The sequence below is a fragment of the Coregonus lavaretus genome (assembly GCF_964263955.1).
Source record: "Coregonus lavaretus genome assembly, chromosome: 32".
Taxonomy (NCBI): domain Eukaryota; kingdom Metazoa; phylum Chordata; class Actinopteri; order Salmoniformes; family Salmonidae; genus Coregonus; species Coregonus lavaretus.
The window spans coordinates 24,094,721-24,155,668 of NC_140019.1; the positions used below are offsets into that span (position 1 = coordinate 24,094,721).

Below are 60,948 nucleotides of genomic sequence, written 5' to 3' on the forward strand. Positions count from 1 at the left end.
CAGTGTTGGTGTGAGATGTCTGTACATGTCCTGTTAGAATGTGTTTGTGTGAAAAATCTGTACATGTGTCCTTTTAGACTGTGTTTGTGTGAGATGTCTATACATGTCCTGTTGGACTGTGTTGGTGTGAGATGTCTGTACATGTCCTGTTAGGCTGTGTTGGTGTGAAATGTCTGTACATGTGTCTTGTTAGACTGTGTTGGTGTGAGATGTCTGTACATGTGTCGTGTTGGACGGTGTTGGTGTGAGATATCTGTACATGTGTCCTGATAGACTGTGTTGGTGTGACATATCTGTACATGTCCTGTTAGACTGTGTTGGTTAGAGACATCTATACATGTGTCCTGTTAGACTGTGTTGGTGTGAGATGTCTGTACATGTGTCCTGTTAGACAGTGTTGGTGTGAGATGTCTGTACATGTCCTGTTAGAATGTGTTGGTGTGAAATGTCTGTACATGTGTCCTGTTAGACTGTGTTGGTGTGAGATGTCTGTACATGTGTCGTGTTAGACGGTGTTGGTGTGAGATATCTGTACATGTGTCCTGATAGATTGTGTTGGTGTGACATGTCTGTACATGTCCTGTTAGACTGTGTTGGTTAGAGACATCTATACATGTGTCCTGTTAGACTGTGTTGATGTGAGATGTCTGTACATGTGTCCTGATAGATTGTGTTGGTGTGAGATGTCTATACATGTCCTGTTAGACTGTGTTGGTGTGAGATGTCTTTACATGTGTCCTGTTAGACAGTGTTGGTGTGAGATGTCTGTACGTGTTCTGTTAGACTGTGTTTGTGTGAAATGTCTGTACATGTGTCCTGTTAGACTGTGTTGGTGTGAGATGTCTGTACATGTCCTGTTGGACTGTGTTGGTGTGAGATGTCTGTACATGTCCTGTTAGGCTGTGTTGGTGTGAGATGTCTGTACATGCGTCCTGTTAGACAGTGTTGGTGTGAGATGTCTGTACATGTCCTGTTAGAATGTGTTTGTGTGAAATGTCTGTACATGTGTCGTGTTGGACGGTGTTGGTGTGAGATATCTGTACATGTGTCCTGATAGACTGTGTTGGTGTGACATATCTGTACATGTCCTGTTAGACTGTGTTTGTTAGAGACATCTATACATGTGTCCTGTTAGACTGTGTTGGTGTGAGATGTCTGTACATGTGTCCTGTTAGACAGTGTTGGTGTGAGATGTCTGTACATGTCCTGTTAGAATGTGTTTGTGTGAAATGTCTGTACATGTGTCCTTTTAGACTGTGTTGGTGTGAGATGTCTGTACATGTCCTGTTGGACTGTGTTGGTGTGAGATGTCTGTACATGTCCTGTTAGGCTGTGTTGGTGTGAAATGTCTGTACATGTGTCCTGTTAGACTGTGTTGGTGTGAGATGTCTGTACATGTGTCGTGTTAGACGGTGTTGGTGTGAGATATCTGTACATGTGTCCTGATAGATTGTGTTGGTGTGAGATTTCTGTACATGTCCTGTTAGACTGTGTTGGTTAGAGACATCTATACATGTGTCCTGTTAGACTGTGTTGGTGTGAGATGTCTGTACATGTGTCCTGATAGATTGTGTTGGTGTGAGATGTCTATACATGTCCTGTTAGACTGTGTTGGTGTGAGATGTCTGTACATGTGTCCTGTTAGACAGTGTTGGTGTGAGATGTCTGTACGTGTCCTGTTAGACTGTGTTTGTGTGAAATATCTGTACATGTGTCCTGTTAGACTGTGTTGGTGTGAGATGTCTGTACATGTCCTGTTGGACTGTGTTGGTGTGAGATGTCTGTACATGTGCTGTTAGGCTGTGTTGGTGTGAGATGTCTGTACATGTGTCCTGTTAGACAGTGTTGGTGTGAGATGTCTGTACATGTCCTGTTAGAATGTGTTTGTGTGAAATGTCTGTACATGTGTCCTTTTAGACTGTGTTTGTGTGAGATGTCTGTACATGTCCTGTTGGACTGTGTTGGTGTGAGATGTCTGTACATGTCCTGTTAGGCTGTGTTGGTGTGAAATGTCTGTACATGTGTCCTGTTAGACTGTGTTGGTGTGAGATGTCTGTACATGTGTCGTGTTAGATTGTGTTGGTGTGAGATGTCTGTACATGTCCTGTTAGACTGTGTTGGTTAGAGACATCTATACATGTGTCCTGTTAGACTGTGTTGGTGTGAGATGTCTGTACATGTGTCCTGATAGATTGTGTTGGTGTGAGATGTCTATACATGTCCTGTTAGACTGTGTTGGTGTGAGATGTCTGTACATGTGTCCTGTTAGACAGTGTTGGTGTGAGATATCTGTACGTGTCCTGTTAGACTGTGTTTGTGTGAAATGTCTGTACATGTGTCCTGTTAGACTGTGTTGGTGTGAGATGTCTGTACATGTCCTGTTGGACTGTGTTGGTGTGAGATGTCTGTACATGTCCTGTTAGGCTGTGTTGGTGTGAGATGTCTGTACATGCGTCCTGTTAGACAGTGTTGGTGTGAGATGTCTGTACATGTCCTGTTAGAATGTGTTTGTGTGAAATGTCTGTACATGTGTCCTTTTAGACTGTGTTGGTGTGAGATGTCTGTACATGTCCTGTTCTACTGTGTTGGTGTGAGATGTCTGTACATGTCCTGTTAGACTGTTTTGGTGTGAGATGTCTGTACATGTGTCCTGTTAGACTGTGTTGGTGTGAGATATCTGTACATGTGTTCTGTTAGACTGTGTTGGTGTGAGATGTCTGTACATGTGTCCTGTTAGACTGTGTTGGTGTGAGATGTCTGTACATGTGTCCTGTTAGATTGTGTTGGTGTGAGATGTCTGTACATGTCGTGTTAGACTGTGTTGGTTAGAGACATCTATACATGTGTCCTGTTAGACTGTGTTGGTGTGAGATGTCTGTACATGTGTCCCGTTAGACTGTGTTGGTGTGAGATATCTGTACATGTGTTCTGTTCGACTGTGTTGGTGTGAGATGTCTGTACATGTGTCCTGTTAGACTGTGTTGGTGTGAGATGTCTGTACATGTGTCCTGTTAGACTGTGTTGGTGTGAGATATCTGTACATGTGTTCTGTTAGACTGTGTTGGTGTGAGATGTCTGTACATGTGTCCTGTTAGACTGTGTTGGTGTGAGATGTCTGTACATGTGTCCTGTTAGATTGTGTTGGTGTGAGATGTCTGTACATGTCCTGTTAGAATGTGTTTGTGTGAAATGTCTGTACATGTGTCGTGTTGGACGGTGTTGGTGTGAGATATCTGTACATGTGTCCTGATAGACTGTGTTGGTGTGACATATCTGTACATGTCCTGTTAGACTGTGTTGGTTAGAGACATCTATACATGTGTCCTGTTAGACTGTGTTGGTGTGAGATGTCTGTACATGTGTCCTGTTAGACAGTGTTGGTGTGAGATGTCTGTACATGTCCTGTTAGAATGTGTTTGTGTGAAATGTCTGTACATGTGTCCTTTTAGACTGTGTTGGTGTGAGATGTCTGTACATGTCCTGTTGGACTGTGTTGGTGTGAGATGTCTGTACATGTCCTGTTAGGCTGTGTTGGTGTGAAATGTCTGTACATGTGTCCTGTTAGACTGTGTTGGTGTGAGATGTCTGTACATGTGTCCTGTTAGGCTGTGTTGGTGTGAGATGTCTGTACATGTGTCGTGTTAGACGGTGTTGGTGTGAGATATCTGTACATGTGTCATCTATACATGTGAGACATCTATACATGTGTCCTGTTAGACAGTGTTGGTGTGAGATGTCTGTACATGTCCTGTTAGAATGTGTTTGTGTGAAATGTCTGTACATGTGTCCTTTTAGACTGTGTTGGTGTGAGATGTCTGTACATGTCCTGTTAGACTGTGTTGGTGTGAGATGTCTGTACATGTGTCCTGTTAGACAGTGTTGGTGTGAGATGTCTGTACGTGTCCTGTTAGACTGTGTTTGTGTGAAATGTCTGTACATGTGTCCTGTTAGACTGTGTTGGTGTGAGATGTCTGTACATGTCCTGTTGGACTGTGTTGGTGTGAGATGTCTGTACATGTGCTGTTAGGCTGTGTTGGTGTGAGATGTCTGTACATGTGTCCTGTTAGACAGTGTTGGTGTGAGATGTCTGTACATGTCCTGTTAGAATGTGTTTGTGTGAAATGTCTGTACATGTGTCCTTTTAGACTGTGTTTGTGTGAGATGTCTGTACATGTCCTGTTGGACTGTGTTGGTGTGAGATGTCTGTACATGTCCTGTTAGGCTGTGTTGGTGTGAAATGTCTGTACATGTGTCCTGTTAGACTGTGTTGGTGTGAGATGTCTGTACATGTGTCGTGTTGGACGGTGTTGGTGTGAGATATCTGTACATGTGTCCTGATAGACTGTGTTGGTGTGACATATCTGTACATGTCCTGTTAGACTGTGTTGGTTAGAGACATCTATACATGTGTCCTGTTAGACTGTGTTGGTGTGAGATGTCTGTACATGTGTCCTGTTAGACAGTGTTGGTGTGAGATGTCTGTACATGTCCTGTTAGAATGTATTGGTGTGAAATGTCTGTACATGTGTCCTGTTAGACTGTGTTGGTGTGAGATGTCTGTACATGTGTCGTGTTAGACGGTGTTGGTGTGAGATATCTGTACATGTGTCCTGATAGATTGTGTTGGTGTGACATGTCTGTACATGTCCTGTTAGACTGTGTTGGTTAGAGACATCTATACATGTGTCCTGTTAGACTGTGTTGGTGTGAGATGTCTGTACATGTGTCCTGATAGATTGTGTTGGTGTGAGATATCTATACATGTCCTGTTAGACTGTGTTGGTGTGAGATGTCTTTACATGTGTCCTGTTAGACAGTGTTGGTGTGAGATGTCTGTACGTGTCCTGTTAGACTGTGTTTGTGTGAAATGTCTGTACATGTGTCCTGTTAGACTGTGTTGGTGTGAGATGTCTGTACATGTCCTGTTGGACTGTGTTGGTGTGAGATGTCTGTACATGTCCTGTTAGGCTGTGTTGGTGTGAGATGTCTGTACATGCGTCCTGTTAGACAGTGTTGGTGTGAGATGTCTGTACATGTCCTGTTAGAATGTGTTTGTGTGAAATGTCTGTACATGTGTCGTGTTGGACGGTGTTGGTGTGAGATATCTGTACATGTGTCCTGATAGACTGTGTTGGTGTGACATATCTGTACATGTCCTGTTAGACTGTGTTGGTTAGAGACATCTATACATGTGTCCTGTTAGACTGTGTTGGTGTGAGATGTCTGTACATGTGTCCTGATAGATTGTGTTGGTGTGAGATGTCTATACATGTCCTGTTAGACTGTGTTGGTGTGAGATGTCTTTACATGTGTCCTGTTAGACAGTGTTGGTGTGAGATGTCTGTACGTGTCCTGTTAGACTGTGTTTGTGTGAAATGTCTGTACATGTGTCCTGTTAGACTGTGTTGGTGTGAGATGTCTGTACATGTCCTGTTGGACTATGTTGGTGTGAGATGTCTGTACATGTCCTGTTAGGCTGTGTTGGTGTGAGATGTCTGTACATGCGTCCTGTTAGACAGTGTTGGTGTGAGATGTCTGTACATGTCCTGTTAGAATGTGTTTGTGTGAAATGTCTGTACATGTGTCGTGTTGGATGGTGTTGGTGTGAGATATCTGTACATGTGTCCTGATAGACTGTGTTGGTGTGACATATCTGTACATGTCCTGTTAGACTGTGTTGGTGTGAGATGTCTGTACATGTGTCCTGTTAGACAGTGTTGGTGTGAGATGTCTGTACATGTCCTGTTAGAATGTGTTTGTGTGAAATGTCTGTACATGTGTCCTTTTAGACTGTGTTGGTGTGAGATATCTGTACATGTCCTGTTGGACTGTGTTGGTGTGAGATGTCTGTACATGTCCTGTTAGGCTGTGTTGGTGTGAAATGTCTGTACATGTGTCCTGTTAGACTGTGTTGGTGTGAGATGTCTGTACATGTGTCGTGTTAGACGGTGTTGGTGTGAGATATCTGTACATGTGTCCTGATAGATTGTGTTGGTGTGAGATTTCTGTACATGTCCTGTTAGACTGTGTTGGTTAGAGACATCTATACATGTGTCCTGTTAGACTGTGTTGGTGTGAGATGTCTGTACATGTGTCCTGATAGATTGTGTTGGTGTGAGATGTCTATACATGTCCTGTTAGACTGTGTTTGTGTGAAATGTCTGTACATGTGTCCTGTTAGACAGTGTTGGTGTGAGATGTCTGTACATGTCCTGTTAGAATGTGTTTGTGTGAAATGTCTGTACATGTGTCCTTTTAGACTGTGTTGGTGTGAGATGTCTGTACATGTCCTGTTGGACTGTGTTGGTGTGAGATGTCTGTACATGTCCTGTTAGGCTGTGTTGGTGTGAAATGTCTGTACATGTGTCCTGTTAGACTGTGTTGGTGTGAGATGTCTGTACATGTGTCGTGTTGGACGGTGTTGGTGTGAGATATCTGTACATGTGTCCTGATAGACTGTGTTGGTGTGACATATCTGTACATGTCCTGTTAGACTGTGTTGGTTAGAGACATCTATACATGTGTCCTGTTAGACTGTGTTGGTGTGAGATGTCTGTACATGTGTCCTGTTAGACAGTGTTGGTGTGAGATGTCTGTACATGTCCTGTTAGAATGTGTTTGTGTGAAATGTCTGTACATGTGTCCTTTTAGACTGTGTTGGTGTGAGATGTCTGTACATGTCCTGTTGGACTGTGTTGGTGTGAGATGTCTGTACATGTCCTGTTAGGCTGTGTTGGTGTGAAATGTCTGTACATGTGTCCTGTTAGACTGTGTTGGTGTGAGATGTCTGTACATGTGTCGTGTTAGACGGTGTTGGTGTGAGATATCTGTACATGTGTCCTGATAGATTGTGTTGGTGTGAGATGTCTGTACGTGTCCTGTTAGACTGTGTTTGTGTGAAATATCTGTACATGTGTCCTGTTAGACTGTGTTGGTGTGAGATGTCTGTACATGTCCTGTTGGACTGTGTTGGTGTGAGATGTCTGTACATGTGCTGTTAGGCTGTGTTGGTGTGAGATGTCTGTACATGTGTCCTGTTAGACAGTGTTGGTGTGAGATGTCTGTACATGTCCTGTTAGAATGTGTTTGTGTGAAATGTCTGTACATGTGTCCTTTTAGACTGTGTTTGTGTGAGATGTCTGTACATGTCCTGTTGGACTGTGTTGGTGTGAGATGTCTGTACATGTCCTGTTAGGCTGTGTTGGTGTGAAATGTCTGTACATGTGTCCTGTTGGACTGTGTTGGTGTGAGATGTCTGTACATGTGTCGTGTTGGACGGTGTTGGTGTGAGATATCTGTACATGTGTCCTGATAGACTGTGTTGGTGTGACATATCTGTACATGTCCTGTTAGACTGTGTTGGTTAGAGACATCTATACATGTGTCCTGTTAGACTGTGTTGGTGTGAGATGTCTGTACATGTGTCCTGTTAGACAGTGTTGGTGTGAGATGTCTGTACATGTCCTGTTAGAATGTGTTGGTGTGAAATGTCTGTACATGTGTCCTGTTAGACTGTGTTGGTGTGAGATGTCTGTACATGTGTCGTGTTAGACGGTGTTGGTGTGAGATATCTGTACATGTGTCCTGATAGATTGTGTTGGTGTGACATGTCTGTACATGTCCTGTTAGACTGTGTTGGTTAGAGACATCTATACATGTGTCCTGTTAGACTGTGTTTGTGTGAAATGTCTGTACATGTGTCCTGTTAGACTGTGTTGGTGTGAGATGTCTGTACATGCGTCCTGTTAGACAGTGTTGGTGTGAGATGTCTGTACATGTCCTGTTAGAATGTGTTTGTGTGAAATGTCTGTACATGTGTCGTGTTGGACAGTGTTGGTGTGAGATATCTGTACATGTGTCCTGATAGACTGTGTTGGTGTGACATATCTGTACATGTCCTGTTAGACTGTGTTGGTTAGAGACATCTATACATGTGTCCTATTAGACTGTGTTGGTGTGAGATGTCTGTACATGTGTCCTGTTAGACAGTGTTGGTGTGAGATGTCTGTACATGTCCTGTTAGAATGTGTTGGTGTGAAATGTCTGTACATGTGTCCTTTTAGACTGTGTTGGTGTGAGATGTCTGTACATGTCCTGTTGGACTGTGTTGGTGTGAGATGTCTGTACATGTCCTGTTAGGCTGTGTTGGTGTGAAATGTCTGTACATGTGTCCTGTTAGACTGTGTTGGTGTGAGATGTCTGTACATGTGTCGTGTTAGACGGTGTTGGTGTGAGATATCTGTACATGTGTCCTGATAGATTGTGTTGGTGTGAGATTTCTGTACATGTCCTGTTAGACTGTGTTGGTTAGAGACATCTATACATGTGTCCTGTTAGACTGTGTTGGTGTGAGATGTCTGTACATGTGTCCTGATAGATTGTGTTGGTGTGAGATGTCTATACATGTCCTGTTAGACTGTGTTGGTGTGAGATGTCTGTACATGTGTCCTGTTGGACAGTGTTGGTGTGAGATGTCTGTACGTGTCCTGTTAGACTGTGTTTGTGTGAAATATCTGTACATGTGTCCTGTTAGACTGTGTTGGTGTGAGATGTCTGTACATGTCCTGTTGGACTGTGTTGGTGTGAGATGTCTGTACATGTGCTGTTAGGCTGTGTTGGTGTGAGATGTCTATACATGTCCTGTTAGACTGTGTTGGTGTGAGATGTCTGCACATGTGTCCTGTTGGACAGTGTTGGTGTGAGATGTCTGTACGTGTCCTGTTAGACTGTGTTTGTGTGAAATATCTGTACATGTGTCCTGTTAGACTGTGTTGGTGTGAGATGTCTGTACATGTCCTGTTGGACTGTGTTGGTGTGAGATGTCTGTACATGTGCTGTTAGGCTGTGTTGGTGTGAGATGTCTGTACATGTGTCCTGTTGGACAGTGTTGGTGTGAGATGTCTGTACGTGTCCTGTTAGACTGTGTTTGTGTGAAATATCTGTACATGTGTCCTGTTAGACTGTGTTGGTGTGAGATGTCTGTACATGTCCTGTTGGACTGTGTTGGTGTGAGATGTCTGTACATGTCCTGTTGGACTGTGTTGGTGTGAGATGTCTGTACATGTCCTGTTAGGCTGTGTTGGTGTGAAATGTCTGTACATGTGTCCTGTTAGACTGTGTTGGTGTGAGATGTCTGTACATGTGTCGTGTTAGATTGTGTTGGTGTGAGATGTCTGTACATGTCCTGTTAGACTGTGTTGGTTAGAGACATCTATACATGTGTCCTGTTAGACTGTGTTGGTGTGAGATGTCTGTACATGTCCTGTTAGGCTGTGTTGGTGTGAAATGTCTGTACATGTGTCCTGTTGGACTGTGTTGGTGTGAGATGTCTGTACATGTGTCGTGTTGGACGGTGTTGGTGTGAGATATCTGTACATGTGTCCTGATAGACTGTGTTGGTGTGACATATCTGTACATGTCCTGTTAGACTGTGTTGGTTAGAGACATCTATACATGTGTCCTGTTAGACTGTGTTGGTGTGAGATGTCTGTACATGTGTCCTGTTAGACAGTGTTGGTGTGAGATGTCTGTACATGTCCTGTTAGAATGTGTTGGTGTGAAATGTCTGTACATGTGTCCTGTTAGACTGTGTTGGTGTGAGATGTCTGTACATGTGTCGTGTTAGACGGTGTTGGTGTGAGATATCTGTACATGTGTCCTGATAGATTGTGTTGGTGTGACATGTCTGTACATGTCCTGTTAGACTGTGTTGGTTAGAGACATCTATACATGTGTCCTGTTAGACTGTGTTTGTGTGAAATGTCTGTACATGTGTCCTGTTAGACTGTGTTGGTGTGAGATGTCTGTACATGCGTCCTGTTAGACAGTGTTGGTGTGAGATGTCTGTACATGTCCTGTTAGAATGTGTTTGTGTGAAATGTCTGTACATGTGTCGTGTTGGACAGTGTTGGTGTGAGATATCTGTACATGTGTCCTGATAGACTGTGTTGGTGTGACATATCTGTACATGTCCTGTTAGACTGTGTTGGTTAGAGACATCTATACATGTGTCCTATTAGACTGTGTTGGTGTGAGATGTCTGTACATGTGTCCTGTTAGACAGTGTTGGTGTGAGATGTCTGTACATGTCCTGTTAGAATGTGTTGGTTTGAAATGTCTGTACATGTGTCCTTTTAGACTGTGTTGGTGTGAGATGTCTGTACATGTCCTGTTGGACTGTGTTGGTGTGAGATGTCTGTACATGTCCTGTTAGGCTGTGTTGGTGTGAAATGTCTGTACATGTGTCCTGTTAGACTGTGTTGGTGTGAGATGTCTGTACATGTGTCGTGTTAGACGGTGTTGGTGTGAGATATCTGTACATGTGTCCTGATAGATTGTGTTGGTGTGAAATTTCTGTACATGTCCTGTTAGACTGTGTTGGTTAGAGACATCTATACATGTGTCCTGTTAGACTGTGTTGGTGTGAGATGTCTGTACATGTGTCCTGATAGATTGTGTTGGTGTGAGATGTCTATACATGTCCTGTTAGACTGTGTTGGTGTGAGATGTCTGTACATGTGTCCTGTTGGACAGTGTTGGTGTGAGATGTCTGTACGTGTCCTGTTAGACTGTGTTTGTGTGAAATATCTGTACATGTGTCCTGTTAGACTGTGTTGGTGTGAGATGTCTGTACATGTCCTGTTGGACTGTGTTGGTGTGAGATGTCTGTACATGTGCTGTTAGGCTGTGTTGGTGTGAGATGTCTATACATGTCCTGTTAGACTGTGTTGGTGTGAGATGTCTGCACATGTGTCCTGTTGGACAGTGTTGGTGTGAGATGTCTGTACGTGTCCTGTTAGACTGTGTTTGTGTGAAATATCTGTACATGTGTCCTGTTAGACTGTGTTGGTGTGAGATGTCTGTACATGTCCTGTTGGACTGTGTTGGTGTGAGATGTCTGTACATGTGCTGTTAGGCTGTGTTGGTGTGAGATGTCTGTACATGTGTCCTGTTGGACAGTGTTGGTGTGAGATGTCTGTACGTGTCCTGTTAGACTGTGTTTGTGTGAAATATCTGTACATGTGTCCTGTTAGACTGTGTTGGTGTGAGATGTCTGTACATGTCCTGTTGGACTGTGTTGGTGTGAGATGTCTGTACATGTCCTGTTGGACTGTGTTGGTGTGAGATGTCTGTACATGTCCTGTTAGGCTGTGTTGGTGTGAAATGTCTGTACATGTGTCCTGTTAGACTGTGTTGGTGTGAGATGTCTGTACATGTGTCGTGTTAGATTGTGTTGGTGTGAGATGTCTGTACATGTCCTGTTAGACTGTGTTGGTTAGAGACATCTATACATGTGTCCTGTTAGACTGTGTTGGTGTGAGATGTCTGTACATGTGTCCTGATAGATTGTGTTGGTGTGAGATGTCTATACATGTCCTGTTAGACTGTGTTGGTGTGAGATGTCTGTACATGTGTCCTGTTAGACAGTGTTGGTGTGAGATATCTGTACGTGTCCTGTTAGACTGTGTTTGTGTGAAATGTCTGTACATGTGTCCTGTTAGACTGTGTTGGTGTGAGATGTCTGTACATGTCCTGTTGGACTGTGTTGGTGTGAGATGTCTGTACATGTCCTGTTAGGCTGTGTTGGTGTGAGATGTCTGTACATGCGTCCTGTTAGACAGTGTTGGTGTGAGATGTCTGTACATGTCCTGTTAGAATGTGTTTGTGTGAAATGTCTGTACATGTGTCCTTTTAGACTGTGTTGGTGTGAGATGTCTGTACATGTCCTGTTGGACTGTGTTGGTGTGAGATGTCTGTACATGTCCTGTTAGACTGTTTTGGTGTGAGATGTCTGTACATGTGTCCTGTTAGACGGTGTTGGTGTGAGATATCTGTACATGTGTCCTGATAGACTGTGTTGGTGTGAGATGTCTGTACATGTGTCGTGTTAGACGGTGTTGGTGTGAGATATCTGTACATGTGTCCTGATAGATTGTGTTGGTGTGACATGTCTGTACATGTCCTGTTAGACTGTGTTGGTTAGAGACATCTATACATGTGTCCTGTTAGACTGTGTTGGTGTGAGATGTCTGTACATGTGTCCTGATAGATTGTGTTGGTGTGAGATGTCTATACATGTCCTGTTAGACTGTGTTGGTGTGAGATGTCTTTACATGTGTCCTGTTAGACTGTGTTGGTGTGAGATGTCTGTACATGTGTCCTGTTAGACTGTGTTGGTGTGAGATATCTGTACATGTGTTCTGTTAGACTGTGTTGGTGTGAGATGTCTGTACATGTGTCCTGTTAGACTGTGTTGGTGTGAGATGTCTGTACATGTGTCCTGTTAGATTGTGTTGGTGTGAGATGTCTGTACATGTCCTGTTAGACTGTGTTGGTTAGAGACATCTATACATGTGTTCTGTTAGACTGTGTTGGTGTGAGATGTCTGTACATGTGTCCTGATAGATTGTGTTGGTGGGAGATGTCTATACATGTCCTGTTAGACTGTGTTGGTGTGAGATGTCTGTACATGTGTCCTGTTAGACAGTGTTGGTGTGAGATGTCTGTACGTGTCCTGTTAGACTGTGTTTGTGTGAAATGTCTGTACATGTGTCCTGTTAGACTGTGTTGGTGTGAGATGTCTGTACATGTCCTGTTGGACTGTGTTGGTGTGAGATGTCTGTACATGTCCTGTTAGGCTGTGTTGGTGTGAGATGTCTGTACATGCGTCCTGTTAGACAGTGTTGGTGTGAGATGTCTGTACATGTCCTGTTAGAATGTGTTTGTGTGAAATGTCTGTACATGTGTCGTGTTGGACGGTGTTGGTGTGAGATATCTGTACATGTGTCCTGATAGACTGTGTTGGTGTGAGATGTCTGTACATGTCCTGTTGGACTGTGTTGGTGTGAGATGTCTGTACATGTCCTGTTAGGCTGTGTTGGTGTGAAATGTCTGTACATGTGTCCTGTTAGACTGTGTTGGTGTGAGATGTCTGTACATGTGTCGTGTTAGACGGTGTTGGTGTGAGATGTCTGTACATGTGTCCTGATAGATTGTGTTGGTGTGAGATGTCTATACATGTCCTGTTAGACTGTGTTGGTGTGAGATGTCTGTACATGTGTCCTGTTAGACAGTGTTGGTGTGAGATGTCTGTACGTGTCCTGTTAGACTGTGTTTGTGTGAAATGTCTGTACATGTGTCCTGTTAGACTGTGTTGGTGTGAGATGTCTGTACATGTCCTGTTGGACTGTGTTGGTGTGAGATGTCTGTACATGTGCTGTTAGGCTGTGTTGGTGTGAGATGTCTGTACATGTGTCCTGTTAGACAGTATTGGTGTGAGATGTCTGTACATGTCCTGTTAGAATGTGTTTGTGTGAAATGTCTGTACATGTGTCCCTTTAGACTGTGTTTGTGTGAGATGTCTGTACATGTCCTGTTGGACTGTGTTGGTGTGAGATGTCTGTACATGTCCTGTTAGGCTGTGTTGGTGTGAAATGTCTGTACATGTGTCCTGTTAGACTGTGTTGGTGTGAGATGTCTGTACATGTGTCGTGTTGGACGGTGTTGGTGTGAGATATCTGTACATGTGTCCTGATAGACTGTGTTGGTGTGACATATCTGTACATGTCCTGTTAGACTGTGTTGGTTAGAGACATATATACATGTGTCCTGTTAGACTGTGTTGGTGTGAGATGTCTGTACATGTGTCCTGTTAGACAGTGTTGGTGTGAGATGTCTGTACATGTCCTGTTAGAATGTGTTGGTGTGAAATGTCTGTACATGTGTCCTGTTAGACTGTGTTGGTGTGAGATGTCTGTACATGTGTCGTGTTAGACGGTGTTGGTGTGAGATATCTGTACATGTGTCCTGATAGACTGTGTTGGTGTGAGATGTCTGTACATGTGTCGTGTTAGACGGTGTTGGTGTGAGATATCTGTACATGTGTCCTGATAGATTGTGTTGGTGTGACATGTCTGTACATGTCCTGTTAGACTGTGTTGGTTAGAGACATCTATACATGTGTCCTGTTAGACTGTGTTGGTGTGAGATGTCTGTACATGTGTCCTGATAGATTGTGTTGGTGTGAGATGTCTATACATGTCCTGTTAGACTGTGTTGGTGTGAGATGTCTTTACATGTGTCCTGTTAGACAGTGTTGGTGTGAGATGTCTGTACGTGTCCTGTTAGACTGTGTTTGTGTGAAATGTCTGTACATGTGTCCTGTTAGACTGTGTTGGTGTGAGATGTCTGTACATGTCCTGTTGGACTGTGTTGGTGTGAGATGTCTGTACATGTCCTGTTAGGCTGTGTTGGTGTGAGATGTCTGTACATGCGTCCTGTTAGACAGTGTTGGTGTGAGATGTCTGTACATGTCCTGTTAGAATGTGTTTGTGTGAAATGTCTGTACATGTGTCGTGTTGGACGGTGTTGGTGTGAGATATCTGTACATGTGTCCTGATAGACTGTGTTGGTGTGACATATCTGTACATGTCCTGTTAGACTGTGTTGGTTAGAGACATCTATACATGTGTCCTGTTAGACTGTGTTGGTGTGAGATGTCTGTACATGTCCTGTTAGAATGTGTTTGTGTGAAATGTCTGTACATGTGTCCTTTTAGACTGTGTTGGTGTGAGATGTCTGTACATGTCCTGTTGGACTGTGTTGGTGTGAGATGTCTGTACATGTCCTGTTAGGCTGTGTTGGTGTGAAATGTCTGTACATGTGTCCTGTTAGACTGTGTTGGTGTGAGATGTCTGTACATGTGTCGTGTTAGACGGTGTTGGTGTGAGATATCTGTAAATGTGTCCTGATAGATTGTGTTGGTGTGAGATTTCTGTACATGTCCTGTTAGACTGTGTTGGTTAGAGACATCTATACATGTGTCCTGTTAGACTGTGTTGGTGTGAGATGTCTGTACATGTGTCCTGATAGATTGTGTTGGTGTGACATGTCTGTACATGTCCTGTTAGACTGTGTTGGTTAGAGACATCTATACATGTGTCCTGTTAGACTGTGTTGGTGTGAGATGTCTGTACATGTGTCCTGATAGATTGTGTTGGTGTGAGATGTCTATACATGTCCTGTTAGACTGTGTTGGTGTGAGATGTCTTTACATGTGTCCTGTTAGACAGTGTTGGTGTGAGATGTCTGTACGTGTCCTGTTAGACTGTGTTTGTGTGAAATGTCTGTACATGTGTCCTGTTAGACTGTGTTGGTGTGAGATGTCTGTACATGTCCTGTTGGACTGTGTTGGTGTGAGATGTCTGTACATGTCCTGTTAGGCTGTGTTGGTGTGAGATGTCTGTACATGCGTCCTGTTAGACAGTGTTGGTGTGAGATGTCTGTACATGTCCTGTTAGAATGTGTTTGTGTGAAATGTCTGTACATGTGTCGTGTTGGACGGTGTTGGTGTGAGATATCTGTACATGTGTCCTGATAGACTGTGTTGGTGTGACATATCTGTACATGTCCTGTTAGACTGTGTTGGTTAGAGACATCTATACATGTGTCCTGTTAGACTGTGTTGGTGTGAGATGTCTGTACATGTCCTGTTAGAATGTGTTTGTGTGAAATGTCTGTACATGTGTCCTTTTAGACTGTGTTGGTGTGAGATGTCTGTACATGTCCTGTTGGACTGTGTTGGTGTGAGATGTCTGTACATGTCCTGTTAGGCTGTGTTGGTGTGAAATGTCTGTACATGTGTCCTGTTAGACTGTGTTGGTGTGAGATGTCTGTACATGTGTCGTGTTAGACGGTGTTGGTGTGAGATATCTGTAAATGTGTCCTGATAGATTGTGTTGGTGTGAGATTTCTGTACATGTCCTGTTAGACTGTGTTGGTTAGAGACATCTATACATGTGTCCTGTTAGACTGTGTTGGTGTGAGATGTCTGTACATGTGTCCTGATAGATTGTGTTGGTGTGAGATGTCTATACATGTCCTGTTAGACTGTGTTGGTGTGAGATGTCTGTACATGTGTCCTGTTAGACAGTGTTGGTGTGAGATGTCTGTACGTGTCCTGTTAGACTGTGTTTGTGTGAAATATCTGTACATGTTTCCTGTTAGACTGTGTTGGTGTGAGATGTCTGTACATGTCCTGTTGGACTGTGTTGGTGTGAGATGTCTGTACATGTGCTGTTAGGCTGTGTTGGTGTGAGATGTCTGTACATGTGTCCTGTTAGACAGTGTTGGTGTGAGATGTCTGTACATGTCCTGTTAGAATGTGTTTGTGTGAAATGTCTGTAAATGTGTCCTTTTAGACTGTGTTGGTGTGAGATGTCTGTACATGTCCTGTTAGACTGTGTTTGTGTGAGATGTCTGTACATGTCCTGTTGGACTGTGTTGGTGTGAGATGTCTGTACATGTCCTGTTAGGCTGTGTTGGTGTGAAATGTCTGTACATGTGTCCTGTTAGACTGTGTTGGTGTGAGATGTCTGTACATGTGTCGTGTTAGATTGTGTTGGTGTGAGATGTCTGTACATGTCCTGTTAGACTGTGTTGGTTAGAGACATCTATACATGTGTCCTGTTAGACTGTGTTGGTGTGAGATGTCTGTACATGTGTCCTGATAGATTGTGTTGGTGTGAGATGTCTATACATGTCCTGTTAGACTGTGTTGGTGTGAGATGTCTGTACATGTGTCCTGTTAGACAGTGTTGGTGTGAGATATCTGTACGTGTCCTGTTAGACTGTGTTTGTGTGAAATGTCTGTACATGTGTCCTGTTAGACTGTGTTGGTGTGAGATGTCTGTACATGTCCTGTTGGACTGTGTTGGTGTGAGATGTCTGTACATGTCCTGTTAGGCTGTGTTGGTGTGAGATGTCTGTACATGCGTCCTGTTAGACAGTGTTGGTGTGAGATGTCTGTACATGTCCTGTTAGAATGTGTTTGTGTGAAATGTCTGTACATGTGTCCTTTTAGACTGTGTTGGTGTGAGATGTCTGTACATGTCCTGTTGGACTGTGTTGGTGTGAGATGTCTGTACATGTCCTGTTAGACTGTTTTGGTGTGAGATGTCTGTACATGTGTCCTGTTAGACTGTGTTGGTGTGAGATATCTGTACATGTGTTCTGTTAGACTGTGTTGGTGTGAGATGTCTGTACATGTGTCCTGTTAGACTGTGTTGGTGTGAGATGTCTGTACATGTGTCCTGTTAGATTGTGTTGGTGTGAGATGTCTGTACATGTCCTGTTAGACTGTGTTGGTTAGAGACATCTATACATGTGTCCTGTTAGACTGTGTTGGTGTGAGATCTGTACATGTGTCCCGTTAGACTGTGTTGGTGTGAGATATCTGTACATGTGTTCTGTTAGACTGTGTTGGTGTGAGATGTCTGTACATGTGTCCTGTTAGACTGTGTTGGTGTGAGATGTCTGTACATGTGTCCTGTTAGACTGTGTTGGTGTGAGATATCTGTACATGTGTTCTGTTAGACTGTGTTGGTGTGAGATGTCTGTACATGTGTCCTGTTAGACTGTGTTGGTGTGAGATGTCTGTACATGTGTCCTGTTAGATTGTGTTGGTGTGAGATGTCTGTACATGTCCTGTTAGACTGTGTTGGTTAGAGACATCTATACATGTGTTCTGTTAGACTGTGTTGGTGTGAGATGTCTGTACATGTGTCCTGATAGATTGTGTTGGTGGGAGATGTCTATACATGTCCTGTTAGACTGTGTTGGTGTGAGATGTCTGTACATGTGTCCTGTTAGACAGTTTTGGTGTGAGATGTCTGTGCGTGTCCTGTTAGACTGTGTTTGTGTGAAATGTCTGTACATGTGTCCTGTTAGACTGTGTTGGTGTGAGATGTCTGTACATGTCCTGTTGGACTGTGTTGGTGTGAGATGTCTGTACATGTCCTGTTAGGCTGTGTTGGTGTGAGATGTCTGTACATGCGTCCTGTTAGACAGTGTTGGTGTGAGATGTCTGTACATGTCCTGTTAGAATGTGTTTGTGTGAAATGTCTGTACATGTGTCGTGTTGGACGGTGTTGGTGTGAGATATCTGTACATGTGTCCTGATAGACTGTGTTGGTGTGACATATCTGTACATGTCCTGTTAGACTGTGTTGGTGTGAGATGTCTGTACATGTCCTGTTGGACTGTGTTGGTGTGAGATGTCTGTACATGTCCTGTTAGGCTGTGTTGGTGTGAAATGTCTGTACATGTGTCCTGTTAGACTGTGTTGGTGTGAGATGTCTGTACATGTGTCGTGTTAGACGGTGTTGGTGTGAGATATCTGTACATGTGTCCTGATAGATTGTGTTGGTGTGAGATTTCTGTACATGTCCTGTTAGACTGTGTTGGTTAGAGACATCTATACATGTGTCCTGTTAGACTGTGTTGGTGTGAGATGTCTGTACATGTGTCCTGATAGATTGTGTTGGTGTGAGATGTCTATACATGTCCTGTTAGACTGTGTTGGTGTGAGATGTCTGTACATGTGTCCTGTTAGACAGTGTTGGTGTGAGATGTCTGTACGTGTCCTGTTAGACTGTGTTTGTGTGAAATGTCTGTACATGTGTCCTGTTAGACTGTGTTGGTGTGAGATGTCTGTACATGTCCTGTTGGACTGTGTTGGTGTGAGATGTCTGTACATGTCCTGTTAGGCTGTGTTGGTGTGAGATGTCTGTACATGTGTCCTGTTAGACAGTGTTGGTGTGAGATGTCTGTACATGTCCTGTTAGAATGTGTTTGTGTGAAATGTCTGTACATGTGTCCTTTTAGACTGTGTTGGTGTGAGATGTCTGTACATGTCCTGTTGGACTGTGTTGGTGTGAGATGTCAGTACATGTCCTGTTAGGCTGTGTTGGTGTGAAATGTCTGTACATGTGTCCTGTTAGACTGTGTTGGTGTGAGATGTCTGTACATGTGTCGTGTTAGACGGTGTTGGTGTGAGATATCTGTACATGTGTCCTGATAGACTGTGTTGGTGTGACATATCTGTACATGTCCTGTTAGACTGTGTTGGTGTGAGATATCTGTACATGTCCTGTAAGAATGTGTTGGTGTGAGATGTCTGTACATGTCCTGTTAGACTCTGTCAGTGTGAGATGTCTGTACGTGTCCTGTTAGACTGTGTTGGTGTGAGATGTCTGTATGTGTCCTGTTAGACTGTGTTGGTGTGAGATGTCTGTACATGTCCTGTTAGACTGTTTTGGTGTGAGATATCTGAACATGTGTTCTGTTAGACTGTGTTGGTGTGAGATGTCTGTACAAGTGTCCTGTTAGACTGTGTTGGTGTGAGATGTCTGTATATATGTCCTGTTAGACTGTGTGCCACATGTGACCTTGTTGGTTTCTGAAGACTATGAGCAAAAGCATATAGGAGAAATGATGACCGAAGCAGAGAAAGCTGTTTTTGTACCGATTAAAGAGAATTTGGCGATTTGGAAGATTGAAGAGTGAAGATCAGCGATTTCTCAAAATCATGATTTCGGCTCAAGGACAAGGACAGCCACAAGCTGTACGGATGACACATGAATCTATTTGCAGTGCGAAGATGGATTCAGACCCTATGAAAGTGGAGATTTTGCAACAAGTTCCAGAATGTTTGTGGTCTCAACACAGTACCGATATTGGACTTGTGAAATCAGCCCAACCGGTGAAAGTTGAACTTCGACCAGGAGCCAGACCTCCTTGGAAGAATCAGTATCCATTGAAAATTGAAGCAATCCAAGGGATTGACTAGTTTGACGGGACCTTTGAGAGCTATGGTTAAAGATACTGGGAATGGTCAACTCCATAGCAATCTTTCCTGGACACAGGAAGGCCTTGTAGCATTTGAAACGATCAAACAGAGGTTACAAGAGGTACCAGCACTCACACTACCAGACTACTCTAAGAATTTCTTGCTATATGTGTCTACTTCTACTGGAGGTAAATATGCATGTGCAGTTCTTTGTCAGCCGACAGGTACAGGGACAAATCCTCAACCTATTTCCTACTACTCTACTGCCTATTCAGAAGTAGAACTAGGGCTACCACTGTGCTACAGAGCAATGGTGGGAGTGTATTTAATGTATGACAAAGCATCATCTGTTACGATGGGTTACCCAGTAACAATTCTTACCCATCATAGTCTCAGAAATCTTCTGAACTATGGAAAATATACATTGACTATGCCTTGGCTCAGAGACTATCATAGGCTCTTAGAGCAGGAAGATGTCACCCTAGTGAGGTGTGATACGGTGAATCCAGCCAAGAATTTGCCAACTTCAGAGGACGGTGAGCCACATGATTGTGTTCAAGAAGCAGAGAAATACTTGAGGCTTAGATCAGATTTGCAAGCCCTTCCATTACGTGAGGCAGACCTGGAGTATTGGACTGATGGGTCTTGTTATCGTGTGGGAGATAAATTGTGTGCTGGCTATGCAGTAGTTAAAGCCCAAGGAACTGGATTTGTTGTTGAAAAGGCTGAAGTAATACCACAGCCTGCGTCCGCACAACTTGCTGAAATTGTGGGGCTAACAGAAGCGTGTTTGTTAGCAGAAGGAAAGCGAGTGACGATATATACTGATTCTGCATATGCACATAGTGTATGTAATTTGTTTGGAGCAGTGTGGAAAGGTCGAGAGTTTAAGAAAACAGATGGTTCTCCGATACAACATCAAGCGCAAATAATGAAACTGTTGCATAATATGATGAAGCCTAAAGAGATAGCGATAGCTAAGTGTGCAGCTCATAAAACAGATGTGTCAAAAGTCACACAAGGGAACAAAGCTGCTGATGAAGCTGCAAAAGCCGTCACAGGAGCGGACAAATTGGGCAAGGTTTTTCTGGTCACTCATGGAGTGGACTTGGAAGACAAAATTACGCTTAAGAATGTGATTTTGATGCAGGAAGCTGCTTCTACGATTGACAAACAGTTATGGCTAGACTGAGGTGCTGTCAAAGATGCTACGGGTCTTTGGAGAAACCATGAGGGGTTGATAGTAGCGCCTCTAGACCTATTAGGTCTGATGATTCAGGAAGCACATGGGTTAGCTCATGTTGCAAGGGGGGAGGTTAGGAGAAAGATCACAAAGGAGTATGGTTTTTGGGCACCATATTTGCTTGAACAGGTTGACTATGTCATAGGCAGGTGCACAATCTGTCTGAAAAATAATGTTCGCAGGGGTGTGACTGTTCTTCCTGGTCACATTCCAACACCGAGAGGTCCTATGCGTGAGTTGGTTATCGACTTTGTTGATATGATAAAACCAGTTGAAGGGAAAAGATGGATTGTGGATAGATTTTCACGATGGCCGGAGGCCTGTCCAACCAAGCGAAAAGACGCTCAGTCGGTTGCCAAGCTCTTGTGTAAAGAAGTCATAAGCAGGTGGGGACTTCCCGATCGAATATCCTCAGATAATGGGAAAGAATTTGTGGATAAATCAGTGAAATTGATTTTGCAAAAATTGGGAATTAAGCAACGTCTAGGAGCAGTTTATCACCCACAAAGTCAAGGGATTTGTGAAAAAATGAATGGTGTTTTGAAAAATCGCATTGTCAAGATTTGCCAGCATACAGGTCTAAACTGGATAGCGGCGCTCCCTTTAGCATTAATGGTGTGTCGCTCAAGTGAGTTGCGTGATCTACGTATGACACCCCATGAACTGGTCACAGGAAGAAGGATGCCTACGCCTTGTTTTTGCGAACAAGCAGAAAGGGTCCAAGTTTGGCTCTTTTGGAAGATGAAATGAGAGCGCATGTTGCATATATGGCCAATTTTCATAAAAAGTTATCTACATATGTTTCTGACAGGCAAAGAAAAGAAGAGGTGCAGGAGAAGCTCGATGAGCAAAAAAGGAGTACAGTGCAACCTGGGGACAAGGTGTTCGTGAAGGTATTTAGAAGGAAGTGGTATAACGAACGCCGTGAGGGACCATTTGAAGTTATTCGTAGTACTGGAACGGCTGTCCAGGTTAAAGGGTCTCCAACGTGGTATCATTTGTCACATTGTGTTAAAGCGCCTAGAGAAGAGGTGCCACACGCAGAGAGCCAAGATGTTGAAGACTCAAGAGAGCAGGATGAAGATAGGGAAGAACAGACAGAAGGAGAGATGCATGACAATATCCAGAGTCAAATCCCAGAAGGAGAGATTGTCCATGCTGTGGACAACGTTGATGATCATGTGTACACTAGTGGTGATAGATGGAAATACAAGTAAAGAGCTCCAAGCTGTAGGGAAAATAGAAGAATCAACAACAATGACATCAACACTTCAGCCTAACACAACAACAGTGAGAAGCAATTCTACTCTTTTAATGTTGACAGTTACTAAAGCTATAAATGTATCACATTTGACTACAATGGCGCCTCGGACGATCGCTCCAACACCAATTTTAGAAAAGACTGTGATTAGGGTTAGGATGGGTGGAACAGCTCATCTTCCTTGTAAATGTGAGAGACGGAGTGGGGGTGGTGACATTCCGCCCACGTGGAGAGATAATTACGGAGAAGAAGTGTTGTTATCAGGACCAGAAGTAGAAGCTGTGCCCCCTAGTCGAAGGAAATATATTTTGTACAACGATATGAAGTGGAAGAGGGTTATGAGTGATTGCTCACTTCTTTTGCGTAATACTACATGGGAAGATCAGGGAGAATATACGTGTACATATTTAGAGCCAGCGTTCAAATTTGTTCCGGTTAACAATTACTGGATAGAAGGCTATGTAACTCGTAAGGTGAAGCTTACAGTGGGGAAAAAAGTATTTAGTCAGCCACCAATTGTGCAAGTTCTCCCACTTAAAAAGATGAGAGAGGCCTGTAATTTTAATCATAGGTACACGTCAACTATGACAGACAAATTGAGGAAAAAAAATCCAGAATATCACATTGTAGGATTTTTAATGAATTTATTTGCAAATTATGGTGGAAAATAAGTATTTGGTCACCTACAAACAAGCAAGATTTCTGGCTCTCACAGACCTGTAACTTCTTCTTTAAGAGGCTCCTCTGTCCTCCACGCGTTACCTGTATTAATGGCACTTGTTTGAACTTGTTATCAGTATAAAAGACACCTGTCCACAACCTCAAACAGTCACACTCCAAACTCCACTATGGCCAAGACCAAAGAGCTGTCAAAGGACACCAGAAACAAAATTGTAGACCTGCACCAGGCTGGGAAGACTAAATCTGCAATAGGTAAGCAGCTTGGTTTGAAGAAATCAACTGTGGGAGCAATTATTAGGAAATGGAAGACATACAAGACCACTTATAATCTCCCTCGATGTGGGGCTCCACGCAAGATCTCACCCCGTGGGGTCAAAATGATCACAAGAACGGTGAGCAAAAATCGCAGAACCACACGGGGGGACCTAGTGAATGACCTGCAGAGAGCTGGGACCAAAGTAACAAAGCCTACCATCAGTAACACACTACGCCGCCAGGGACTCAAATCCTGCAGTGCCAGACGTGTCCCCCTGCTTAAGCCAGTACATGTCCAGGCCCGTCTGAAGTTTGCTAGAGTGCATTTGGATGATCCAGAAGAGGATTGGGAGAATGTCATATGGTCAGATGAAACCAAAATATAACTTTTTGGTAAAAACTCAACTCGTCGTGTTTGGAGGACAAAGAATGCTGAGTTGCATCCAAAGAACACCATACCTACTGTGAAGCATGGGGGTGGAAACATCATGCTTTGGGGCTGTTTTTCTGCAAAGGGACCAGGACGACTGATCCGTGTAAAGGAAAGAATGAATGGGGCCATGTATCGTGAGATTTTTAGTGAAAACCTCCTTCCATCAGCAAGGGCATTGAAGATGAAACGTGGCTGGGTCTTTCAGCATGACAATGATCCCAAACACACCACCCGGGCAACGAAGGAGTGGCTTCGTAAGAAGCATTTCAAGGTCCTGGAGTGGCCTAGCCAGTCTCCAGATCTCAACCCCATAGAAAATCTTTGGAGGGAGTTGAAAGTCTGTGTTGCCCAGCGACAGCCCCAAAACATCACTGCTCTAGAGGAGATCTGCATGGAGGGATGGGCCAAAATTTTACATTTACATTTACGTCATTTAGCAGACGCTCTTATCCAGAGCGACTTACATGAGCAATTAGGGTTAAGTGCCTTGCTTAAGGGCACATCGACAGATTTTTCACCTAGTCGGCTCGGGGATTAGAACCAGCGACCTTTCGGTTACTGGCACAACGCTCTTACCCACTAAGCCACCTGCCGCCCAGCAACAGTGTGTGAAAACCTTGTGAAGACTTACAGAAAACGTTTGACCTGTGTCATTGCCAACAAAGGGTATATAACAAAGTATTGAGAAACTTTTGTTATTGACCAAATACTTATTTTCCACCATAACTTGCAAATAAATTCATTAAAAATCCAACAATGTGATTTTCTGGAATGTTTTTTCTCATTTTGTCTGTCATTGTTGACGTGTACCTATGATGAAAATTACAGGCCTCTCTCATCTTTTTAAGTGGGAGAACTTCCACAATTGGTGGCTGACTAAATACTTTTTTCCCCCACTGTATGATGAAAGATTTAAAGTCTGTTGAAGTTTCCACAGTCACCAAAGGAGTTCAGGAGTCACTCCAAGAGTAAATAATACACAGAGGACATCTGTCACTTTGCCCTTGGAAACAATTAAGAGTGTTAATACATCAACTAAAGCCACTATTTTAACAGTAACTCTGAAAGAGATGAATGTTACGACGGCGATAACACATTTCATAAATGTGACACAGACACCAACAACAACTTTTCTGAAATTAAAGGATGTAGTAAATGTAACTATGATACAGATGGAGATTGGTGTAAATGGTAGTAAGGACAGTGTTGAAATAGGAGAGCAGATGGTAGCAGAGAATGATGAAGATTCATCTGAAATAGTGCAGAATACTATCCCGGATGTACAGGATGAGTTCTTTAATTTTGATGGAACACCAGAAGATATATCTGATCAATACCGCTCGTTAGGGAAGAGAGAAACTACATGGAAGGCATATGGATTTGATTCTTCTGTTTTGCAAATTACAGATGGATGGGCAGGTAGGAATCTATGGTTCCAGCAGTTAACTCATTCTGTAAGATCAGTTAGGAAACTGGATGGTCCATGTCTGTTGAGAATTCCAGCACCAGGCACATGGGGTTCAATTTTAGAGACGGTAGCTCAACCTCTATCCACTGCGTGTCAATCTTATGCTTTATCATGGCTGTTGTATCAGCAACAATCATTAACAGATATAATGATGTCTTTGTCGAAGCACTTGTTTAGGCCTAGGTTTAATTGTTCTTGGTTAAATGAATTACCCTATGTGAATTTGTTAGATCGGAAGGAAAATAAATTAACAGCGATTCCTGAAGCACTGGAGGTGAAACCCGTGAGGGCTAAAAGCTGTTTTTGTTCAAATAAAACATATGATGGACTGGGTATGTTTATTGGAATATCAGATTGTGATGATTATATGATGACTTTAGGTAAGCATGAACGTAAGGTTAGTGATGAGATACATAAAGTAACTTTTTCTGTTCCATTTCGTAAAAAGAGCAGGACTTTGATGGTAAAAGATCAGCTTTTGCCTGGCAATGTGACTATAGGGAATTTTCGAGATATTTGGTGGGTTTATGGTGATAAGGACTATATATTCTTACCCTATGGATGGACAGGATGTTGTTACATGTCGACGTTGAAGATTCCATATGAGGTTTTTACCATTCAAAAAGGGGAAGCACTGGACACAGCTCAATCTGATTCTAGTTCTGGAAATAGGGTGAAAAGGAAAATGACGCAATTTCATAATCTGGAATCCTACCATTGGAGGATAAGTCTAGGAGAGAAGTGGGGACTTGGACTTTTTCCATGGTATGGTGTAACATTTTTGGCAGATCACATTGATAATATTACCTATACTTTGCAGGGTTTTGCAAACGAAACGATACGAGGGTTTAACCTGCTGTCAAATACTCAAAGAAGTCACAGACTGACGCTGTTGAAACATGACATGGCTCTTGACTATATTTTAGCAAAACAGGGTGGCTTATGTGTGGCTATGAACTTGACGGGGGACGATTGTTATACTTTGATCCCCGATAGTTCCGATAATATCACTAGTGTTATAGATGCATTGAAGAGTATAAGGGATGCGTTTGGTCGATCTGAAGGAGCTGGATGGTCAGCGAAGGCTTGGTTGCAAGATCAGTTAGGCCCAGTGGGAGCAGTGATAGTTCAGATTTTAGTAGCAGCTCTTGTAGCGCTGTGTGTGATGTTTTGCTTTTGTACTTTGTTATTGACTTTTGCGAAGGCTCTGATATTGAGATGGGTTGGAGTTGTGATGCCTGGAGACAACACTCAGATGCCGTTGTTAACCGTGACTGATCTAGATGGAGATGAACAAGTGGTACTGGATGGAATATTGATGGATAGATATCCATTTTGAATATCTGATTGTGCGATAATTTTCACATTTCTTTGCATATCGTTGTGATATTTAGTGTTTTCTTATGAATCAAAGGGGGGAAATGGAATGTGATTCATTTTTATATATCATTTTTATATATCATTTTTATATATTATTTTTGATATTGATGTTTTAATTTTCATGTGTTGCTTTGCAAAGCTACTGGTTGGTGTTTTATTTTCTTCCAGAAGCATATGGGGAATGTGTAGAGTGGGATTCAAATACTCAAACATGGACAATATGAATGGACTGGAGGAAGTTGAACAAGGACGGTGTGGAAATGTTCAGATTCCATCATCGACGTTGCATTGAAAGTCGACACTGCTGAGGAGCTGCAGTGTAGTGGACTACATTCCAGTGTCTGCACTGATATATATATACATATTTGCATGTGTAATACATAATTTGTGTCATATTCCTTCTGTATTCATTTTTTGAAGAATTATGTTTTCTGTTGTTGGGTACATGTGGGGACCTCAGATGTTTTTCTTTTTTCTTTGACGCTTAGGGATATTGGGTCTAGGCAGGGACAGAGAGAATCCACGGGAGGGTCTGATGGGTCGACCAGCCTGAATGTGGACATTGGGGATTGGTCTATTCAAATCACGCCATCTTATGTTACATATATATATACCATGTTTTAACAAAAGGACAGGGAGAGTAATCATATTTAGGATTGGTTTTGTTGCTCTCCAGATTCTGCAGAGTCTGTAAATTGATGCTGAAATCTTTGATATAATAAACCTTTATAATCAAAGTACAGTGTCAGCGGATTTCTTATCAACACATCATCACAGCATCGTTGTTCGGACACCACACAACAAAGATTTAACAGGAGAAAAGGCCAAATTGAAGTATATTGCCCATGTAAACACATACAGTACATTGAACATCTAGATGCTGTCACGCTTCAAATCACAAGTGCCAGACGAATCCAGACAGACACATGCCTACTTGAGACTTTTAGGCGAGGCAGCCTTCCCTCCCTCCTTCATCAGTATTCTAGTCCCCTGCCGGGCCATAAGATGAAGGTTTACCTGCACCATGACAAGGTGAGGGAGGAGGGGGTTTCCATTCCTCACCTCCAAACGCATTCCTCTTCTCACTCATACAGCAATAATGAAGGCTGAGTGAGCCAAGTTTTACCTGGTGTCGCTAAGCAACCATATTCTCGGTCGCTCTCTCTGTCCCCTCCCTTACGAAAAAATATTGCAGTCAGAGTGCAGTATAACTGTAATGTGCTGCAATTACTGCGTCCAAAATAACACAGTCGACTGCAGTTACTGCACTTTAACTGCAGTTTCAAAACTGCAATCTTTTTTTGTAAGGGTCTCGTTCTATTTCAAGTTTTTCTCAAAACGAGGAAAAAATGCAATGTGAATGTGAACAAGGAGAATGTGGACATCAATGGAAATGTACAGTAGGCTATATAAGCAAAGTCATGGATGTTGGGACTTGGCACTACAATAAATGTTATATTTGTGGGATTATATATTCCAAAGATTGATGTTGCACCCTTTAAAAGCAATCAGGCAAATATCTTACTTGTGAAAAATAATGCAAATGCCTGTACACTCACTCTTGAGCCCGCACACACACACACACACACACACACACACACACACACACACACACATATAGTTGTATTTTTAAAATATTTGATTGGAACATCTTGATTAATCTCAGTAGGTGTTCATTGCAGTAATTAGGTCAAAAGCCAACAAACTTTACAACAAACCAAGCACACGGCTAACAGGTAGCTGTCTCTTACTAAGAGCCTTTGTTTGAACTTTGCTTCCCAATATGAGATATGTTGTCTCTTTCTTAATTCATCTTTCCTCGATTCATTGCATCCTCTGTCCTCCCCTTCCCAAAACGCATTGGAGAAGAAGGTCTGAGGGGAGGAATCACAGAAAGAAAATGTGTGTCTGTAACCAAATTTCCATCCACAGTTTGTATGTGAGTAAAGTAATACCATATAAAACAAAATATAATCATGACAGCTGTGATGGAACCTGGAAGTTTTGATTAGATGGTATAAATGCAGAGAGATTAAATAAGTTCTGATGAATTTCACAGGGTGGTTAAAGTGCACGGTGATCACGATGCTCCTTTCCAAAAAACAGTGAGGTTCTTATTCTGGTAACATGGATCTGCGAGCTGTTGGCTAGAGGGCAGGTGCCAAGACCAGAGTAGGCACATTTGCTATTTAACGCAACAGTGTTTGTGACAAAACTATCGGTAGTGTTGAAAATGCGATGAAAACTCATTGAACTTTAGATGTTTATTCTGTACAGGAAAACTTATGCGAAAGTTGTCATCACGCACTGATTTTTATCCGCAACAGGTCACACCACTGGTGGGAAAATGTGCATATTTTCTCTATGCAGATCTTTGAATATTTGCATGAAAATCTGTCGCCAATTGTAACATTTTCGTGTGAAATGGAACTGGGCCCATTGCTGCTTCTAACTGATTGGGTGATGGTGTCACGATCGTCGTATTGAATAGACCAAGGCGCAGCGTGATGAACGAACATGGTTAACTTTATTATCTTTAGTGATAATAGACAACAATAAACAAAACAAGAAACGACTCGTGAAGTCCACGGTAACAATGACCAACACGGAACAAGAACCCACAAACACAAAGGGAAAACAGACAATTTAAATATGGCTCCCAATCAGAGACAACCAACGACAGCTGACACTCGTTGCCTCTGATTGGGAGTCACTCTAGCCAACATAGAAATAAACACAACAGAATGAACACACCCTGGCTCAACATATAGAGTCCCAGAGCCAGGGTGTGACAGTTCCCCCCCCTAAAGGCGCGGACTGCGACCGCGCCTCAACTTGAACAAAACAGGGGAGGGCTGGGTGGGCATACCTCCTCGGCGGCGGTTCTGGCTCCGGCCTTGCCCACCACCCTCCAATAAACCCCCCATAGCGCCCCTGGTCCAGTCTGGCCCCGCTGGCTGGAGCTGAACTGGACTTAGCAGGAGCGGTTAGCTTCAGCTCCGTAGTGGAGCAGATGACCGGGACCTTACCAGGCACCGGTGACCCAGGCACGGGTTGTGCTGGACTGACGACGCGCACCCCTTGCTTGGTGCGTGGAGGAGGAACGGGCCTTACCAGGCTGACGACGCGCACCCCTGGCTTGGTGCGTGGAGGAGGAACGGGCCTTACCAGGCTGACGACTCGCACCCCTGGCTTGGTGCGTGGAGGAGGAACGGGCCTTACCAGGCTGACGACGCACACCGTAGGCTTGGTGCGTGGAGCAGGGACAGGCCGGGCTGGGCTGGCGACGCACACCGTAGGCTTGGTGCGTGGAGCAGGGACAGGCCGGACCGGGCTGGCGACGCACACCGTAGGCTTGGTGCGTGGAGCAGGGACAGGCCGGACTGGGCTGGCGACGCACACCGTAGGCTTGGTGCGTAGAGCAGGGACAGGCCGGACTGGGCTGGCGACGCACACCGTAGGCTTGGTGCGTGGAGTGATAATAGACAACAATAAACAAAACAAGAAACGACTCGTGAAGTCCACGGTAACAATGACCAACACGGAACAAGAACCCACAAACACAAAGGGAAAACAGACAATTTAAATATGGCTCCCAATCAGAGACAACCAACGACAGCTGACACTCGTTGCCTCTGATTGGGAGTCACTCTAGCCAACATAGAAATAAACACAACAGAATGAACACACCCTGGCTCAACATATAGAGTCCCAGAGCCAGGGTGTGACAGATGGTGGACGGGGTCATAGTTGACGGTGTGTTTGGTTGGAGTCCAGAGTCACTGCTTACTTTATCTTATCATATCACACAACCCTGCGTGGGTGCGTACATGTGAGACCGACCTCTGTTCCTGACAGGGGCTCAGCATCTGATTAGTTCTGGATAGCTGTAGGGGAAGGGAGTGTATCTAACAGTATTTTCCCACACACCTCCAATGCCTTTCTACCCCATTTGTTTTCATGTGCTTGGCATTTCCCTCAATAACTTATGAAGATCACAGAGTCACAGTACTGAGCTTGCTTCCTGAGCTTGCTGATAAATTATGAGTTGTAAACTCAGGAATCCAAAAGCAGCAACACTGTCTAATAAAACAAATCCTATACTTTAATAAAAGTATACTTTTTATTTTCCCCTTCCCCTCAATTATCCGCATTGTTTTCATTGTCAATTTGATGCTGGTGTTCTCACCACCGCAATGGCTCAATTGATGGCTACAGAAATACTGAAAAGGGTTTAAGTATATCGCAGGCCTTCAGCGCTACGGATTTAATAGAGCTCTTAGGGGGCATCACGGAAGTAGATCTTTACAGCATGATTGAAATTTAAAGTCAATTTCCCGCTTTAGCGGAGAATGCATTCACGGTAAACGCTGCATATGTCGGTTCAATCGGAAATTAGGCTACCTTTACATTTCTATCACAGAATCTGTAATGCTTTAGCTTTACAGATTGAATAGAGCCCTTTGTTTTTATATAAAGCTTTTCGATATCTAAAACTAAGGCCTAGATTCAATCAGATCAAGCATTAACCGGCGATAGCCTACACCCGCATAGCTGATGTTTTGGAGGTGTAACTGCATTGGAGATGTCAAATCGGTGAGCAGCTGCTCTTGATCATTGTCATGAAGCCACACCCATCCCACTAGCATTAGAAGTTCAGATCTAGAAAGTGTAGGCCAGCCAAACTCAACTGGCGGACCGCGGTCCGGGTCCGGACCCAGAGAACGGTCAATCCGGATATAAAAATCAATTATTTTTAGACTGCTTTAAAAAAATATATCGGGTGCAGCTTTAACTCAGCAACCTCTCTTTCTCGCTCTCTCTCTCGAAGCAACGCCCACCTCTACAAATGCCCCATCTAATCCAATCGCGTGGTTACATGCAAAAACAAGAGGCTGCGTCTTACCCAATCACATTAATCCAAATAACCTCTGCGGAACCTTGGGACAAGCAGGCAGAAAGAAACAGAAAGATTTGACCACAGTTCAACTGTTAATATCACAGATAGAAGGAGCTTAGTTACCAGTATCTTTGTTAATATGGCTTGAAACCATATATTCAAAGACGAGTGGACTGAACAGTATTTACTCATTCTCCCCGCAACTAGCACAAAACCAATGTGCCTGATACAGTGGGGGAAAATGGTATTTAGTCAGCCACCAATTGTGCAAGTTCTCCCACTTATAAAGATGAGAGGCCTGTAATTTTCATCATAGGTACACGTCAACTATGACAGACAAATTGAGAAAAAAATATCCAGAAAATCACATTGTAGGATTTTTAATGAATTTATTTGCAAATTATGGTGGAAAATAAGTATTTGGTCAATAACAAAAGTTTCTCAATACTTTGTTATATACCCTTTGTTGGCAATGACACAGGTCAAACGTTTTCTGTAAGTCTTCACAAGGTTTTCACACACTGTTGCTGGTATTTTGGCCCATTTCTCCATGCAGATCTCCTCTAGAGCAGTGATGTTTTGGGGCTGTCGCTGGGCAACACAGACTTTCAACTCCCTCCAAAGATTTTCTATGGGGTTGAGATCTGGAGACTGGCTAGGCCACTCCAGGACCTTGAAATGCTTCTTACGAAGCCACTCCTTCGTTGCCCAGGCGGTGTGTTTGGGATCATTGTCATGCTGAAAGACCCAGCCACGTTTCATCTTCTATGCCCTTGCTGATGGAAGGAGGTTTTCACTCAAAATCTCACGATACATGGCCCCATTCATTCTTTCCTTTACACGGATCAGTCATCCTGGTCCCTTTGCAGAAAAACAGCCCCCAAAGCATGATGTTTCCACCCCCATGCTTCACAGTAGGTATGGTGTTCTTTGGATGCAACTCAGCATTCTTTGTCCTCCAAACACGACGAGTTGAGTTTTTACCAAAAAGTTCTATTTTGGTTTCATCTGACCATATGACATTCTCCCAATCCTCTTCTGGATCATCCAAATGCACTCTAGCAAACTTCAGACGGGCCTGGACATGTACTGGTTTAAGCAGGGGGACACGTCCTGCACTGCAGGATTTGAGTCCCTGGCGGCGTAGTGTGTTACTGATGGTAGGCTTTGTTACTTTGGTCCCAGCTCTCTGCAGGTCATTCACTAGGTCCCCCCGTGTGGTTCTGGGATTTTTGCTCACCGTTCTTGTGATCATTTTGACCCCACGGGGTGAGATCTTGCGTGGAGCCCCAGATCAAGGGAGATTATCAGTGGTCTTGTATGTCTTCCATTTCCTAATAATTGCTCCCACAGTTGATTTCTTCAAACCAAGCTGCTTACCTATTGCAGATTCAGTCTTCCCAGCCTGGTGCAGGTCTACAATTTTGTTTCTGGTGTCCTTTGACAGCTCTTTGGTCTTGGCCATAGTGGAGTTTGGAGTGTGACTGTTTGAGGTTGTGGACAGGTGTCTTTTATACTGTAACAAGTTCAAACAGGTGCCATTAATACAGGTAACGAGTGGAGGACAGAGGAGCCTCTTAAAGAAGAAGTCACAGGTCTATGAGAGCCAGAAATCTTGCTTGTTTGTAGGTGACCAAATACTTATTTTCCACCATAATTTGCAAATAAATTCATTAAAAATCCTACAATGTGATTTTCTGGAGAAAAAAATTCACAATTTGTCTGTCATATTTGACGTGTACCTATGATGAAAATTACAGGCCTCTCTCATCTTTTTAAGTGGGAGAACTTGCACAATTGGTGGCTGGTACTCCTGAGTGGCGCAGTGGTCTAAGGCACTGCATCGCAGTGCTAACTGTGCCACTAGAGATCCTGGTTCGAATCCAGGCTCTGTCGCAGCCGCGACCGGGAGACTCATGGGCGGCGCACAATCGGCCCAGCGTTGTCCAGGGTAGGGGAGGGAATGGCCGGCAGGGATGTAGCTCAGTTGATAGAGCATGGCGTTTGCAACAGTATAAAAAAAAAAAATATATATATATATATATAAAATAAAATAAAAGGTATTCATTAACTGTAAGTCGCTCTGGATAAGAGCGTCTGCTAAATGACTAAAATGTAAATGACTAAATTCTTTTTTCCCCCACTGTATGCAGTGAGTCCGTAGCTCTCTTGAAAAGTGCCAATGTTAAGTGCCATTATGACACCAGGCATAGTAAATCCGATCAGACGTATCCCATGAACACGGAGGTGAGAACAAACAAGATTAACCAACTCAAATCCCAATATGAGAGGTCCAGCAAAGTCCTTGTCAATTCCCTGACAGCCCAACAACGTGCAATGGAGTGTTCACTGAGGATAGCTTAGGTTTTGGGGAAACACAAAAAAACATTTTCAGATGGTGAGTTTGTAAAAGGATGCATGTGTGAAGTTGCTGACACCTTCCTTGAAGGTAAACAAAAATATGAGCTCAGGGAAAAGATCTAACAGATCCCACAGTCAGATTCACAGCAATGAGGAGAACTGAAATGTTAGCTGAAGATTTAACTTCACAACTTGATGAGGTCATTCAGAATGCACCATGCATTTCATTAGCTGTGGATGAATCAACAGATAACACTGATAATGCCAAGCTTCTGGTGTTTGTCAGATTTTATAACGAAACAAAGAAGGAATTCTGTGAGGAGCTGTTGGGCTTAACAAATCTAGAAGCACACACAGGGAGAGGATATCCATGAGGCCATCAAAGGGATGCTGACAAAACGGGGGATAGATCTGAAGTCAGTGGTCTCCATCACCACAGATAGAGCTCCAGCCATGATAGGAAGAGGGAGGGGACTGGTTGCACGTTTGAAAGAGGACCACCCTGACCTGACATCATATCACTGCATCATCCATCAATCTGTCCTGTGTGCCAGTCTGGGAAAATAGTATTCTGAGGTCATGACAACGATGATGAAACTGATCACCTTTTTGAGAGCAACATCATCCTTAAAACACCACCTGCTATGAGGCATTCTGACAGAGGCCAATGCCAGTTTTGATGACTTACTACTGCACAACAATGTCAGATGGCTCAGCAAAAGTAGGGTTTTGGAACGCTTTTGGGCCATTCAGGAGGAAATCAAAGCTTTCTTATCAGAGCAAAAGAGTGACAAGGCAACTCAGTTTTCTGAGCTTTTGGAAGATGAGGAGAAGATGGAAACAGTTGCATTTTTGACAGACATTACATCACACCTTAATCAACTGAATGTTAAACTGCAGGGACGGGACAACACAGTGCATGCGTGATATGATAACAGCAGTCTGGGCTTTCCAGAAGAAATTGGAGCTTTTCAAGAATGATCTCCAGGGAGAAATTGTCCACTTCCCCAATCTTGCTAATCCTGCTAATGAGCATGGCGTGTGCTAACGTACGCCATGCCTATAATCCTGCTAATGAGCATGGCATGTGCTAACGTACGCTAGGCCTATAATCCAGCTCATGAGCGTAGCGTGTGCTAACTGATGCTAGGCCTATAATCCTGCTAATGAGCGTGGTGTGTGCTAACGGACGCTAGGTCTATAATCCTGCTAATGAGCGTGGCGTGTGCTAACGGACGCTAGGCCTATAATCCTGCTAATGAGTGTGGCGTGTGCTAACGGACGCTAGGCCTATAATCCTGCTAATGAGCGTGGCGTGTGCTAACGGACGCTAGGCCTATAATCCTGCTAATGAGTGTGGCGTGTGCTAACGGACGCTAGGCCTATAATCCTGCTAATGAGTGTGGCGTTTGCTAATGGACGCTAGGCCGTCTGGCTGGCCTCTCTCTGGACAGTCCAGCATTTATGAGGTCTGATTACATTCTGCCCAATTTATTAATGCCCCTTAAATACGGATGTGACTGGGAGGAATTACGCCGAATCGACAACTGATGTGGGTAGCATTTTGAAGCCAACCGGTGTAATGCATTATGATATAGTTATAATGCATTGTACTGGAAGATTGTCATAAGTGATCCATATTGATCCTGACTAAATAACTTGTTATTTTAAAAATGTCTGCATTGAAATACATACCAATTTGCAATGCAGGTATACTTGAAAGTTAATGTTGCACTTACAGAACACATGTTATGGTTTCATTCCTAGTATGGGACTTCATAACCTTGGATCGTATTACGGAATGGATCCGTCTGCAGTTAACCATTTCAGAGCTGGCCCAGTGAAACAGTCCCATGAAGGGAACTCTCACTCCCAGCTATCCAAGGACTCTGATCCAATGGTCCTTTTATAGCTTTTGGAGCTGCAGCGATGGATGCAATGGAATTGCTCCAGAATCAATCAACTAGAATGCCCCGGAAGCTTGCCTCACACTGCTCCGTTTCATTGTGATTAGACTCTTTTAGTGCCGTGATTTAAGATGATAACCTAACCTATCAGATATAAATTGCAGTCAAGGTTTTCTAGTTTCAACATACGGGGAAAGCCATTGCGATTGGGTCGTGCTTTCGATGTATAATTTCTACATCAGCCAAAAAAATCCCTGGTAAATGTAGTTTAGCTCAGCGGCTAACTGCTAATACGGTGAAATGGTTGTTCAATGAGCGGATGCGTTTTATTCATTTCGCTCGCTCGTTAGTGGGATGGAATCCAGATGAGACAATTACTGTCTGAACTCAAACACACAGTCCTATTATGCCCAGTAGAGCTGACAAAAATGACTCACTAGAAAAAAATGTTGAAAAGTGGGTACATGTTAGAATGAGAGGCACGTAATCGAGAGAGAAAACAGACAAGGGCAGAAATTCCAGTTTAGAATAACCATATAATTAGTTATAGCATACAAAATATTCTGTAGCCTACAGCAATGCCGAGTTTGGTTATACAGTGTTTTGGCAACGACAGCAATATATTTCTACACAGAGATTTGTTAAGGGCTTTTAGGCAAGAAGCAACGTCTTCTTAGCTACAGTGTTACTGTACTGCACAGCAGAAGAAATCCAAAAGAAGCATAATTTCTCTAGATACAGTATGATCTGAAAGCCAACATTCACAGTAATAAGACTCTTGGTTACCACACACTCAAGTCATCAACATCCAAACTAGCTCACCTATGGCTTTAAACTTTAATACATGACAATGACAGCAGGCATTCATATCTGGAAATCCGGGGAAGCTCCAACCCTAAGTCATAATACTTATCTGCAGTGAGCTACCTCTTTCACAGTAAGCTACAAGTCTATTTAGTTACTTCTCTTTGTATTTTACCAATGTGGTAATGCTGCGCTATTGCCAAACAAACTCAGGCTGAATAAAAGCAGTTGCTCCCTCGACTCCCATTGGGTTCTATGTCTTCTTCTCTTAGCTACTGCAGGTGGTCTCCTGGTGAACGGAGGCTGAGGCTGATCCTCGGTCAGTTCCTGGGGCGCTGCTGGTGGTAGAGGGGTCACTGGAGCAGTATTTTGTCTGCAGGGAGCGGCCCACGTAGCTCCAGTACTCCCTCCGGATGGTGTCCTTCTCCTGGGCCAGGAGCTCACAGAGCTGGGGGGAGAACAGGAGGATAGAGAGAGACAGAGGGAGAGGGTTAGAGTTATAGCAAGATTAAAGGGTTGAAGGGGCAAGGCACGAGAGATGGACCGAGTGAACTAGGGATCCATTTACGCAACACAGCAGAAAGAACTGATGTGGTAAGATAATGCTGTGTGGGGTGTAACCAGAATGTTAACTTTGTTGCTCATAAATGCCAATTCTCCGGTTTTTTTGCACTGCCTTGCAACCTATGTGTTTTTAACCTTGTGCTGATTTGCTAACACTTGCTTGTTAAAGCTTTTGATAAATACGACTGGAATGTATTTATAAATGCCTGGAATATTTCAATTTTTGAGAATCTCTTATACAACGGGTTAAAGTTATGTATAATAACCCTAGGTGTAAAATATTAAATAATGGCTACTTCTCAAAGTATTAAACTGTCAACAAATCGGCATATCTATTTATTATGGCTATCGAAATGTTAGCTATTAGAATCAGATACAACAATAATATCAAGGGGCTAGAAATCCAGGGCTTAAAAACAAAAGGTGTCATTGTACGCTGATGATTCATGTATTTTTTTAAATCCACAAATGTGGATCCCTCCACAGCCTCATAGAGCATCTAGATACTTTTTCTAACCTCTCTCGATTACAACCAAATTATGATAAGTATTACTTATCCACTTACCACTAAAAAAATAACTTTTACATTACCGTGTGTTTACCAATAAAATGGTCTGACTGTGATGTGGACATACTCGGTATTCATATCCTGAAAGAAAGAAATGATCTCACTACAGTACATTTTAATAGAAAGTTAGCAAAACCAGAAAAGATCTTACTACCATGGAAAGGAAAATACCTATTTGTGGAAAAATCCCCCTGATTAACTCTTTAGCCATATCTCAGTTTACCTATTTGCTTATGGCCTTGCCTACACCTAGCGACTTGTTTTTTAAATTATATGAGCAAAAAAAATACTCATTTTTATTTGGAACGGCAAGCCAGACAAAATTAAACAGGCCTATTTATATAATGTGTCTCCTGAGTGGCGCAGTGGTCTAAGGCACTGCATCGCAGTGCTAACTGTGCCACTAGAGATCCTGGTTCGAATCCAGGCTCTGTCGCAGCCGGCCGCGACCGGGAGACTCATGGGCGGCGCACAATTGGCCCAGTGTCGTCCAGGGTAGGGGAGGGGAGGGAATGGCCGGCAGGGATGTAGCTCAGTTGATAGAGCATGGCGTTTGCAACGCCAGGGTTGTGGGTTCGTTTCCCACGGGGGGCCAGTATATATAAAAAAAAAAAATATATACAAAAAAGAGGTATTCACTAACTGTAAGTCGCTCTGGATAAGAGCGTCTGCTAAATGACTAAAATGTAAATGTAAATGTAATAATGAATATGAATTCGGAGGGCAGAAATGATTAAATATTAAATCATTAGACCTCTCACTAAAGGCTTCAGTCATACGAAAGTTATACTTAAATCCGAACTGGTTCTATAGCAGATTAGTAAGAATGTCTCACCCCTTGAACAAGAATGGACGTTTTCCCTTTATTCTGAATACAACCTCTCACTTTCAGTTATTTTAAATATTGCTTTAAAAAAAATAAAAAAGTTGGTTGCAATTTCAATTTAATCCACCAGAAAAGACAGAACAAAAAATAGAAAAAATTATGGTTAAACGCAAATATACTATTTGATGAAAAAAACATTATTTTTGGAATAAAATAAAACGTATAATCTTTTAAAATTATATCATAAATAGGACTGGTGGAGTTGTCACACATGCAGCTAACAAAAACATATGGAAATGTCTGCTCTTACAAAAATTACAACCAACTAATTGCAGCATTACCACAAAAATGGAAGAGGCAAGTGAAGGGGGTTAAAGTAAGGAACTTGTCGTCGGCTCTGCATTAAAGATCAAAATTGGTTAAAGAAAATTGTGATAAATAAAAAAGTATATCAGTGCCATATAGATTGCAAAATAGCTGTGAAGCTAATTCATGAAGCTGTGAAGCTAATTTTATATATGTTATACAGTGCATTTGGAAAGTATTCAGACTCCTTGACTTTTTCCACTTTGTTACATTACAGACTTATTCTAAAATGGATTAAATTGTTCATCCATCTACACACAATACCCCATAATGACAAAGCAAAAACAGGTTTAGAAATGTTGGCAAATTAATAAAGAAAAAAAATGAAATATGACATTGACATAAGTATTCAGACCCTTTACTCAGTCCTTTGTTGAAGCACCTTTGGCAGGAATTACAGCCTCGAGTCTTCTTGGGTATGACGCTACAAGCTTGGCACACCTGTATTTGGGGAGTTTCTCCCATTCTTCTCTGCAGATCTTCTCAAGCTCTGTCAGGTTGGATGGGGAGCGTCTCTGCACAGCTATTTTCAGGTCTCTCCAGAGATGTTAGATCGGGTTCAAGTCCGGGCTCTGGCTGGGCCACTCAAGGACATTCAGAGACTTGTCCTGAAGCCATGTTGTCCTTTTGAAAGGTGAACCTTCGCCCCAGTCTGATGTCCTGAGCGCTCTGGAGCAGGTTTTCATCAACAATGTTTCTGTACTTTGCTCCGTTCATCTTTCCCTCGATCCTGACTAGTCTCCCAGTCCCTGCCTCTGAAAAACATCCCCACAGCATGATGCTGCCACCATCATGCTTCACCGTAGGGATGGTGCCAGGTTTCCTCCAGACATGACGCTTGGCATTCAGGCCAAAGAGTTAAATCTTGGTTTCATCAGACCAGAGATGATGTCATGTGCAGTCCGCTTGTAGTTACCTTATTTACATAAGTATTCAGATCCTTTGCTATGAGACTAGAAATTGAGCTTGGGTGCATCCTGTTTCCATTGATCATCCTTGAGAGGTTTCTACAACTTGATTGGAGTCCACCTGTGGTAAATTCAATTGATTGGACATGATTTGGAAAGGCAGACACCTGTCTATATAAGGTCCCATAGTTGACAGTACATGTCTGATTGATGAGGGGAAAAAAACGACTTAATCCATTTTAGAATAAGGCTGTAACATAACAAAATGTGGAAAAAGTCAAGGGGTCTGAATACTTTCCGAATGCACTCTATCTACACTACCGGTCAGCCATTCCTATGGGGAAAGAAAATGGTTTTGGGATAAAACGTCGAAAATAAGGTCTGAGGTTTACACAGGCTTAGGAGATCTTATACGTTTTGTTATATAAAGATCAAATCAGTCAGCTTACATGACCTTTATGAATTATGAAGGAAATGTGTTTTTTAAAATTATTACAGTACCGGTCAAAAGTTTGGACACCTACTCATTCAAGGGTTTTTCTTTATTTTTACTATTTTCTACATTGTAGAATAATAGTGAAGACATCCAAACTATGGAATAACACATGGAATCATGTAGTAACCAAAAACGTGTTAAACAAATCAAAATATATTTTATATTTGAGATTCTTCAAATAGCCACCCTTTGCCTTGATGACAGCTTTGCACACTCTTGGTATTCTCTCAACCAACTTCACCTGGAATGCTTTTCCAACAGTCTTAAAGGAGTTCCCACATATGCTGAGCACTTGTTGGCTGCTTTTCCTTCACTCTGCGGTCCGACTCATCCCAAACGATCTCAATTTGGTTGAGGTCGGGGGATTGTGGAGGCCAGGTCATCTGATGCAGCACTCCATCACTCCCCTTCTTGGTAAAATAGCCTTTACACAGCCTGGAGGTGTGTTGGATCATTGTCCTGTTGAAAAACAAATGACAGTCCCACTAAGCCCAAACCAGATGGGATAGCGTATCGCTGCATAATGCTGTGGTAGCCATGCTGGTTAAGTGTGCCTTGAATTCTAAATAAAATCACAGACAGTGTCACCAGCAAAGCACCCCCACACCATAACACCTCCATGCTTTACGGTGGGAAATACACATCCGTTCACTCACACCGCGTCTCACAAAGACACGGCAGTTGGAACCAAAAATCTCAAATTTGGACTCCAGACCAAAGGACACATTTCCACCGGTCTAATGTCCATTGCTCGTGTTTCTTGGGCCAAGCAAGTCTCTTCTTCTTATTGGTGTCCTTCAGTAGTGGTTTCTTTGCAGCAATTCGACCATGAAGGCCTGATTCACACAGTCTCCTCTGAACAGTTGATGTTGAGATGTGGCTGTTACTTGAACTCTGTGAAGCATTTATTTGGGCTGCAATTTCTAAGGCTGGTAACTCTAATGCACTTCTCCTCTGCAGCAGAGGTAACTCTGGGTCTTCCATTCCTATGGCGGTCCTCATGAGAGCCAGTTTCATCATAGCGCATGGTGGTTTTTGCGACTGCACTTGAAGAAACTTTCAAAGTTCTTGAATTTTCCGTATTGACTAACCTTCATGTCTAAAATTAATGTTGGACTTTCTCTTTGCTTATTTGAGCTGTTCTTGCCATAATATGGACTTGGTCTTTCACCAAATAGGGCTATTTTCTGTATACCCCCCTACCATGTCACAATACAACTGATTGCCTCAAACGCATTAAGAAGGAAAGGAATTCCACAAATTAACTTTTAAGAAGCCACACCTGTTAATTGAAATGCATTCCAGGTGACTACCTAATGAAGCTGGTTGAGATAATGCCAAGAGTGTGCAAAGCAAGGCAAAGGTTGGCTATTTGAAGAATCTCAAATATAAAATATATTTTGATTTGTTTAACACTTTTTTGGTTACTACATGATTCCATGTGTTATTTCATAGTTTTGATGTCTTCACTATTATTCTACAAAGTAGAAAATAGTAAAAATAAACAAAAACCCTTGAATGATTAGGTGTTCTAAAACTTTTGACCGCTAGTGTATCTACAAAAATAATATATGGGGGATTGGAAATGATGCAGACAATTACATTGATGGAAACTACAATCTACAGTATCTGCAATATTAAAGGTGATCTACCCCCTATAAAAACAAAAATGTAAATAAAAAAACACTTGCTTGTTTGCGTATGTGCAAATCAAATTACCTGGTCATTATGTATATTCTATCCATTACCACCGCTAACACAGCCATGGTAGGAGTACTGCTAGTGAATTAGTAGGCTAGTGGCCACTCAACATACAGGTAACTGCCAAAATTAAGGAAACACCAACATAAATTGTCTTAATAGGGCGTTGGGCCACCACGAGCCAGAACAGCTTCAATGCACCTTGGCATAGATTCTACAAGTGTGTGGAACTCTATTGGAGGGATGCGACACCATTCCTCCACGAGAAATTCCATCATTTGGTGTTTTGTTGACGGTGGTGACAAACGCTCTCAGGCGCCTCTCCAGAATCTCCCATAAGTGTTCAATTGGGTTGAGATCTGGTGACTGAAATGGCCATGGCATTTGGTTTACATAGTTTTCATGCTCATCAAACCATTCAGTGACCACTCGTGCCCTGTGGATGGGAGCACTGTCATCCTATATGTCAAAAATAATGGCCTGCCCAGCATTCTTATACATGACCCTTAGCATGATGGGATGCTAATTGCTTAATTAACTCAGAAACCACACCTGTGTGGAAGCACCTGCTTTCAATATACTTTGTATCCCTCATTTACTCAAATGTTTCCATTATTTTGGCAGTTACCTGTACATTTACACCTCCCACGGTTGCACTAGCATTGAGAAACATCAATTCTTTAAGTAAATAGAGGAAAAATACAAATCACATTCTCAACAACCAATTGAAAGCAATCCCTTCCTGCTGCATGCATTTCCGAGTAGCCGAAACTGAAATAAGTATCAGAGCTCCTGCAGTGACTTTTCTGAATGAGCCAATGCCCATTGAAAACAGCAGCAGAAGAAGAAAAACACTTCCCAAGAAACCTAAATAACTCTGACACACACACCCAAGCATTTACAGTGAGGGAAAAAAGTATTTGATCCCCTGCTGATTTTTTACGTTTGCCCACTGACAAAGACATGATCAGTCTATAATTTTAATGGTAGGTTTATTTGAACAGTGAGGGACAGAATAACAACAAAAAAATCCAGAAAAACGCATGTCAAAAATGTTATAAATTGATTTGCATTTTAATGAGGGAAATAAGTATTTTACCCCCTCTCAATCAGAAAGGTTTCTGGCTCCCAGGTGTCTTTTATACAGGTAATGAGCTGAGATTAGGAGTACACTCTTAAAGGGAGTGCTCCTAATCTCAGCTTGTTACCTGTATAAAAGACACCTGTCCACAGAAGCAATCAATCAATCAGATTCCAAACTCTCCACCATGGCCAAGACCAAAGAGCTCACCAAGCATGTCAGGGACAAGATTGTAGACCTAGACAAGGCTGGAATGGGCTACAAGACCATCGCCAAGCAGCTTGGTGAGAAGGTGACAACAGTTGGTGCGATTATTCGCAAATGGAAGAAACACAAAATAACTATCAATCTCCCTCGGCCTGGGGCTCCATGCAAGATCTCACCTCGTGGAGTTGCAATGATCATGAGAAGGGTGAGGAATCAGCCCAGAACTACACGGGAGGATCTTGTCAATGATCTCAAGGCAACTGGGACCATAGTCACCAAGAAAACAATTGGTAACACACTACGCCGTGAAGGACTGAAATCCTGCAGCGCCCGCAAGGTCCCTCTGTTCAAGAAAGCACATATACAGGACCGTCTGAAGTTTGCCAATGAACATCTGAATGATTCAGAGGAGAACTGGGTGAAAGTGTTGTGGTCAGATGAGACCAAAATCGAGCTCTTTGGCATCAACTCAACTCGCCGTGTTTGGAGGAGGAGGAATGCTGCCTATGACCCCAAGAACACCATCCCCACTGTCAAACATGGAGGTGGAAACATTATGCTTTGGGGGTGTTTTTCTGCTAAGGGGACAGGACAACTTCACCGCATCAAAGGGACGATGGACGGGGCCATGTACCGTCAAATCTTGGGTGAGAACCTCATTCCCTCAGCCAAGGCATTGAAAATGGGTCGTGGATGGGTATTCCAGCATGACAATGACCCAAAACACACGGCCAAGGCAACAAAGGAGTGGCTCAAGATGAAGCACATTAAGGTCCTGGAGTGGCCTAGCCAGTCTCCAGACCTTAATCCCATGGAAAATCTGTGGAGGGAGCTGAAGGGTCGAGTTGCCAAACGTCAGGCTCCAAACCTTAATGACTTGGAGAAGATCTGCAAAGAGGAGTGGGACAAAATCCCTCCTGAGATGTGTGCAAACCTGGTGGCCAACTACAAGAAACGTCTGACATCTGTGATTGCCAACAAGGGTTTTGCCACCAAGTACTAAGTAATGTTTTGCAGAGGGGTCAAATACTTATTTCCCTCATTAAAATGCAAATCAATTCATAACATTTTTGACATGCGTTTTTCTGGATTTCTTTGTTGTTATTCTGTCTCTCACTGTTCAAATAAACCTACCATTAAAATTATAGACTGATCATTTCTTTGTCAGTGGGCAAACGTACAAAATCAGCAGGGGATCAAATACTTTTTTCCCCTCACTGTAGTTACCCAACAGAGGCAACATACGAGCTGTCATTCAAACTGCCAGGTAGACATTGGAGGCTTGGAAGAGCACGCAAAAAATCAGGCGTGATATGAGAAAGAGTTATCAAATCCGACACGCGGACTCATTGAATAATTCCTACTGAATTACCCTTTTCCTCAGCCTTGAACTGTTGGTGCGAGGGCTGTTCTACACTGATTGACTCAGAGTCAATGTTTTATACTGGACGTGTACTAAGGAAGGAGATGTCTCGGCTATGGTAGAACACTCCATTTCCATTCTCTGCACATTGTTGCCAAGTTCTTCAGCATCTACACCAGTTTCACAATGCATTCTGGGGGATCCCTAAGATGAGATGTGCACATTTCTGTTCGGGCCGAGTACTTGCACATTTCAACTCATCAAAGCTTGGTGTTTAGTTGAATCAAGTGTGCTACTGCTGGGCTACAATAACAATGTGCACTCCCTTCGGGTCCTCCAGGAAATGGATTGAGAAACAGTGATCTAAAGACTCCTTTCACCTGAGTGCACAACCAAATCCTACTTCTGCCACCATCTGTCTCTAAAATTAGTTTATAGTTGTTTATACCTGTACCCCCACACATTGACTCGGTACCAGTACCCCTGTATAAAGCCTCGTTATTCTTATTTTATTGTGTTATTATTTTTTATTTTTTTACTTTAGTTAATTTAGTAAATATTTTCTGAACTCTTATTTGTCTTAACTGAAATTGTTAGTTAAGGGCTTGTACATAAGCATTTCACAGGAAGGTCTACACCTGTTGTATTCGGCGCATGTAACAAATACAATTTGATATGCATATCACTACTATAAAGTAATCCCAAATGTGAAATTAGATTGTGCCTATTTTCCCATACACTTGGTACATGTACTGAACATACCCTTTAAGTCAGATACGTCCCAGTGCTGAGCTATCCCTTTAAGTCAGATACGTCCCAGTGCTGAGCTATCCCTTTAAGTCAGATAGGTCCCAGTGCTGCTCACCTCCAGGGCCTTGCTAAGGACCTCGCCCTGATCTCCTGAGGTGTTCTCCAGGGAGTCCTCGTAGATGTCCACCAGGAAGCCCAGTAAGTAGGGCGAGCAGTGGGTCTCCTTGAGCTCCAGGATCTGCTCCAGGAGACCCGGGTGGGATGACAAGCCCCGGTCCTGCAGAATCCTGGGGGGAAAAGGAGGCGGCGAGGGGTGTGAAAAGCTTTGGCAACTCTACAGAAGCAGTATCCCAATTCAGAGCTCCTACACTAAACATGGTGACTTCTGACATCTGCTGGTGGAGGATATAAACTGCAAGATAAGTGCACTATTATTACTGGCCATAATGTTGTAGACTCACAAATTAAAGGCCCAGTGCAGTCAAAAACTTGATTTACCTGTGTTTTATATATATTTCCACACTATGAGGTTGGAATAATAGTGTGAAATTGTGAAAATGTTGATAATGCCCTATTAGTGTAGTAGCTGTTTGAAAAGACCGGCTGAAATGTCAGCCTGTTTTGGTGGGATGGAGTTTTGGCCTGCCTGGTTATATCACCAGGCGGTAAATTAGTTAATAGACCAATAAGAACGAGAGTTCCAAACCAATAACAGCTAGTTTTCAGTATTCCCCTCCCCACTCAGACCACTCCCAGACAGTCCTAGCAAAATTCTTGCTTGAGAAATTGCTTTTAGATAAGAATCTATTTTTGTTTCTTTTTGACCATTTTAATGCAAAACAAATCACACTAAGGTACTCAATTTTACCCAGAAATGATTTGATATTGAGATAAAAGATGTCTGCATTGAACCTTTAAAAGGAATACTTAAGGATTTTGGCAATGAAGCCCTTTATCTACAGTACTTTGCCAGAGTCAGATGAACTCGTGGATACCATTTTTATGTCCCTGTTTGAAGGAAGTTGCTAACTAGCGTTAGCACAATTGCTAACTAGCGTTAGCACAATGACTGGAAGTCTATGGTAACTGCTAGCATGCTAGTAGACGCCATAGACTTCCAGTCAATGCGCTAACACTAGTTAGCATTGGCTCGCGAAACGACCTCCAACTTCCTTCATACTTGATGCAGAGACATAAAAATCTGCTAAATCCCTAAGTGTCCCTTTTAGTATTATTTAATTCCCTACTGAATGAATCCTGTATGACACCTACCCTTTCAAATAGTTCCACACACTTTCATTGTGGGGAGCCTTCTTGATCTGTTTGAGACTGTACCTTAAAAAAGACAAAGGAGAACACATTTATCAGATATGTGTCTGATGTAGCACACTGGAAATCTCTACCCAGTCCAGAAACAAGCCCTACCCCATATTCAAACAGAATCCCTAATGTCTTACCCAAGGAGATCCAAAAGGATTTGATAGGTGTAATGCCGGAAGACCCATCTAGCCTATCAGAGGGCAAGGTGGAGCTACTATAATGATGCTCATACTGATCACATCCTTTCAGATATATGAAGTGTCCAGTGGGTAGGGGCTAGGAGGATGAAGTGTCTAGTGCAGGACTGCCCAACCCTGTTCCTGGAGAGCTACCGTCCTGTAGGTTTTTGCTCCAACCCTAATCTAGCACACCTGATTCTAATAATTAGCAGGTTGATAAGATGAATTAGGTTAGTAACACCTGGGGTTGGAGCAAAAACCTACAGGAGGGTAGCTCTCCAGGATCAGGGTTGGGCAACCCTGGTCTAGTGGCTAGGGGCTAGGAGGTTGAAGTGTCTAGTGGCTAGGGGCTAGGAGGATGAAGTGTCTAGTGGCTAGGGGCTAGGAGGTTTAGTGTCTAGGGGCTAGGAGGATGAAGTGTCTAGTGGCTAGGAGGTTGAAGTATCTAGGGGCTAGGGGCTAGGAGGTTGAAGTGTCTAGTGGCTAGGAGGTTGAAGTGTCTAGTGGCTAGGGGCTAGGAGGTTGAAGTGTCTAGTGGCTAGGGGCTAGGAGGATGAAGTGTCTAGTGGCTAGGGGCTAGGAGGTTTAGTGTCTAGTGGGTAGGGGCTAGGAGGATGAAGTGTCTAGGGGCAAGGAGGTTGAAGTGTCTAGTGGCTAGGGGCTAGGAGGTTGAAGTGTCTAGTGGCTAGGGGCTAGGGGGATGAAGTGTCTAGTGGCTAGGGGCTAGGAGGTTTAGTGTCTAGTGGGTAGGGGCTAGGAGGTTTAGTGTCTAGTGGGTAGGGGCTAGGAGGATGAAGTGTCTAGGGGCTAGGAGGTTTAGTGTCTAGGGGCTAGGAGGTTTAGTGTCTAGTGGGTAGGGGCTAGGAGGATGAAGTGTCTAGGGGCTAGGAGGTTTAGTGTCTAGGGGCTAGGGGCTAGGAGGTTGAAGTGTCTAGTGGCTAGGGGCTAGGAGGTTGAAGTGTGGTCCTCTGTAGCTCAGTTGGTAGAGCACGGCGCTTGTAACGCCAAGGTAGTGGGTTCGATCCCCGGGACCACCCATACACAAAAATGTATGCACACATGACTAAGTCGCATTGGATAAAAGCGTCTGCTAAATGGCATATTATATTATTATTATAGGGGCTAGGAGGATGAAGTGTCTAGGGGCTAGGAGGTTTAGTGTCTAGTGGGTAGGGGCTAGGAGGATGAAGTGTCTAGGGGCTAGGAGGTTTAGTGTCTAGTGGGTAGGGGCTAGGAGGTTGAAGTGTCTAGGGGCTAGAGGCTAGGAGGTTTAGTGTCTAGTGGGTAGGGGCTAGGAGGTTGAAGTGTCTAGGGGCTAGGAGGATGAAGTGTCTAGTGGCTAGGGGCTAGAAGGTTGTTTCTGGACCAAGCCTTTCCCATTTTCAGCTTCTACTCAATAGTGGTAAGGTGTGGGGCTGACATGAGATACGGCATGTAGGGAGAGCAGGCACGTACTGTACTTCTCTGTTGAGTATGGCTGGGTCTGAGTAGCCTGTGGTGTGGGAGATGACGTAGTGCCTCTGGTTCCACGCCGAGTTGTTCCTCACATCGTCCTCCAACAACTGCTCCACATACTCCAGCTCACTGTCCCACAGCTTGTACTCCTGGAGAGCAATATACAATTATTTAGTCCAGACACACTCCATACACTCACTTTAGTCCAGACACACACTTCATACACATTTACAGTATTTAATCCAGACACACTTACAGCATTTAGTCCAGACATACACTCCATATACACAGTATTTTGTCCAGACACACACTTCATACACACTTACAGTATTTAGTCAAGACACACTCCATACACGTATTTAGTACTGACAGAGAGACAAACACACCATTGTCCTTGCTATACAGTATTCCAATGGCACGTGACCACTCTGATTTGTGATTAATATTTTAAATGTTTTACATTTTAGCAGACGCTCTTATCCAGAGCGACTTACAGTTAGTGAATGCATTCATTTTTTAATTTTTTTTTTCATAATATGCACTGCACATAAAGGATTTTCTTGTTCAGAAATCTCCCTTCTTCTGATATCCTAGAGACATACTTCTGATCCATCCGCTACTAGATACTTTCCAAGACTATACATAAATTCAATCACACATAACTGTAGGACAATAAAACTGCACAGGCATATAATGCAGCCATTTCAGAGAGCCGCAGCAGGTCTGTTCGGTGGCAGAATGCAAATGTTACTTCATTTGCATAGACATGCCAAAATAAATTATGCAAATCAAACCACTTGGTTTCCTTACCACAAATCTGGAGCTGAAAACATATTCAAAATTGGGCCATTGAGTCTTCGGTTGGCTACATTCACAATGCTTTTGCAGTTTGACTGTAAATCATGAAACACTACTGTAATAAGTGGAGTGAGAGAATGAAAGGAAAGGGACAACCGAAACTGGGTTCATCGCTTTGTTCATCTAGCAGAAGTGTCAGCTTATCCTTCCAATCAGAGACAAAAAGACAGGAGATCTTTGGCGCCACCCTTTCTGATAGCAATAAATTGTTATATGACCCTTTCCGATAGCAATAGATTGTTATTTGTCCTTTTCCACTAGCAATAGATTGTTATTTGTCCTTTTCCACTAGCAATAGATTGTTATTTACATACTCTATAGGCAGCCATATACTCTCCATTTCATAAGAAGTTATGTGATTGTGAATGTGTAACAGAGTAGGTCTAGTCCATATCCCAAACTGGGCTTATCCAGAGACACTCTGCACAGCAACACTTCCTGCTCAATAAGCACAGTCAATACCACTGACCCAGAAAAGCCAAGGTCTGGGACAACAGTAATTCTATGTCTCAGGGCAGGAGATGTCACTTGGTCCGGGACAACAGTAATTCGATGTCACTTGGTCTGGGACAACAGTCATTCTATGTCTCAGGGCAGGAGATGTCACTTGGTCTGGGACAACAGTCATTCTATGTCTCAGGGCAGGAGATGTCACTTGGTCCGGGACAACAGTAATTCTATGTCTCAGGGCAGGAGATGTCACTTGGTCCACGACAACAGTAATTCTATGTTTCAGGGCAGGAGATGTCACTTTGTCCGGGACAACAGTAATTCTATGTCTCAGGGCAGGAGATGTCACTTGGTCCAGGACAACAGTAATTCTATGTCTCAGGGCAGGAGATTTACTTGGTCAGGGACAACAGTAATTCTATGTCTCAGGGCAGGAGACGTCACTTGGTCTGGGACAACAGTAATTCTATGTCTCAGGGCAGGAGATGTCACTTGGTCCAGGACAACAGTAATTCTATGTCTCAGGGCAGGAGATGTCACTTGGTCCACGACAACAGTAATTATATGTCTCAGGGCAGGAGATGTCACTTGGTCCACGACAACAGTAATTCTATGTCTCAGGGCAGGAGACGTCACTTGGTCAGGGACAACAGTAATTCTATGTCTCAGGGCAGGAGACGTCACTTGGTCAGGGACAACAGTAATTCTATGTCTCAGGGCAGGAGATGTCACTTGGTCAGGGACAACAGTAATTCTATGTCTCAGGGCAGGAGATGTCACTTGCACGATGGCTGTTACTAGCACACACGCACACAGCTAACTAGCTAACAATTCACCATGGGTTACAAACGCAAGCCTAGTTGTTGAGGCTCCTACCTTGAGGACCCACTGTCTGTGCTGCCAGGCGTGGTAGTTCTTAGCGTCCTGACTTAGGATCTCTGAAATGAACTCCAGTTCTTCCGAGGGGTCGTTCAGCCACTCCACCACCATACGTCTATGGTGCCTAGGATAAGGAGAAGACGAATTTGACACAGATTCTATGGTTCTACACAAGTAGAACAGAAGAAGTTGTTTATTGTTCAACTTGTTGAGAATGAAAATGTATATATATGCTCAAAAGCAAATGTTGGAGACAAACAGCCTGATGTTGTCATCCAGTCACATCTGTTTATTTTCCAAAGTATAGCACACCATATTTTACATAAAGTGGGTTCTTAAAGGACCATAGTGTTAGTCTGCTTCGTGATTGCTTTTTGCCATGGAAAATCGAGAATTGTCCGATCGTGATACTGGTTAAGTGACACTAAAATCTAGATTGGCAGAGCTCACCAGACTTGGTAGTTTTTGGGCTGGTCCTCGATGATGGCTGTAATGTACCTCATCTCCTCTCTCAGGTCCTTCTCCAGGGCCTGAAGTAACACTCGCCGGTAGTGCCTTCACACACACATACACACAGAAAACGGAGAGAGAAAAAGTACACCCTTTCTTTATGGTCTTGTACTTGTCACTTTCGAAGAAGAGAGGTTCATACCAAATAAAACTATTGATATTCTACTGTTGTTGTGTTCTTAAATCATAATAACATCTGCTTACCATACAGTGTAATTTGCAGCATTCAGTTCAATGGCTTCAGCCGTCAGTGCAAATGCCCTGTCGCTTTTTTCATCATTCTTCAATAACGCTCGGAAATAGTCATACACATCTGTGACTATTGGATACAAAAGTGACATGTTTGTTTGCATTGGTTATGTGTGAAATGAAAAGTTTCTGATGCAAAGTGAAATAATTTTTACATGAATCATAACTACTCAAAGGGACATTTGGTAGGCTAAATGCATGAGACAATATACATAAAACAATATGGATGTCTGGTTCTAAATTATATGTTTAATATCTTACACTTGTCAGAGTAGGCAATCTTCACTACAGGATTGGGACCATCATCTTGCGGAACAGGTTCTAAATCAGCCCATTCTTTCCTGTCTCTGTATATGAGTGGAGCAGGGAGAGAGAGAGAGAGAGAGATGGGGAGAGAGAGGGGAGAAGGGAGGGAGAGAGAGGAGAGAAGGAAGGGAGAGAGAGGGGAGAAGGAAGGGAGAGAGAGGAGAGAAGGAAGGGAGAGAGAGGGGAGAAGGAAGGGAGAGAGAGGGGAGAAGGAAGGGAGAGAGAGGGGAGAAGGGAGGGGGAGAGTGGGGGAGAGGGGAGAGGGAGAGAGAGGGGAGGGGGAGAGAGAGGGGAGAAGAGAGGGAGGGGAGAAGAGAGGGAGGGGAGAAGAGAGGAGGGAGCGGGGAGAAGAGAGGGGGGGAGCGGGGAGAAGAGAGGGGGAGAGCAAGAGAGAGAGGGGTAAAGATAGAGGGACATTAGTGAATGGGGCAACTGTTCTCTCAGCCAATGCGGCTATCACAATTGTTCAGGTATCCCTTTTAAATCAATGCAAAAATATAAAACACTAACACCCAGCTATAATTAAGTTGACTATCAATTACAGATCACTCGGATCTCCCTTTCAAGGCGAGCAAGCTAGTTAGCTAACTCACACCGGCTCGGGGAGTTGGGAGAAATTGCCATATTGCTCCACAGATAATAATATTTGACTATCTACACCCTGATAGCAATGTGAACTAGTCTTTATGCATCTTCCACTTATGATGAATGCATGGCAAAAATTTGCCATCACTAACCACAACATGCAATCACTGTTCTAGCTAGCTAGCCTAACTAGCTAGTTAGCCTACCTGTAAAACACATAACAGAACGGGTTTTCATAGTCAATCTCGGGCTCCTCTTCGACCCCTTCCTCGCTCCTCCTCTCATCCTGAAATTCTGATGATACATGTGAAGTTTCTTCAATTCCTGACATTCTTTAATAAGATGGTCTTTCGGTTGCAGGCTGAATGAGTACTGCCTTATTTACAACGTCGGACGTCTGTGTTGTTGCACTCATGGACGTCATTTCCTCTGTTTTGTGCAACTCGGATAACCGTTTTACATGGAACAGTGCATGTAAAATCCGCGTAGGGGTCGATAGCAATGGTTGATAAATAATAATAAGTAGAAATATCAATAAGGAACGTTTATAAACGTTGAGTGTTTATGTCAGCTATCTGTTAGCTCATTACCAAATACATGGTTTTCAAAATGGTGTGTTTTGTAAGTATTGGTGCTTTCAAGACAACTGGTGCCTCGTTCAAAACAACTGGGAACTCTGAAAAATGAGGTGAAATCAAAACGTCAGTGATCTTCAGGTCGGAAAGTCGGAGATCTAGAAAGAGCCCTGAGTTCCCGAGTTGGAATTCCGAGTTGACGTCAGCACAGGAGGCTGCTGAGTGGAGAAGGGTTCATAATAATGGCCGGAACGGAGCAAATAGAATAGCATCAAACACCTGGAAACCATATGTTTGATACCATTCCACATTAAGGTGCCACCAACTTCCTGTGGACGTCAGTGATGTTCAGGTCGGAAGTCCGAGCTCCCGACTTGGAATTCCGAGATGGATGACCTTACAAAACTATTTTTCCCAGTCGGAGCTCGCTTTTTTCAGTTCCCTGTTGTCTCGAACGCACTGAAGTCGGATATTTCGAATTGATGTCGGAGTTCCCAGTTGTTTCGAATGTGGCATATGCACACAGGTTTACCAAAGACAGAGGGCTTGTTCGACATTGCAGGCGACTGCCGACTGACTGATCAACAAAGAACCTTGCATCATAAAAAAAAAAAAACTACTCATTATTTGTAGATCAGTCAGTCAAGTCACAATTTACCCATGATACAGTGAGGGAAAAAAGTATTTGATCCCCTGCTGATTTTGTACGTTTGCCCACTGACAAAGAAATGATCAGTCTATAATTTTAATGGAAGGTTTATTTGAATAGTGAGAGACAGAATAACAACAAAAAAATCCAGAAAAACGCATGTCAAAAATGTTATAAATTGATTTGCATTTTAATGAGGGAAATAAGTATTTGACCCCTCTCAATCAGAAAGATTTCTGGCTCCCAGGTGTCTTTTATACAGGTAACGAGCTGAGATTAGGAGCACACTCTTAAAGGGAGTGCTCCTAATCTCAGTTTGTTACCTGTATAAAAGACACCTGTCCACAGAAGCAATCAATCAATCAGATTCTAAACTCTCCACCATGGCCAAGACCAAAGAGCTCTCCAAGGATGTCAGGGACACGATTGTAGACCTACACAAGGCTGGAATGGGCTACAAGACCATCGCCAAGCAGTTTGGTGAGAAGGTGACAACAGTTGGTGCGATTATTCACAAATGGAAGAAACACAAAATAACTGTCAATCTCCCTCGGCCTGGGGCTCCATGCAAGATCTCACCTCGTGGAGTTGCAATGATCATGAGAACGGTGAGGAATCAGCCCAGAACTACACGGGAGGATCTTGTCAATGATCTCAAGGCAGCTGGGACCATAGTCACCAAGAAAACAATTGGTAACACACTACGCCGTGAAGGACTGAAATCCTGCAGCGCCCGCAAGGTCCCCCTGCTCAAGAAAGCACATATACATGCCCGTCTGAAGTTTGCCAATGAACATCTGAATGATTCAGAGGAGAACTGGGTGAAAGTGTTGTGGTCAGATGAGACCAAAATGGAGCTCTTTGGCATCAACTCAACTCGCCGTGTTTGGAGGAGGAGGAATGCTGCCTATGACCCCAAGAACACCATCCCCACCGTCAAACATGGAGGTGGAAACATTATGCCTTGGGGGTGTTTTTCTGTGAGGGGACAGGACAACTTCACCGCATCAAAGGGACGATGGACAGGGCCATGTACCGTCAAATATTGGGTGAGAACCTCCTTCCCTCAGCCAGGGCATTGAAAATGGGTTGTGGATGGGTATTCCAGCATGACAATGACCCAAAACACAATTACCTAAAATGTGCAGTTTTGTCACACAACACAATGCCACAGTTGTCTCAAGTTTTGAGGGAGCGTTCAATTGGCATGCTGACTGCAGGAATGTCTACCAGAGCTGTTGCCAGATAATGTAATGTTAATTTCTCTACCATAAGCCAATGTTGTTTTAGAGAATATGGCAGTACGTCCAACCGGCCTTACAAATGCAGACCACGTGTAACCATGCCAGCCCAGGACCTCCACATCCGGCTTCTTCACCTGGGGGATTGTCTGAGACCAGCCACCTGGACAGCTGATGAAAGGGAGTATTTCCGTCTGTAATAAAGCCCTTTTGTGGGGAAAAACTCATTCTGATTGGCTGGGCCTGGCTCCCAAATTAGTGGGCCTATGCCCTCCCAGGCCCACTAATGGCTGTGCCCCTGCCCAGTCATGTGAAATCCATAGATTAGGGCCTAATGAATTTATTTCAATTGACTGATTTCCTTATATGAACTGTAACTCAGTAAAAAATCGTTAATTGTTACATGTTGCCTTTATATTTTTGTTCAATATACATTGGGCACTAACATGTATTTGATTCCCTGCACTGGGTTAATGTGGACTGGACAAAGTGGACGCGTTCTTCTGCCCAGGCGTTGCTGACACATGCCATTTCTTACAATACCTGGATAACCACATAATTTGATATAGCAATCTGTCAGTCGATGACGTGGCACGCAACCATTGGTGAGCATGGGAACGCGACCAGTCTTTTGGATCTTAAAACAAGAGATTCAGAAATCGTTTTGACTTTTCATCTGAATGATGACACCTTTTAGCAAGAAATTATCCCATCACTGCCACTCATCCATCTATCCATAACTGCCCAAAGACCAAGGAGAGTAGTGCCCCTTTCTGATCATCTACTGAATGTAACCAAAGAGAGGATTTCCACCGAGGAGAGAAATCCCCCAGCGCAGGAGAGAGACGGCATGTACCCTAGTGGTTCAGAGCGTTGGGCTAGTAACTGAAAGGTTGCTGGTTCGAATCCCCGAGCCGGCAAGGTGGAAAAAAATCTGCCGTTCTGCCCCGACAACAACTACTCGCCCATGACGTTGATTAAGGCACCTTGCTGATTCTGAGGGGTTGGGTTAAATGTGGAAGACACATTTAGGTTGAATGCATTCAGTTGTGCAACTGACTAGGTATCCCAATCCTGTATGTACCTTTCTGCTTTATGGCTGGTCATCATAATATTCACAGAACTGCAGAGAAGAAAAGTGATAAATGTGTATACAAATAATCACTGGATACTTCTCAAAAAGGCCTTTATTTATTTTACACACAAATTACAATTAATCAACTCATTAGTATCTAACATAATTGTACATAGAGTTAACACGTTTATTGTGGGCTAATGTGTAAGATGGGCGTATAAAAAATAGCTATTATCCAAAACTGTTCAGGTTACAGCAAAGGTAAATGGATGGAATCTAGCGTCCTTTGTTCAGGAGATTCACTGTTTGCCATTGCCATTAATGGGCAGTTTTTTGTAGGCATCAGAGTCCAGGAAGGCATTGATTTTAGGACGGGCAGACATCTTCTCGACAAAGCTCTTCAGGGAGGGGAAGGTATCCAGGCAACTGGAGCAGAGCACCAGGTGGTTGAGCAGCACTTCAAACAGACTGTAGTCGGCAAACGAAGGCTATGTAGGATAGGGAACATAGAAAGAGACTCATGATGGCATCATTAACTTGAATGGCGATGCATGTTCTACTCATTCTAGGTCTGTGAGGTAACAGACGGTACTGAGATTACAAGAGAACTAAAACATTTAATTAATACATTTTGGTAAATTACTCCATAATTCAATAGCCCTCTGTTTGGGTGCATTGCAGGATTGGTTACCTTGTCACCAACGAGAAAACCAGTCTTGTTTTTGGCCATCACAGCTTCAAACTTGTCGAGGTGGTTAGGAAGGCCTTTGATATATGAGTCTTTACCAGTATCCTACCAAAAAGAGAATGCGTTTAATCATAATGACACTTCATAAATGTTTACCTATTAAGCTACCAGGGTTTCTGTTAGCTAGCAAATGAAAAGCCGATAATGCAACTGTTGCCTGCCAAAATGTAAGGGAGAAAAAAAAACGAACATTGCAACATTATGCTTTTTATTCATTGATGGAAATACATTTCACCGTAATGCTTATCGGTCTATAGATTAATTAGAATACTTTTTGAATTCAATTAGCCTGTGTATTTTTTGTTAGTCATCATGTATCCTATTCAGTGGCGACCAGTCATTCAGTCAGGTTTTTTATTGCTTGTTTAGCATGTTATTTTTGCTTCATGCATTACCACAATCTAAATGTGATTTCTGTCATTCTGAGCACTATGGGCAGACGCCCTACTGGTTATGCACCCAATGCACCTGGGTCCAATAGATTTCTCAAATGCCCAGTAAATTAAAATCTTCCCGGTCACGTTGTCAGGTGCCACATTTCCCTATCGGAAATCCTGTTAGCTACATAAAAAACACTGTCTCACACATTGAACCAAATGTTTTTTTACTACACTGCAGTAGTACAGGTTAAACATTTTTTATGAACTGTACCCTTCAGCCTTGGTGAATACTTACGTATTCCTGGTAAATCATTTTTCCATATTTAAGACGAAGGTCCTCAACGCCATCAGACATCATGTCAATGAGGGCGGCCTCCTTGCCATCTTTCCCATAGGCATCTGTGTGTTCGAGTTAGGTGAAAGTATAAATAACATTTCAAGCTAATATTTGATAGATTATAAAGCATAAATGGAGTGAGGAAAACAATGTAAATACACGGAGTATACCAAACACCAGGAACACCTCCCCCCTTTTGCCCTCAGAACAGCTTCAATTCTTGACACAAACCGCTGCACCTGGGACCTACTACCATACTCTGTTCAAAGGCACTTAAATCCTTTTTATTGCCCATTCACCCTCCGAATGGCACACACACAATCCATGTCTCAGTTGTCTCAAGGCTTAAAAATCCTGATTGAAGTGGATTTAACAAGTGACATCGATAAGAGATCATAGCTTTCACCTGGTCAGCCTGTCATGGAAACAGCAGGTGTTCTTAATGTTTTGTATACTCCGTGTATATGACATTACAATTGAGAGCAATTACCATGATTGCGGCCCAAGTGCCTCAGAATGGCATTTGACTGGTGCAGGACCAATCCTCCATCTTCAAACTTGGGCAACTGACCAAATACCTAAAACCAAAAAATAAAGTTGTTATTTATTATAGATTGTAACAACTAATAAGGACATAGGGTTTACATATTTATTGTAGATGAATCAACTCTACATTGATGGTAACAGAGTTAATGAGGTAATATGTCTTTACATCAATATGAATAATGGAATGTACAGGTATTCAAAAACAAACAGTGTACACTAAACAAACCGATCGTCCTTCAAAAACACATTCCAGCTATTATTAACAGACCATCATCCCTGGCTAATCTGAACAGGTTGACAAATGAAAGATGGTAACAAAGGAATGATCCATTACCCACTCACACAAGTGGCTTTCAAATCTCCTTTCATCCAGTCAGCAAAGTCCACCAGGATCTCCTTCCACTCCTGGCCCTGGTCGGCCATCATGATCCTCACAGCGCCACAGCGCCCTGTGGTACACGAGACAGTTAGAACAGGTCAACCAAAACAAAAACAGCTCTCAATCATAAGACACTTTGGCATCATAATAGGTTTTGGCACAGATCTAACGAGTTATAAATAGCACTAGTGTTGGGTAAATATATGCTTCCAGACTAGATAAATTGTTTAAATAATAAACAGGTAAGATTGTAAGGTGAAATAAAATATGAAGGGAGCAAAGTTTGCTTTCTTGTTGATGTACAGTAGTAGGTCTATAAAAAGGCAGCTTCTATCCAGAAATAAAATGGCTACCTTCTCTCTGGGATTATTTATACGACCATTCTTGATTATTCAAGTCCAAAATATTTTTGGGGTTCAAGTCCCATGACCTGATTGTTCACCCCACATTAATCTGGGTCACATGCTCCTGACAGAAAGCCAGCCCTTCTCATTGCTAAAGCACCAGGAATAATTTAAGCTGCAGACACAGAAGGAACACAGACTGTTTAAGTGTATGAACGGTGATCATGGAGGCCAGCTGAGCCAAACTAGTAGTCCAAGTATTTTCTGTGATAACAATCAAAAGGGATGGGTGAGGCTGCAAGGTGGGTGAAATCCAGATCATATCATCTATGTGAAAGATCACACATGGTGTTAAGATTACCTGGAATGACTTCACCTCCAGTTTATGTTATAAAACCATTAGAAACACAATATTGAGTATTGATTCAAGCTGCTGCAGTAGAGGCTTCTGGGTAATGAATGACGGAGATACGGTCTTTGGATATGACACTAAATAAGTTCACATTTCATGAATGTGAGCAGTAACAGGTGCAAGGCTTTTGTCTTTGACTTCAAACAATCTTACTCCATCACTATACATAGCCTACAACATTTTGTTTAGAGACGGTCGAAATGCAGAAAATATTTGATAATAGCTAGCTATATTATCAAAGCTTATTATAACAGGGAATGCATGAACAACCATGCACTCTCCAATGGTCGGCTATTATTACTTCAAAACAACCAGGCTCTGTGTGTGATGTCGAATAGGATTAACTGGCTCCACATACCTCGGACTCCAAAGTAAGTGATTGTGTAGGGACCCACTGGCAAGAGGAGATACAAAACATGTGTCAATTCATTACAAGAAACTAGACTTTGATTAAAATATTTCTGACAAATGTCAACTTTTATTACATGGATTCAGACAAAGTAGACGGTTTTGTGCCCCGTAAATGAAACTTTTTAAAACCAAAAAAGAGACTTTAGTATATGGCCAATATACCACGGCTAAAGGTTGTTCTTAAGCAAGACGCAACGCGGAGTGCCTGGACACAGCACTTAGCCGTGACACATTGGCAATATACCACAAACCCCTGAGGTGCCTTAATGCTATTATAAACTGGCTACCAACTTAATTAGAGCAGTAAAAATAAAAATGTTTTGTCATACTCGTGGTTTATAATATAAACTTGGATGTTCGAGCCCTGAATGCTGATTGGCTGGCAGCAGTGGCATATCAGACCATATACCACAGGTATGACAAAACGTTTATTTTTACTGCTCCAATTACGTTGGTAACCAGTTTATAATAGGAATAAGGCACCTCAGGGGTTTGTGTTATATTGCCAATTTATCAGGGCTAAAGAACAGCCCTTAGCCCAGGTATATTGGCAATATACCACAAACCCCCAAGGTGCCTTTTTGCTTAAGTATAGGCCAAGTTGTAAGTACTATTTGCATGTGAAAATCCCATGCACCTTGGAATATTTGAATAAATTATTGTTTTTGTTGGCAAACAAATCTCGCAGTGTGGCCAGTCTGGCGTCCATGGCGTTTTAGCACATCAAGCACCCGGGTCATGTCAGGGGTGTATTCATTAGTCAGATTCCGTTGCAAAACGTTGTCTGTTGCAAACCGTTTATTCTAGGAAACAAACGGAAGCAACCAGAGCAAATGGAACTAAACGGGGGACCTACCTGAATTTGGCCAATAGAAACTAGTTTTCGTTGCAAAACGTTTAACGTTTGCAACGGTATCAGACTAATGAATACACCCCTGGTCTAGCTAGCCAGGACGCTCAAGTTCACCCAGTCAGTCTGACAGCACTTCAACCAACTCAAGGATACACATACTCGAGTACGAAACTTGAAATGAATTCTGAAAGTAAAAACATTCCAACTGTCAACCACCATGCATAACTTGGTGGGAGGGCAATCGGTTGTGCAGTTTGCTACATAAACCAGGTTTTTAGCCAAGAAATTAGAATACCTTCCAACTAGCTAACGTTAGCTATTGGTCCTATTTTTAGTTGACCGTCGAGGATCAGTTCTAGTTGCAAAATGAATTAAATGGCAAGGTAGGCTAGTTAAAGTTAACATAATTCAATGGCAAATAGCTCGCCCGCGTGCACGACCGACTTAGGACAAACATCTGACCGTGCGCTGTATAAATCCTGAAATCCTAGCCATCTATTGCACGTCGCTTTATTTATTATAACGTAGCTATATTTTCAATTGTTGTTTAAAGCTACTTACTTTTGTGATGCAGGTGTCGCAGTGATTTACTTCAAGGTGGCTCTCATTTACTTCAAGGTGGCTCTGAAAATTGAATGGGGGTTGTCCCTTTTTAAACTCCCAACTACACGCCCACATCTGTCACTTTCTGCAAAGTCATACTGACTTACACCATTGACGTTAGTTACACTGTTGCCTTGAATGACTAGTAAAGGTTCTTTTTTTGTTGGTGAAAGGATCCCAAAGTGCTATAGCTTATATCAATAATGATAACCTGATACAAAAGTAAAACTCATTCCCAAGTGTAGTCTCAAGGGTTGCTTTCAAGTCCAAAGAAGTCCCATTGTCACGATAGTATACAAGGCAAGGCTGTGCTTATTATCAAAATAGTTGGAATTGCAATGGTCAGACTAGTTTCTATGACTTGGTAAAATATAATCAAAGTCTGGATTAAAAGCTTTTGTAGCCAGCCAGAGTCATCCTGCACTGCTCTTCCCTACTGTATCTTGAAGTCATA

The 60,948-nt window shown here is 42.9% G+C and overlaps 2 protein-coding genes across 2 annotated transcripts; both read right to left on the reverse strand.

Moving 5' to 3' along the window:
- Positions 1–35,967: 35,967 nt before the first annotated feature.
- Positions 35,968–52,370, reverse strand: fnta (farnesyltransferase, CAAX box, subunit alpha). The gene is made up of 9 exons (XM_084150515.1): positions 52,148–52,370; positions 51,312–51,397; positions 51,006–51,120; positions 50,742–50,846; positions 50,289–50,415; positions 48,105–48,253; positions 46,423–46,485; positions 45,266–45,437; positions 35,968–36,768 (listed from the first exon to the last, which is right to left on the reverse strand). Exons 1-9 carry the CDS (start codon positions 52,270–52,272, stop codon positions 36,589–36,591), a joined length of 1,122 nt encoding a protein of 373 aa, XP_084006641.1. The 5' UTR covers positions 52,273–52,370; the 3' UTR covers positions 35,968–36,588.
- Positions 52,371–55,575: 3,205 nt separating this feature from the next.
- Positions 55,576–60,537, reverse strand: LOC311107614 (glutathione S-transferase P-like). Its single transcript, XM_084150135.1, has 7 exons — positions 60,453–60,537; positions 58,986–59,021; positions 57,835–57,941; positions 57,437–57,524; positions 56,905–57,008; positions 56,173–56,274; positions 55,576–55,969 (listed from the first exon to the last, which is right to left on the reverse strand). Coding segments are annotated over exons 1-7 (627 nt in total). The 5' UTR covers positions 60,454–60,537; the 3' UTR covers positions 55,576–55,780.
- Between the last annotated feature and the right edge of the window lie 411 nt (positions 60,538–60,948).

Bases quoted from the DNA above. Each gene is read 5' to 3' on its own strand.
- fnta (XM_084150515.1), bottom strand. From the start codon at position 52,272: ATGTCAGGAATTGAAGAAACTTCACATGTATCATCAGAATTTCAGGAT. The intron at 50,847-51,005 runs GTAAGCAGATGT...GTGTGTGTGAAG, and splicing joins GCTGCAAATTACACTGTATG to GCACTACCGGCGAGTGTTAC. The intron at 36,769-45,265 runs GTGAGCAGCACT...TTCTCCCCCCAG, and splicing joins TCCTTAGCAAGGCCCTGGAG to CTCTGTGAGCTCCTGGCCCA.
- LOC311107614 (XM_084150135.1), bottom strand. The intron at 57,525-57,834 runs GTGAGTGGGTAA...TTTTGGTTTTAG, and splicing joins GAGATTTGAAAGCCACTTGT to GTATTTGGTCAGTTGCCCAA. The intron at 56,275-56,904 runs GTAAGTATTCAC...TCTTTTTGGTAG, and splicing joins AAATGATTTACCAGGAATAC to GATACTGGTAAAGACTCATA.